The following is a 69,583-nucleotide window of genomic DNA, read 5'->3' on the forward strand; positions in this document are numbered from 1 at the left end:
ACCATGCCTGAGAGTTTCAGGCTGTCAGTGAGGCCAGTTAAAGGGAGCAGGGGGGGAGGCCTACAAGCAGCTATGGCGATCCCCCACTGGTGAGATCCTCCTCGTGAGGAGGGCCTGTTCCTTTAAGAGCTAAGCTTGCTGTCATAGGCAGGTTTGATTTACAGGACTAGAGTGTATTTACAGCATACAGAAATTACCAGTGGTGCTTCATAAATTTCGGACATCATTTTTGTAATAGAAGTAAAGGGAATTTTGAGGAAGAAGGAAGATTTATAAACAGTAACAGCAATTTTCTGAAGAAGGCCCTTAATGCAGACCAACCGTAAAACCTATATAGGTGCAAACACCTTCACTTAGCGGAATTCCCACCTTTCTGTCCTGGCTTTGTCATTTACAGATCCGCAGTGCTGCCCCGTCGCCCGGCCCGCGCCCCTTACCGGCCCGCCGCCCACCGGCGCCTCAGCCCCGAGCCTGGGGCGTTGCTAAGGAAGCCCGAGCGCGTTGCTAAGGGATGTCACGTGACGAGCTCGGCCGCCAATGCGCTGAGAGGGGGTGGGAAGGTTGGCTGCTAATCAGAGCCCGAGAAAATCGTGTCAGCCAATCAGCGCTCCAACCGTGCCTTGCGGGCGGGAGGAGGTGCGTATGATCGACGGTCTGCTTGCCCATTAATATTGCAGAATTTTCCGACCGTTGCCCAATGGAGTGCGCCTCTAACGGTATCTCTCCTGTCCATCAACCGGAGGGCGTGGCAAGGCACGGAACTACTGAGGAGGCGGGCCCGTCGCTTGACAGTGATGGGCACGCTCCTGAACCTATGGCATCACGGAACCTGCGAGCGCAGCCCAATGGGTTGCAAGGAGGCGGGCCACGCCCGGCAAAGCGAGCGACGGTTGGTGCTGGTGGTTGCCAGTCAGGGCGGGGTGGGGGAGGAGGAGGGAGGGCCGCCGGGCCGCTGTTTGTTGTCATCCCAAGATGGAGTTTCTGCTGGGGAACCCGTTCAGCACCCCGGTGGGGCAGAGCCTCGGTAAGGAGCGGCGGGGCTTCGCAAAGCCTTCAGGGCCGGCGAGGCCACCGGAGGGGGCTGGGGGCTTCCGGGGAGCGGGGTCCTTCGGGCTTTGGGGTTGAACTGAAAGGCGCGGAGGGGGCGGCGGCGGCCTGCGGGGGGATCTGGAGGTCGGGAGGGGCGCGGGGTGCGGTCTGTGGAACGGCTGGGGGGTCTCTGTGGTGGCGGTGGATCTCCGGGGGCTGCGGAGGGGATCTGGAAGTGGGGGAGGGCTGATGGGGCTGTGAGGATTTGGAAAGGCTCGGTGTGGGCCGCGGTGTTTCGTGGAGGCTCTGAGGGGCTGTAGGGCTTCGTGGGGGTTTTGGGGATCGTGAAGGGCCGTGGGCCCACAGGGAGTCGTGGGGATTTCTGGTGGGATGTGGGCAAGGAGTGCTTCAGGGTGGGTGATGGCAGAGGGCACGTTCCCTGTGCTGCCCCAGCTGCCTTCATCCCCAGGGGCTGCGGCTCCCGTGTCTGTGCTGGGAGAGCGGTGCTGGTTAGAGGTGCACACACTCACCTTTCAGCCCAGCGCTCGGACTGTGCTTGGGCTCATGCTTTGGTGGTGCTGGGTGGGTTGTTGGGAATGTGCCCCCCCTGCAGAGCCTGTCAAGTGCTTGCTGTGTGTGCCCTTTCTCTCTTACGTGTGTATCTGTGCTCAGCTGTGGCAGGTCTGGTTCTGGTCTGGGATACCGGGGCCACAGGAGAAGGCCTGAGTTCCATTCCTGCAGGGCTGTGTCATTCATCTCTGGCTGTCATGGCTTCCTACTTGCTTCTCACAGACCCTGAAGGAATACAAGCTCCCCCACATTGTGGTGGGAAAGAAGAGCAGACTGGCTTGGATTCCTGCAGCACGGGTACCGTTGCATGTGGACCCAGGAGCCAAGGCAATGCTCAGTTGTATGCATTTGCATTGGAGTCCCTCTCTGGTGAAACCACACTCCCAGTTTCCGTGATTTGTTTTGTAAACAACAGTAATTCTGATGACTTACCTAGTGGTTATACGTAGCATAATATGTATAGGCTGTAGCTATTCAGCATTAACTGATGAAATAACGGGGGATTCGTGTCTTTGGGAATTAAAGTGGAAATATTCTGCTGAGTAGTTGCTCGTGGCCTCAAAACCCAGAAGTTCCTTTTTAGCAGCTCCGCACCCACGCGTGCAGACAGCCCATGGCAGAGCTCAAGGCCCTTAACTGGGTGAGTCTCACACGCTTCAAAGGCGGCTGGACTCTTGCTTTGTCAGACTATATGGACCATATATCTAGCTGTTTTTTTTAGCAGAAAAGTGCTGAGAGTTTGGGGATTAAATTGAGAACAGTGAAAGTTGGCCATGATTTTTAAAGTGAGTTTGCATTGTTGTGCTTGGCCACCTGATAACATCTGCCAAGGCAGCTGGCTGCTTTGCTGCTTGGAGAAGCGTTCTGCATTGAGCATTGTTAACTGAGGGTGATAACTTCTGATCTATTTATTGTCAGATTCTTTTAGCATCAGTACATGGTTTAAAGGGGCTTCCTTAGGACTTAATTACTGTTGAGAGGTTTTAATGGTAGAATATGCTTTTCTAGCCTCTTGCCTTTCTAGCTCTGAAGTGCCGAGGTTTGCACAGCTCTTATGTCCCCTTGCTCTCTTTGAATGAGCAGACATTGCCAACACAAAGGCTTTTGACACAGAGCTCAGAGGGATCCTGCATTGGAGGGTCGGGTTAGGTCTGTGTGAGGGGCTCAGAGCACAGCTTCCATAATTCAGTTACTATTTAATGTTTTTTCATCCCTTGGGGGAAGACAGAGCTGCAAATTTTATTTTGGAAGTTTTTTTTTTCTGTTTTTCATATCACTGCCAGTTTTCTGAGACAACAGCAAGACAAAAGCACGCTTTGTTCTCAGACAGTGCTATTTGCCCAGTGTTGCCACAGCTTTTTTTTTTTCAATGAACTTGTAGGACATAATTCTCACTTACATTTCTTTGTTCTTTAAAAGAAGGTAATTAATTTGGTATTGCCATTTAAACATATTGTGTAAAATACAGTTATGATGTTTTCAAGCAGGACCTAGCACTTATCATAGCATTCACCATAAGGAAGAAGTACAGAGGGTCCTGTGGGTCCATCAGTCACCAGGAAGTAGCAGAGCATCTCGTGAAGATTTCCATAGGGCTGGGCAACATCTCTGCATAAACGCCAGGTCTGGAAGAGCAAGGATGTCAGAGAAGGTTTGGGGAGAGCTGAGAGAGGGAATATATGGGATTTTCTCTTTTCCTCCTTCTCTTTATCTGGATAACGTCTGAAGCCAGGCAGGCTTTTTATGTTAACTCTTTTGCTTAACGTGAGAAAGTAATGCTAGGATGAGCTCAGAGGATTTGTAATGGAGATGGATTGAGTCTCTTGCATCTGAAGTGCCAGTATAGATGGGAGCCAGGTTCCACGTCTCTGAAAGCTACCTGATTTCTGCTGGCTGATAAACATGGTTGGCTGATAAAACTGCCTGTGTGAGACACCAGCGCAGCTACCGAGGACAAACCTCACTTAATTTTTCTCTAATGCTTTCTTTGACCTGTGGAGACTGAGCTGACCCTTTGCCTGTAGCAGGGTCCCTGCCAAGCTGTTTTGGGAGAGCTGTTAGTTGAAGCAGGCACCTGTTGCAGCATTCCTGATCTTAAACACCATTCTGCTCTTGCCGTATTGCTTTCTACCTGTTAGTTGAAGGAAGGGGAGGTAATAGCAATATTCATGCATAAGCTGAAAATCTCATCTGGGGTTACATAGCACCGTCAGCTACTTCTCAAAGGCTTTGTGAGTGGATGAAGCTTTTCCAGGTCCCACCAGATGCAGAATTCTCCAGTGTCACCTCGCAGCATTGCTTTAGCCTGAGGTCAGTGCTTCCTGACGGAGCTCCCTGCGAAGGTCCCTGCCAGTGAGGGGGAAAACGGAGAAAGATGTGTAGTTAAATCGTGAAGACAAAATGCTTGATATCTGGAGAGAGGCTGCCTTGCAGAGAAAGCCACAAATCACAGTAGCAGGAATTTACCTTGAGATACAACGTCCTGCCATAAATTGCATTTTTATCTTCCTTTCTTGAGGCAGCCATCTTTAAAGTGTCACCACTCTATTCAAGGTTGCCAGAGCAAATATCCTTAGTGTAGGTTAGTGCAAACTTCTTCGATGATTTAAACTGAATGAATTACAAGAGTATGCAGTGCTGGTAACTTGGTTTTTTTTTCTCCTGACACTGCTGGTTTGGTACAGGCTGCATGGTTTACGTGTAAGGAAAGAGTAAACCCAGTTACATCAACTGTTTGTTGTTACCCCAGAGACCTTGGGAACACTTCAGGGGAGTGTTTAGGTGCGTGAAGCCAAGCTCACTCCTCGCCTCCCAGCCCATTGTGTGCACGGGGCTGAGCCCAGCAGTGCTGTGTGTGATGTGCTATGGGTGGAGGGACAGGTGCATGGACAGACAGACGTGCTTTGTTTGCTTCATGGCTCCATGTGATGGGCACGTGGGCTGCTGAAGCTGCCTTCCAGTTGGCTCTCAGCCTCCTGAACAGACCTGAATTGCACAGAGACCTGCAAGTTAATCTTTAACAAAGTGATAGAAATGAACGTGGCCTATGGGGTGAGGGTGTTGCTGATCGGGAAATGCTGGCTTGCGCCTTGGTTCCTGTTGGAGAAATGGGGTTTGAATGAGGGCCGTTTGTCCAGGCTCTTGCCTAGGAGCTTGTTTTCAGAGCAAGCAGTGATTTCATGAGGAATATTGCTTCAGCAGCCCACAGGGTTTCAGCAAAGGATGCAGAGGCACTTCACTGACCCGATACTGAGGCAGTTCAATTGATTTTTATCAAAGCATTTGCGCTTTCCATTCAAAGTTGTTGAACCGACAGTAAATACGGTGCTGTGACCAGAGCTGCTGCTTTGTTCCCCCTCCCCCTTCTTTCTTTAATGAGAAAGGTGTGCACTTTTCATTTTCCTTTCTTCCTTAAAAAAAACCCAAAACCTTAAGATCTTTCCTCAGGTTTCGCGTGTCTTAAGATTTGTGTGAATGTTAGAACAGCAAAGTGGTTCCTAACCAAATAACTACACGCAGAGGTAGATTTACTGCAGGGATCAACCCATTGTAATGCTGTAGGAAGAATTACCCCATGCTTTGTGGCTCACATACCCCATTTGCCTTAGTTACTTTCAGAATAAACTTACATTTTGCTGTGCTGGAAGTGAAAGTTATCTTTTAGATGAGTATTTCTATAAGACTGGGGTGCAGCATTCAGAGAGCACACAGTGACCACAGGCTGTGGGACTGCTCACGTTCTGTGTTTGAGGGATGCTGCTGGGCACTGAATCATCTCTCTCCTCGTAGATTGCATTATTGCATCCAGAAGGTGATTGCTGGCTTTGCCCGTGATGATGAGGGCACAGGATGTGCTGTTCTCAGGGTTTTGGTCCATTTGCACCAAGTGCTGTAGCTGGTGGTTGTTAACCATCCAGCCCCTGCTGTTTGGATGGAATTGTGCCTGTCATGCAGAAGAGAGCCTGATAAAATGCTTTTAGTTTTATAAGATTATTTGGATCTGCTTTCACTTCATGATAATGGCTTATGTTGTAAGGAAAATCTCCATGAAATATGAAAATGGGTATCTTTGCTTTTAAAGGAGCAAATAAATACTGAGTCACGAGTCTGGAAACTTGGAGAAACTACATGTGTGTGTGAAGCTGGATAATTAGTATAATACCATTTAATGCTGGGTTCCTAAGACTGGATTTATTTTATAGCCACAAAAGCAGATTGGAGTTCACGAAGGCATTATAGCATGTATTTTTGAGTAATGCAGTTTTATCTCCTCCAGCACAGGACTTAAATGTCTATTCCATATGCTTCTAATAGAAGTCTGTACGTGAGGGTTGCAGCATGAGGACGGCACGTTCCCAGTTTGGTAGCACTCTGTGCATGCACTCAGCAGAGTTTTGAGCCATATATTTGCAATACGTGTAACTAAAGACACGCTGTCAGCAAAGCTCCACGGACCAGATTTCAGCCATTCAGTTTTCACAGAAGCAGCATATTGTATGTTCTCCTCAGCAGAATAAAGCACACCTTTAGATCAGCCCGCCCTTCCTTCGGTTTTATCACCCGCTCTGTTTTGAATTTAGCATCTTCTGAAGGCAGTGAAGGCGTTTGCTTTATCCACAGCGCTCGTGGCCAGCAGAGGAGCAGCAGCACATTTGGCAGAAGTGGCCGCATGGTGACCTTGCAGGGGACAGCCTGGGGGCTGCGGGGCCTGGCTGCCTCTGTCCTCATCTGGTGCTGGGCGTTTGGTTCTGGGTGAAGCACATCACGCTTTGTGTTTTGGTCTCAAAATGTGTGCAGCACATGAGTGATTAAAAAGCACACACGTTTGGTGGGAAGCGTGCTGAGAGCCCCGCTGTGGTACAGAGCGAACCCAGAGGCCCAAGAAATGCACTTTTTCCCCACGTCTGTCGATGGCTCTGCTGGTCAGCCTGCTGCTGTTTGCTCCTTTGCAGCCCCAGCTTTCTGCATGGAACGAACTTGCTGCTGAGGTTAAAAAGCCCATCTTTGAGGCCTTGCCTTCTGTGTTTGCTTAGTCATTCTGCGGGCAGTGCTGCCCAGTTGTTTTGCTCGCTTCTTTCAGTTACAGTCAGTTGGAAAGGGACCTTTTGGAGCTGCTGGTTCCTGAGCATGTGGAACTGGGCTCCAAAGGCTCTGCACCCCCCTGTGCTCTGCTCCATGGAGCAGGAACTTTGCTGGGGGTGAATATGTTTTACAGAACTCAAGGAGCCGGATCTTCTGATTCAGAAGTACGCTTTCCGTTGCTGAAGGAGGGGATGTGCAAAGGAATTCAGCTCCTGTGTTGGAAGCACTGTAGTAACATAGTAACTCATCTCAAAACCAAGGAGGAAACACGGGTACCTGTATGTAACTGTGTGTTTAGCTGCCTCTTGGCACAGCTCTGTGTAGGCTCTGTTTACCATGGGTCTGCATCTACCTGTTCATTGCCTCCCTGCTTGCAGCTTAGTTTCAGGGAGCATCAGTAGGTGACGAGCTGATCCAGGGAGGCCTGCTGGATGGTTTGGTGGTTGTGAGCCTGCGTGCTGCCTGAGAGCCCCCAGCTGCTCCTCGGCAGCCTTCTGGCTTACATTATTTCAGGAAGGAATTCTTTGTTCAAATTCAGGTCAAAGAAGCCATGCACAAGGGAGAGGCACGTATTGGTGTTACAAACGGCGCTGGAACCCTGAGGACTTTGCAGAGCACCAGCTTTTTGGTCTTGAGGCGAGAAAGACTTTGTTGCCTGCCAAGTGCAGTCAGGAATGCTGAGGATTTTTTAACTTGGACACGTTGCATCCTCTGTATTTTCATGGAATACTTCAGTAAGACAAGCTTTGTGTTTGATCCAGATGCCGAGGAATTCACACCTCTTGTGCAGCTGAGTAAATGCAGAAAAAAATCTTTTTAAAAAATCAGGTATTTCCTGGCTTTTTTAGGAACTTTAGGTATGTCTTAGTTGCAGCTTACTGCATTTATTTCCCTCTTGGAAGGAAGAGGACGTCCCTCCTTGCCTATATGCACAAAGAGCTACCTTGAGCAGATTAAATGAACTGCAAGCTTCAGCAGCTTTGCCAGCAAAATTGGAAAGTCTTCATTCTGTAACATGCCTGCAGGCCAGCAGCAGTTACAGCTCCCCACTGCTTTGTCTTTTCAGACTTCCAAATATGTCTGTTTGTTTTAGCAGAGCCCTTCTACTTAAACTGTGATGGCCAAATACTTACCAAGGTACGGAATTTATTTCAGACATCTGTAAGGCTTTAATTAGTAATCCTGCCCCAAATGTCAAGTGCCAATCTCAGGCAATACAGTGTTAAGGAACTTAACCAGTTAATGGGTTCCTAATTGAAGATTAGGAGTGAAAAACAACATGCAGACTTTACTGGAAAATATCCGTTAGAGCAAATCTTGGAATTGGTCTCTGCATTGTGACTAATTACTGCTTGAATGCTGGCTGATGTTTTCCTGATTGCTATAGGCTGCAGGTATGAATGACAATGAGAGGATTGTAGGATAGGAATTGAGCAAGATCCAGCATATATTTGGTTCTGGGGTACCCTTATCTCATCTTTAAGATGCTGTAATAAATAAATGATCTTTGAGCTGCCCTTTCTCTACTGATTTTCTCTTCTAATTAGAAGGATATTTTAGTGAAAGGAGCGATCTCAGACCTTTGTGAAATTCTCCAGTAGTACAAATAATGGGAAATCTGAAATCACTTATTAGACAAGAAGTTGTTATGGCAACTGTAAGATGGTTGGCTAATCAGCGAGTGAGATCAGTTTTTATTTACAAGCATAATGAGCAATTAAGTTTGAGCAGCTGTCAGACTTGGAAAGTGATTAAAGTTCAACAAACAACTCAAATGGGTCAGTGTTGAGTTCTGGTGGTTTTCTGACACTGCAGCTTGATCATGTGTGGGCTTTAGCTACTGTAATTAAAACTGCCTTTACAACCCATCTATGCCAGTAGCCTGGCATAGTCCGTGCGTGTCGCAGAACCCCCCGGCCAGGCAGGTTCTTTAAAGGGTGCCAGTGGTCTTGCTGCAGCTGGAGAGGTATGTCATGCATTGCACCCCCTGAAGCATGGCATGCATGCTGGCATGCAGAGGCATCTCCAGGCCAAGAGGAGCCAGATTGTCACCCTTCTGCAGGGCACTCGTTCGTAAGAGGCATCGTTGTACGGCTGCTGGTCACATGGGAAGCAACCTGCTGTTTGGAGAACCTAAAAGAAGCCGAGGAGGTCTTGCTCAGTGCCAAAGCAGGAGGGAACGGCCAGGAGAAGCCCAGCAGAGAGCAGAGCTGGCAGGGCTCTCACTGTCCACAGTTGCTGGGTCCCACGCTCATCCCAAGCAGGAGCAGCAGCGCTCACGAGGTTCCCTGTAGGTGAGGCATTGCCTTTCCTCCAGCATCGCTGATGAGCGAGCTGTAAGCAGAGCTGAGGCCCTGCAGGTTGCAGGAGCTGGTGATGTTCGCAGTGCTGTGTGACCTTCTGCCTGTAGCCTGCGGTTGTCAGAACACGCTGGGTCAGCCCGTTTCATTTGCTGGGATTTGCTTCCCTGCTGCACACGATAAATAGGCCATGTATACATGCTCAGAATCTGTGTTCTAGCCAGAACTTTAACCATCCAAAGACCAATATGTTTATTTACCAAGGAGTACACTGCGATCCTCTGATACATTTACATTGGTTTCATTTGGCTGTCATTTAGTAGAGACAGTTACAGTGCAGTGCATGTGATCTGACCTTCTAGAATTTACATTTTCTATTTATCAGTCTTTTTCAGGGTTACCTACAGCAGAGACACATGAGAAAACACGGCTGTAAGAATGGACTGAGAAACACACGTTTCTCTGCCCACGCAGGACAGGACTGCTCGCATACATCTTGTTGCCTGCTTTGCTCCCAGACTCACTCAGCGGATCGCTTGGAAGCATTTAGCTCTCAGCTTTTGCAGGAAGAGTGAGCTTGGCTCGTTGGAAGGGGCAGCTGGCACTGGGGCACTTCCAGTGAGAGCGGCCTTGGCAGCAGCTTTCCCTGCTACCTAGCAGAAAGCAGCCAGCTCCCCCTTCTTCCTGCAGCGAACGTTTAGTGGATTCCAGGCACTGAGCTTCAAGCCGCGGAGGTTTGAGAGAATTTCAGGGGGGTAGGAGCTAGCTGCCTCTTGTGCAGCCCTGCTGTCATCTTGTGAGCAGTGTGAAGGAAGGCTGCAGAACTGAAAAGCAAATGGAAGCGTTTCACACGAGGAAACTTGAGCTGTCAGCCCTCGAAAGCTGCGCATGTGGCACTGCTGTAGTGGTGCAGAGGACACAGCTCTCACCTTCGTAGCCAGGGATTCAGAGGGTTGCTGGATATGGGAATGTGTGTGAGAACCATGCTACGTGTGTCTTGTTCTGTTTGTAACACATTTTAATTAGCTCATATGAATGTTTGCTTAAAAGTCTGCCTGTAGCATGCTGCTGGTAAGGGGTAAACTTGTAACTGCTGAAGAATTGAAAGATTTTTTTCCTTTTTTATCCCCCTTGCTAAATGTAATCAGCATTTTCAGTTCGTTGTATGTGAGAATATGAGCAATTGACGTCAGGAGTAACCTGTGGAAAAGAAAAAGAATACTTAGGTAGGAGCCTGGTGGGTTATTTTTGTTGTATAGTTTGGAGCAAACAACGTGTTACACGTGAGTGGGTGGGAGGGAGAGTCTTAAATATATGGGGATGGATTTTTAGAGTTTGCAGCTGCCATGGATTAAAAATTCCTGGAACATTTCATCCATGAAAGGCAATTAGTTTTGTTTTATGAATATGAAAAGCACGTAGCTTGTAAGTACTGGAGTGAAGTCCCAAGTGAGTTATTAGAACTTGCTTTACTCGTGTAGTACAAAATTAGCCATCAAGAGCTGATAGATTTCAAACAGAGCTCACTGACACACTGATCATCCAGAACTTTGCACAGACTTCTTCCAGTCTCACCTGTACCTGCTGGCTGGCAGTGGATGGGGCAGCACGCAGCCCGCTGTGCTGCTGGCATGTGGCAATGTGACGCTGCTCTGCCTGGCTCCTGGGCTCTGCCTGCCCCTCGCCGTGCAGCGTTGTACCTCCCAGAGGCCTTTGTCTGTTTCACATGTGGGATACCATTCTGCTGTGTTTTTTTGGTGGTAACGTTTCCAAAAGCTGTTTGCACGCTTTGTGAGAAGCTGCAACGCTGCTGTTCTGTGTGATTCTTACAAACAGCAAATCCACTGCAACAGAACCTTTGGGCATACTTGCTAACAACGAGACTGGGAAAGACATCACTTCCAGCTGCCCCTTCCCTCAGATTTGCAGGTTAAGGTTAATAAAATGAATGGAGGCTGTGGTTTGTTTTGTTGGCTTTTTTGGTTTGTTTTTTGTCATATATGGGGGTTGTCTGCAGTGAGTTGTCTTTCTTGGTGAGAAAAACTTATCGGCACATAAGGGATATTTGGAAAAAGACAACTTCTTCAGCATCTTTGGGTAACTTCCCACTTTCCTTTTTGCTTTCAGTGGGGGAGAGCCAAAGACTCGGCTATTAATTAGTTTTATACTTTTGGTGCTTGTTCAGGATGGCACTGTTATAATAGCTGAGATTCTCAATGAAAGAACTCTCAGAGTGGCTGCTCTCAATGATCCAAAATCCTTCAGTACATGAAAACAACAGAAAAGTCCTTCATCTAAAATCCAAGTTCTGTCTGAGAAAGTGGCTATGTGCCAGCGTGATTGGGAACACAGCACGGTCTGCCTTTCTGTGGCCAAAGGAGCAGTTTTGGATAGCTGCCCTAGTGCACTGAGTTTAAGCAGCGCCGTGCTGGTAAGTTCTCCTAAATGGAGCCATGTTACAGCAGCCGTGGTCTAGTTTGGAAGGGCAGATCCAAGGGAAAACATTTGAATCACCTGAGAGGCCTTAAATTATGCTTTTGTGCCTCTCATCTAGAGAAGGACAGCGATAACAAGATGCTGGGAAGTGCTGCCTGATGGATCGCAATGGCTCAGAGCAGGCAGCTGTCAGAGCGGTGTCATGGGAGGACATCCATCACGAGGTGCCCAAAAGGAACGTGGATTTGTTGCTCCCCAGCAGTAAATCATCCCATAAACATCTCCATTCAAACCCACTAAAATCCATTAGGACAGAGCATATCCTTTCAGTCCGCCTTGATGCTTCTGATGGAAGGCTTTAGCACGCTGATTGCTGATGTGCGCACGTGCTTATGTGCTGGTTGCGGAACAGCACTGTGCTCCCAGTGCCCTGAGCTTATGGTCACACAGGGATGTCACCATGGTCCCTGCTGGGAGAGGTGAGGAAGCACGTCACTGTAGGCAGAATGTCAGGGAAAAGTGGCCCTGAGCAGTGACATTGGCTCTTGAGCTGGGAGCCGCCAGCTGCCCTGGCTCTGGAGGACAAGCATTTGTGTGCACAGCCAACAGGTTGGCTTTAAGGGCGAGCGTTCATGGGAGGAAGTTCTTGTTGTTTTTCTTAAGCTGAGAACGAGGAAGTTGGGAGGATTTCACTTTGCTTTAAAGAAGCAGTAGTCTGTCAGCCATCTGTTTGGAAAGAGAGCTACTTACACACGCGTCACGCAGCAAAGTGTGCTGTCAGCAGCAACAATTTCTGCTGATGGGGAAACTTCAGAGAAGATTCCTTACAAAAGTCATTATTCCATAGAAACACGCTGTTCTGCTCAGGATGCAGGCTCCAAATGCCTTTAGGGACTGTGACTAAACCCTCGTTTGTGCCTCGGATGAACAACATCTGAGTGCAGGCACTGCCCTGGCTAGGCTGCCCGTCTGTGTCCAATGCAATGGTTGTAGCTCTGTAGGGTCAGCCTGGTTTTATGAGCTACATTTGCATCGAGACCTATGAGATGTGGTAAACTCGGGCTCTCCTGCCTACTGGGGTAATATTACAAGGATTTCTGTTTTGCTTTTCTTCTCAATCAGGTGATGCTGTGATCCAAGTATGAAGGAAAAATCTCCTTTGTTATAAAGCAGCTAATATTTGTTTAATATGCTTAATCCATTCACCTTGCTTTGCTGCTGAAATTGCTGCACAGCTGTGCTCAATTAATCAGCTGTAGAGTCCTGCTCCTAAGAGGCTGAATTTCTGGGGGATGTTGAGCAATGTCTTTTCTGCAGCGCATCTAAATCACAGGGTGTTGGAACATGGCTGTGAATGCCACGTGCTCTTTCAAAAGCCCCAATAATTGCGTGTTACATATTCATCTTTGCAGGTAAGTGTGATCTGGATTGAAGAAGTTTGGCATGCGGGCAGCAGCTTCAAAAAGGAGGAAATCTGGGAGTTAATTGGAGAAGTGGCAGTTCCCAGTCTCCCGTGCTTTCAGACAGCATTTGAGCTCAAAACTCGTTACGGTTGCACATATGCGTGTCCTCAGATTCTCTTGTTATTTTGTTTTAATGTAGACTCTGCAGTCATTACAGGCTATGATTATTCATTTATTCAGCCCCAGAAACTCTGGCAAAGCAGTGAGTGGAGGGTAGATGACTTCATCCCAAAGAGTTTCGATGTAAGCATAGCTAAAATCAATTGAAAAATCACGGCAGTCATAGCGGGTGACCAGTGCTGCAGCAGTACAACCCAAATCACGTTTTCCTGTAATGCTTTGCAGCTCCGATTGAGCCCGTTTGTTCTAGCTGACTGCCTTTTTCTTTGGAAGTGTGAAGCTCAGCATTTTCAGAGCAGTGTGAAATAAGGAATGTAAAAAAAAAAAAGGACTTGGAGCAGTGAGGTGGCTAATTGAAAAACGCTCTTGGAGCTGTGCTTTCTTACAAAGAAACTGGCAGTTCTTAAGGAGCAAAGCACTTAAGAGTTGAGTTTTGATCTATAATCTCCAATGACTCACATTTATTTTTTTAATAGCAGCATTTTGATAAGAAGGGAAAAAAAAACCCACCCTCCTGTTGATCATCATGATGTCCACGTGCCTGTGGCTCGTTTCAAAAGCAAAAGCAGAGAAAGGAAGAACAGACTGTTAGATCCAGGTGTGTTGTTCTGCTGTGTCACTGTCTTTCAAGCAGGATGTCTTGAATGCAGCAGTGGCCACATGGATGCCCAGCAGCTTCCATCTCATCTTCGTGCAGCTCAGACTGCTGATGTGTCCCCATGGTCCCCCCCCCAGGGCTCACTGCTGGTGCCATGCAGGCCGTGGAGGAGCTGGTGAATGCAAGAGTGCCAAGAGCAGTTGCTTGATTCTGTAACGATTCTTTGACGTGAAGCAGTTCTACGAGCTGCAGCTCGGAGTAGAGATGTTCTCATCTCATTCAGTAGCTTATCTTCCCTTGTGAGCTTCCCTTGTGTCACTTGCAAAACTGGATTTTTTGTTTGTTTGTTTGTTTTTTGTCTTAGAGGACCTTTGCCTGTTCTGTGAAAGTGTTTTGCTTTGATCTGAGCTGACCACCCTTGTTTTTTGAGGGCTCTGCTGAGCTGCAATCCAGCAGGATGGCAGTAAGAACCTGCAATACTGTGGCTGCTGCTGTTTGCTGCTGCGCGTTATGCAAAGTGAAATGTGACACATCTGACAGCTTGATTTTCTAATTTCAGCCTTGGAGCACCACTGGTAGGCAGATGGACTATTAAGAGATAAGACAAAGGTTTCAGATCTGCAATCTTCTGAAATTCCGAGACCAAGCAGAAAGGATGTTTCATGGCATTCGAATGCCAAAAGTCAGCTCTTAGCTGAAGGAGGGGAGGAATTTGTAATCAGAACTTCCTTGCTTTTGGATCTGGGTAACAGTGCATTAATGTGCACGTTTCCTGCGTTAACAGGAGGTGCTTTTTTGTGCGTAATTCTTCCCAAATGTTTGAAGCAGGAGTCTCTGAAGTAACATCTGGAAAAGACCCAAGAGAGAAAGCCGTGATTTCTCTGAACACAAAGATCTGTTCATTCAGGAGACTCTGGTATTCAGACAGAAACCACCACAGTTCTCCTGTTTTCATGTAATGTGATTTGCAGCTAGTGCAACACTACAGATTGGCCTTTTTGGTTAGGCAGTGCTGCAATCACTGTTTTTTACAGATACAATTTTTGGAGAGCTTTTCACCCGGTTGTGCCAGTGCTTTAATGTGGGAGATGTGCTGCTGGAACCATGCCCGAGCATGAGCCATTTTCCTCCTCTGATTGAACACTTTTATCCTGGAATTCCTTTGGTCATATCTCGGAGTCCCTTGTGCCACTGATATGCCTTTCAGTGAGGTTGAGCTTGGGGAGCTGGTGATTTTTGAGCATTTTGTGCAGCGTTTGCGTGGCATTCCTTCCCCATTCTGCACCAGTATCCAAAGTGCCATTAATTTTCTCAGTCGTGTCTATTTGCTGATTGAGAAAGAGCTTTGAGGAGACGCACAGCTTCTGAAATATCCAGTAAATACTGCACTGGATATTGAGTATTTATAATTCACTGTATTTTGGATCTGCTGGGGGAGAATCTCTATAGAGGAGTGGAGGCAGAGTAGCACAACGTTTTCTGGGAATTCAGCTTCATGCAAAGCTGCTTGTAGCAGCCACTTTCATTAGGTGCATTTTGTTCTTGCAGTGTACATAAAGCTTTATTGCTGTAGAACGTGGTCTGCCTTCACCTCCATGCAGTCCTTGCTGCTTAGCAAAACATTCTATTTAACATTAAAAACCCTCTAATATTTAAAGAGATTTAAAAGAACAGTCACAGCATCTGCTCTGCTGGAGGTGGTCACCCAGGCTGCGAGGGATTTATGTGCACAGTGATGCAGAATGAGAGGCTATGCCTTAAACAGACCATATTCCTGAATCTGGGCAGTTGATTTGTTTTCTTAATGTAAAAATATATTTAAAAATTTGTGTGTTCTTGACAGCGTCTGACAGCAGGCAGCGGCTCAGCAATATTCATAGTCTATGGTTCTGCTATAATCACGTCTTAAAAATGATTGTGGAAAACGCTGATCCTGCACCAAGCAGTGCTTGCAGCCCATTCATTCATTGGTCCTGTAAAACCCGTTTAGCTGAGGTTTATTCTGACAAAGCGTGTTTGTGGCACTGCTCCCTGCTAGAAATTGCCATGTTGCAGAGACAATAAAGCGAAGTGATGCTGCTGCATCCTGCACACAGGAACATCGGGCTGTGGTCCCCAATAACCTCATTCCCAATTCTCCCCGCAGCCACGGGAGGAAGAGCAAAATCCCTCTTCTCCAGCCATGTTTGGTTACTGCCTTTATGCTTATTTTATTGTTTTGTCTCTGTTCTTTAGTGTAAAATATGGGGGAGCCTGTGTGGGTTTAAGACATACGCTTGTCTTGTGGAAATGAGCTCCTTTCCCCTTGGTGATGTTTAATTCGAACAGGAGTCGGGAGCTAATTTTAGTCTCTTCAGCACTTGCTGCTGTTGTCGTTCATTCTTTGTAGCGTGCCTGACCCAGATTTGCTGCTTGCAGCCCCACAGCAGAGCTGCCTGGCTGCAGGGAAGCCACATAGGTTAGCATGCCAGTTCTTTGAGCACTGTTACGTAGTGATGGAGAGCCCCTGCAGAACCAAAACACAGCAGGCTGAGGGCTGAATGCTCTCCTTTTCCATCATGTCATGGAATCACAAAACAGTTTGAGTTGGAAAGGACCTCTAAAGGCCGTCTGGTCCCTCTCCCTGCACTGAGCAGGGACACCCACAGCTCCATCAGTGCTCAGAGCCCCGTCCAGCCTGACCGTGGGTGTGTGCAGGGATGGGCACCGCCAGATCTGGGCACCCTGTGCTGGTGCTTCACCACCCTTAGCATAAAGAACATCTTCCTTATATCCAGCCTACCCCAAGTCGTTTTTTGGCAGGGCCGTGCACCATCCTTTCCAGCTTGTAGTGATAGCAGGGGTTGCCATGATGCAGGTGCAGAGCTTACTGAACCTCTTGAGGTTCTCCTGGGCCTATTGCTCAGCCTGTCTGGTTGGCATCCCTTCCCTTGAGTGTGTTCATTGCACCACACAGCTCTGTGCCATCTGCAAACTTGTTGAGAGTGCAGTCAACCCCGCTGTCGATGTCTCTGATGTCGGTGTCTTCTCCATTCTGAAGGTAGATGGCTTCTCACTCTCCGTGTGGATTTTGCACACTGTTTGATCTCAGCCCTCTGTAATTGCCTTCATGGTGCAGCTGCTTTAGCCACTGTGCTGGTGTTGACAAGTCTCTGGAACCTGAATTATCCAGACACATTGTCTTTTTCCAGATAATGTCCCGTAATTACGGCCTGCAGGCATCTCTGTGCGCAGTCACAGTGATAAAAATGTTAATGGAAAAACACTGTTGGTAAACAGAAAAGGAGAAGTGTGAAGTCCTTGGAGCCCGGCGTTCTAAAACAAAATCTGCCTTGTTCTGGGGGACAGATTGGGATGTGATGTAAAGACAGAAGGATAGCTGGAGAAGATGGTACCTGTGGTTTTGTTTCTGAATTAAGATATTTAGAAGATTTTTTTTTTCCTTGTTGATTTTATATTAGGGAAAATAAAAGCTTTTCTTTGCTTTATTTGGATACCAGGCATCCATAGAAAAACCTAGACTAATTTGGAAGAAAAGATCCTGTTTGCCATGAAGGTCTGCTTTTTGGGTCTCTTTGGCCACGGGCTTCACCTTGAACTTTGCAGCCTTTCTGCATGTGGATAGAGCAACACAGACAGGGTTTGAATGCTGCAAGTGAAAAGTGTGAAAATGTAATGGGGTGTTCTAGGCACCGCTAGGCAGAACTGTGTTGATTTAAAAGGAAATCCCAAAGAGGAAATAGTTCTTGTCAACTGATTATCTGAAGTTGTGGTTATGCTACTCTTGCAGTCATCCACGAGTGACTTCCAGCAGCTGTGCCATAGGTTGTTCTTCCTGTAGAACTTCCAGGAAGGTGGTCTTGTTAGCCTGGGGGAGGTTTTCCTACCTCGTACGGTGTGGTATCTGAGGGGTTTAAGTTGGAATTAGCTGACATTTTCCTGGCAAGTCAGGAGTCTTTGTGGAACTGCCCATCTGTGTGGGCTGAAGGTGGTGAGTTTGTGGGATAACTGATTCTGCCTGGAAGCCTCCGTGCTCACCCTTAAACCAGGAGGGAAGGTAGGACTTTGCTTAGAGTCAATGGGGGAAGATGGAACTTGTTGATTTCTATTTTTCTTTTACTGGACAGTTTCAGCTGAGTCACTGAAGACAGATTGAAGTACCTAATCAGAAAGATGTGGGAAGAAAAATATATAAATGTTTTATTTTCTTTTCAGAAAAGGCCACAGATGGTTCTCTACAGAGCGAAGACTGGACGCTTAACATGGAGATCTGTGACATTATCAATGAGACAGAAGAAGGGTATGCACTATTTCAGCAAACTTCGAAAGGCTCGTGGGCAAAGTCACCTCCAGTGGCATTCAGCATGTGAGGAGGTGCAGTGAGTGTGGGGGCAGGTGCTTGTAGCTCAAATGCAGTTTACATGCAAACTGTTTGGTTTTCCTCCTCCTTACATCTTTCAGAGAAGCCCTGTAAAGTCCAGCATATTCTATGCTACGTGTCTGCCTGGGAAGGCTGGCATAAAAAATGTCTGCTTGGAGAGAGTAACAAGTTTGTGCTTCGGGGGTTCTTGGTTTTGGTAGATGCATCTCAGTGCTTCAATGTTATCAATTTCAGCCGTTTGAATAGAGAAGCTTCTTTGATGCATTTCCTTCAGCATCTGACAAGCTGTGCTTCTTGCAGCTTGCAGGAGAGCTGGTGTTTAAACTCTGGGCCTCCTTCTGAGAGTTTGTCAGTCTTTTTTGTTTGATCAACGTCTTGCTATTTTGGTGGCCTCAGGCATTGCTCTGCCCTTAGTATCTGTAATACTTTGTCTTTTCACATAATTCTACATGACCCTAGTTTAGTTGTAGTGAAGTTATCTAAAGATAATACAGATGCTTATGTCCATCTAGGAATGATAAAGGCTTCTTGTCCCTCAGTATGGCATGTGAAAAGTATGTGAGCTGTCTGTTTACGATGGTGTGTTTCTGCTTCAGTCCAAAGGATGCCATTCGAGCGCTGAAGAAGAGACTGAATGGAAACAAAAATTACAGAGAGGTCATGCTGGCTCTAACGGTGAGTGGAGGCAGGCTGGAATGCCTCAAAAGGGCAGATCCCTTTTCTTTTGTCATTTTGTTTTTCCTGGCATTCTTTTGAATATACACATTCTTCTCCTGTGAGTGGTCACTACTCTGCCCTTTTCTCTTCAGTTGCCTCCACGCTTTCTTGAGGAGAGGTACTGGAAGCTTTGCTTCAAGTGACCCAAGTGATTTCTGCTTTTGTCTGTGCGCTTCTCCAGCCTAAGTACTGACAGAGGAAAGTTGTAGCTCAAGTGTCCCTACCCTTTGGGACTTTACTACCCTCATCCTGCTATGTCAGGCTGTTTCTCCACTCCCAACTGTGGGCATATTTGCAAGTGGGAAATATGGCACTTGCCATATTTTCAACTTCCTAAGTAGCTGGTATACAGTTTCCCTTGTGAATGGATCTCCGTAGGAGGCTCATATTAATTTATGTTGATCTAATTTTGCTCAATAAAGTGTAAATGATATTCTGTGCATCTGCTAAGGTGTGAGATAATTTGCCAGTGACCTTTCCTACTGGGGAGAGCTGGGTTTCCTGGATAATGCAGCACTCCAAAGGCGTGATGCTGGGCAGGCTGTGCGCCACAGCGGTCTGAGGAATGAGCAGCAATAACGAGATCGAGTTATGCTGCTGTGGGTGGGTGATCTGTACGATTCTTTCACAGAGCTCTTGTTGCATCTCCCTGATGAAGCGTGACTGTACTTTCTGTCTTCATGCCATTTCCTGTGCGGGATTGTCATTTTGACAGATTACCAAGGACCAAACCATGAGATTATCCATTGCGCAGGAGAGAGCAAAATTCATCAGGAGTGAGTCCGTGTCATCAGAGCTGATGAAAGTGGCTGGAGTAGGAGAGTAATTATAGACTCCTCAGATAGAGAGTTGCAGCAGTTATTAGGCATAGCTGTAAGGAGAAGTGACGCGTTGGATTTATCTCCATGCTAATCATGTTCTTCAGAGAAAAATCAACAGCTGTTCTTCCATGGCAGTTGAATGGCAAGTGGAAGGTGCCTCTAGCTAGGTTGCAGGGGGAAAATGTGTCAAAGTATAACCTGCCAGAGCATTCACAGGGGAGTGTTTTGAATGAGTGAAGATCATTCACCTGAATTCCCAACCCAAAAACATGACTTGTAGCTCAGAGCAACCGGGTCCAGCTGTGTCCCAGCTACATAGAAAATGCTGGAGTGCCACAGCGTGATAATATCTCACAGTGACAGGATGTCCTCTGCCTTACCTGCTCTGGATGTGATGCTCTGTATTTAGCTGCTCAGCTGTGCAAGTTGGAAAGTGCTTTAGAGAGAAAGAAACCTTATATTCCTTTACCTTGAAAACAGGCAAAAGTAAATTGCAGAATTGTCCAACATGTTGATGATAGGCAAGGTACTTCAGAATGTGTGTGTAGGAAGGAAGCTTTTTGACAATATTGGAGAAAAAAAAATGAAGAACTGAGAATATAAGAATATAAAATCTTATAATCTTTTCTTCTGTCTCTCTCTCTTCCATTTTATTAATAAATAAATAAACCAGAAACCAACCACACTGCTGCTGTGTGCGTGGTCGAGCTTTGCTCCAACAACGAACGCTTTTTGTTTGTGTGTAGGTGTTGGAGACCTGTGTGAAGAACTGTGGCCATCGCTTTCACGTCTTAGTGGCAAACCGTGACTTCATAGATGGTGTTCTGGTGAAAATCATCTCGCCCAAGAATAATCCCCCCACCATTGTGCAGGATAAAGTGCTCGCACTGATTCAGGTACACAGCTCGTCTGTGCTTCCGTATGTTGCTGCCTGAAGTAAGGACTGTCTGCTGCAGTGCTCCGCGTCGCTGAACATGCTGTCATCATTAAAAAATGTGGCAAGATTTTTATATGTAAAAACAAACAATGTATCCAGATTGGTAGCGAAGAGCAGACGTGTGCATGCAGAGGAATTGTATCCAGGGAGAAATGTCTGGATTCTTGTTGGAAAGATAACTCTCTGCTCTGAAACAAGAGGGCTTAAAGATAAGCGGGTTGCTTTGCAGTTTAACAGTCAAATTTAGAAGCTGCAGACCTGCTTCTGTGATGGGTTTGTCATTAGAGGCCAGGAAATTTTAGAGCTTTTATTGCCATTTGAAGAGAACACTTAACCTTCCTATGTCTGTTTCCCTGAATGGAGTCATTTCCCTCCTTTACAAAGTATTCTGAATTCCTTTTAAAGGTGGCTACGGAAAAGTTAAGGATGATACAGGAGATAAATGGCTTTGGTGTCCCTGCTCTGGTTGTTCTGCAGTGCAAGTGCACTGTCAGTTCAGATATTGGCCTGTCTGCCACTTTTCCTTCTGTGCAGCTTAACAATAAACAGCCATGTTAATTCCAGCAACCGTTAGCAACACGAGGAAACACTGGTGCCTGCCTGGAGGAGATTTCACAATTATAGGCAACTTTATCACTAAGCTCTTACCGGCTGCTGCAGATACCAGAGACTAAGAGATACCATGTATTCCAAATGATATAAACCTGCTGCAATGTTTCTTGTGGGATGGCATTTACAAACACATGGCATAATTTTCCAAATATACTTCTGATTTCTGTGGCTAAACATGCAGTTGAATTCCTACTGGTGTATTTGTTATTTTGGATACGCAGGCAGGGCATTGTTAGAGCATGACAATGTAAATAAGTGATTTCCAAAAAGGAAATAGGCTGGGTGGGGAGACAAGGTGGGCATTCACTGGGGCACATCGAGTTCCTCTATTTCTGGTCTCTGATCTGAGCCCTGGGTGTCTGCTTGGGGGGGAGAGCTGGTACGTGTGGTGGTGGGGCAGTGATGTTAAATACTGCCCCATAAGGAGAAATTGTGCGTGTGTTTCCCTGCTGGTTCCTTTTCTACAGTGTCTTAGGGGATATTGGTTACTCTGAGTCCTGGGCTTATGTGGCTTTTGATATAGAAAGCCTGGGAATTACAGATGTTGCCTGTCAGGGGGTTCTGTTAGTGTCACTGTGGCTGGGGCTGGTAGGGTATTCTGTGTTCCAGATTGCCTGATGAATTCAGGGAAGTGCCTGCTCTCCTCTCATCTGCCCTATGGACGTTGCACCCAGAGCATCCTGTGTGTCATGATCACTTTGCTCTGCTCAGACTTTGCTCTTTTGAGCTCCCTGCAGAGCCAGGGGTGCTGATCTCAGCTCTGCTCTGCTAACATTACATTATCCCTTTCTGTAGGCTTTTTACTGTTCGTATCAGGGAATTAATAAGAACAGAAATGTGAGGATTAATAGCAGACTTGGAAGCATGAAAATAAAGCTGTACAAACAGCATATGTCTTCAGCCATATAGCTCTTGTACTCCTGGACCTTCCCAGAGCACCAGCAGAGAAAGCTGCCGTGCAGTTCCTTATGTAGAGACTAGACTGCTCTGAGACATTGGGCATCTTGTGTCTCAGTTTCTCAACCTATTTCTCACTGTACATGAATTAGCATATATTACCAACTGCTTATCCTTCCTTATTCTGATAGAAGGCTCTGGAACTATTCTTCCCACTTGGCACCAAAGGTGAAGCTTAGGGAGGCCTTTAGAGGTATGGCATATTCTTTTGAAGGAACATGCATTAATAAATGTCATACTGGAAAAATTGCTTTGTGATGGTCACTGATTTGGGGCCAGTTTTTCAATAGCATTTTATTCACCTGTTTGAGCACGGTGAGGTGCCAAGTGGGACTTGCACAGCAGCATCCTGAAATATCTCCCTTGATTGTGTGGCCCAAAGTCTTTGCAGATCTGAATTCAATCTCACCCCTGTCATACGCTTCCTTGGACAATGGACAAGTCTCCTGAGCTCTCTGTGCAGCTCCTTATCTGCAACACAGAGCTAATGTTCCTTCTGCCTAGCTGAATGGTAAGCTGACTAGGGCAGGGATTGTCTAACAACATGTGCAGACAGTGCTTAGGACAACAGTGCCCAGTCCTTCGTGTGACCTCTACGAGACGTGCTGCTGCAGATAACGGTCCCAGTGCGGGCAGCTGAAGAGTACAAATGAAAGTGTCTCGTTTCTCCAGGGAAGAGTTACAGAAGAGACAGTGCATAAGAAAAGCAGAGTGCAGATAAGTGAGTTCGCTGTCGTTATTGCTTTCCAGAAGATCCATAAGAAGCCAGTGGAATAGGGATGCATTGGTCCATGCTCCTGGGCAAACAAGTGCCAAGAAATGCTGGGGACTTTTGCTTCTAAGTTTCTTCTGAGTGATTGTTTAATAGAGCATCCCAAGCTGAACATTTTCCACTCCCACTTGCACATAGAGTGGAAATGGGAAACACCATTATGTAGAAACATCATTCAGATGACTTGTTATGTAAATTGAAAATGTAAAGGCAGTGCAAGGGTAGAGTTACTTGTGCAGTAAATGTCTTTGTGATAATCAGGAATGGTTTCGAAGGTCACTTCCAAGGAAGCAGAATGGCTTGTTGCAATTGGAGCTGGTTTCTATGGCTCAGACAGGACTGCTTGGACTTGCACTGCATCAGAGCAGTAGATGAGTTAATTTGCTAACCAGGAAGCAAACATAGAATTGCCAGCTTGTGAATGATAGTGGATTGTCTCCTGAGTACATATCATAGAGATGCTTTCTTAGAATTGAACAGAGTAAGAATGCAAGTTAAATATTAATATTATTTTTTAGCTTGTTTTTCTACCTTTGATTTCTTTCCTCTCCAATACAAAAAGTAGCTAAAAACAGGTTTTAAAATAAAAATAAGTGAGGAACTAGTGTAAAAGTGATGACTAAATGAATTAAGGCCGGAACCCACGCACGTCTCACAGCAGTTGTGGAGCCGGCATGCTGCACTCCATATCACATATATGGGGGCTCAGCTGAATGCTTTATTTTTAAATGAGTCATGATATTGCAATTTTTCCCTCCCTTACATTGTTAATATGTGGCAAATTTCCAGCAAAAGTCAGGAAAAGCAGGGAAAAGTCGTTCAAGGTACTGCGCTCCTAAAGCTTCGTGAGGGCAGGAGGCTGCCTGGAGAGGAGAAACACTGCGTACCTCCATGAAGGAAAAGCTCACGTGTGAATTGAAGCCTTTTTAAACAGAGGAGAATTCAAGAGGGAAAGATATTTTGAGTGGGAAGTTCTCCCTTTAGCTCGTTCTCTGTGATACACTGGGCTGTCTCCGTGTTGGATATGCTCTGTAAGGGTGCAGGCTTCGTTAGCTCTGCTGCTCGTGGGACTGCATGTTTCACGATACATGAACCTCAGAAACAGCCCTTGTTATTTAAGTTTGGTCTTAAAAAAGAATGCTGAAGAAAGCTTGACAGCTGATTTTTCTTCTGCCATAAATGAGGAGGTTTCACAATGTTAATAACCTAAGATTATTATGTGGCTTCACGAATTCTGCTTGGACTGATTTAATCTTTTGTATGTTTTTAATTTTCTGGTGGGTGGTTGGCTGCAAAACATGAAGAAGAGATCAGCCTGCAGACAGTGCTAAGGAGAGGAGATGGGAAGGAGCTTTCATTTGCATTTACAGACTGATGATGGCAGGGGCTATACGAAACTACTGTGCACTGGGTTGCTATGCTGTACTCATACAGAATGTGGATATGACTGTCTTAATAACATTTGCAGGATCTTTTAGACCAGGTCTAATGACTGCAGCTTCCCTTTGGGGCTGAAACGTACAAAGGCTTTTGTGGTTAGTATCTGAGGTCATGATGGAGAAGGAACTTTGTTGGGATGTCCATGGATAATCCCTCCTGTTTTCCAGGCCTGGGCTGATGCCTTTCGAAGTAGCCCTGATTTAACTGGAGTAGTGCACATTTATGAAGAACTTAAGAGGAAAGGCATAGAGTTTCCCATGGCTGATCTTGATGCTTTATCTCCAATACACACACCACAGAGGGTAAGCTGCAATGTTGCAATGCTGGGGGTGTTTTCCACAGCTGGGTAACTACTCTTCTTTCTCCTCCTGTTTCTTTATACTTGGCTTATTTTCTCACTCCTGGAAGGCATTTAGAGAAGGGGCAGAAGCATAATGCAGCTGCATTGTGACAGGCTGGTAAGTTAGTGGGATCTCCTCCCTTGAGTCAAACATCAATCTGAAAGGAGTTCGGAGGTTTGTACGCTTGTCTTGTACCACAAAACCACCACATAAATGCTGCTAATTCTCAGAGAGAGACCATAAGTATACGAGATTGCTTCATTTTCTCAACATTATACTTGTTTCTCTTGGTAATAAACCTGAACCAAAGCCTGCCCGTATTTTAAAGGTATGCAGATGCTGAATCTCCCTCTGATCCCATGCTAACATGAGGTCTTTATACCTTTGAAAACTTATGTGTGTGAACTTGACAGAAACTACTGCTAGGAAGGAACTTAATGATCACAGGTGTTCTGATTATTCACTGTGAAAAGTTAATGAGTCTTTGAAGTGGTAAATGCAAATGATCAGAACTGAAGGATTACAATCCTTGTGTCAAGATCAATTAAATCCAGTACCTATTTATCACGTCATCTCTTGTAAGCCTACAGTGTAGTTCCTAGTTTGAAATTATTTATAATTATTTATCTTTGGCTCTTATTTTTATGTTGCTTTTTACTTCTCATAACAAATTGACTTATGTGCATGTGGCCTGGGTCAAAAAACACGGGTGTGTGTTTTGGTTGCAGCTGTCTGTTTATGGGCTGGCCTGCCAGTCTGTTCTCGTAACTGCACTGACCTTTTCCACAAGGTACAATTATATTCTATATTTGAGCCTATCTGGCTTGAGGTTGCTGACAAAGCAAGTGCTGTCACCATTCAGTTTTTGAACTACTGTCTTTCTGATGTGGCAGAGTGTTCCTGAAGTTGATCCTGCAGCAAATATGCACAATTCACAGTCTCAGCAAAGGATGAGCACCAGTTCTTATTCTTCACCTTCTCCAACGGCGTATTCTGCTCCTCAGGCTCCAGCTCTGAATGTGACTGGCCCCATCACTGCCAATTCTGAACAGGTATTGGGATGATTATTCTTTTGAGTGAAACTCAGCAGATCAAATTAGAAACCGATTTGCAGAGGAACTTTCATTTTCACTCTTCTGACATTGATTGCCTCCTAGGGCTGGTTCTACTTAGTAATCTTTCCTCCTATTGTACTGCAAAATCTAGGGTTTAGCTTTGTATGTGTGGCCTCCTAATGACAGCAGTTATGAAATCTCACAGTGTGATGCGCCAGTCCACTCAGCAGTGGTGCTCTAGGTAAGCAGTTTTTCCACTAGCCATACTCCTTTAGAGGCACAAAACGCCTTGCAGATGCAGTAAGTCTTTCTAACAGGGACTTAAGCTTGCATCCCTCAGGATACCTAATATAATGTCATCCTTTCTCTGTGCTAAAAAAAAAAAACACCAAAAGTTAGCAGCCAGAGATCCTGCTTGAAAAGTGTGTATCCTTCCTCACATTTGAGCAAGACACACAAGATGGCAACCAAGATCTGGTTTTAGCCACTGTTTGCAATTGCTTCTCTTCTGTACAAGCGTAGCACATCTGTCTGTGTTGTGGTAGTGACTGATATTACACAGTCTGTTTCTTTTTCTGTTGCTTTCTCTAAAATTTTCTCCTGGCTGAAACTTTACCTTTCTCCCCCACTAGAATATGCTGAGCCTCAGATATCAAGTCAGAGAGAACCAGAGGTTCCACTGAGTCAGTTAAAGCCACAAGGTTATGCAGTACTTTGCTGTCTTTTTCCCCTAACATAGATTGCCCGGCTGCGCAGTGAACTGGATATTGTTCGTGGGAATACCAAAGTGATGTCTGAAATGCTGACAGAAATGGTTCCTGGACAAGAGGATTCTTCAGACCTTGAGTTACTCCAGGTAACACTTTTCTAGCAAATACGATTCTGGTCTTGTCCGTGCTTGAGGTTGGTTGTGGGTTTTGTTGTTTTTTTTGGAGGTGGAATGTTTTTTGTTGTTCCCCTCAGTGCTGTGACTTGCTGGGTTTATGTAATGGACGTGGGCTGCACTTGATCCCAGCTAATCTCATCTCTCAGTGCTTTTCATTTGATAAAGCTTCTCATGATGAGGATTTCTCAACTTCTTTTGATACCCATTTCACCACTTTCCTGTGCGTGTTGCTAGTTGGTTTTTTTCGTAATGTTGAATAGTCTTCCTTACCACAGCACAGCCTGCAGCTGCCATAGGCTCATCAAGTAGTGAGCATTTCTCCTTTCAAGTCCTCTACAATCAAGTGTGCAGTAGTAAAACATTCCTGGCATTACAGGAAAAAAAACCATTACTTGGTTCCAGATGGACTAAGAATTGCCAAGGGTCTGTGGGTTCTCTGCCACTTGATATAAATGAACTTCTTTCCAGCAGATGTGCTGTAGGTTGTCCTGAAGGCAGTGGCTTAAGGCAGGAGCTGAGGTGAAGTTTCATGCTGTCAGCATGGCCTGACTGTTTTATTTCCTGGGTAATCTCAATCCAGTGCTGTGCTTGTTACTTTGAAAGAAAAAGAAACCTGTATGTTGAGCTCACAGGGTCAAGCTTCATAGCTACTTCTCCAGACCTGGTAGCGAGGTCCCCTGGGCTGAGGAAGTTAATATGAACGAGCTGCAGCACAGATGAGGAGTACTGTGAGCCAGTTTCCAGCCACTGCCCTTACCGTGCTATTTGCTTTTTCATAGCTTCAGAAATAGGCTGCTGTTCTGATCCTCCAGCAGGGAGGATGGGCTCCCACAATAGCACATTTGGAGGAAGGCAGGGAATTGCTCTCTGCAATACATCAGAGCTTGAAATCAATCCAAGAATTGGTCTCTCCCATGCAGCTGTGCTGTGTGTTTGTCTCGGAGCCATCATGGCAGCTGATGAGAGGCTCTGTGATAAAGAGCCTTTCATTTACTGCCCATTTGGTTGGACAGCTCAAAGCAAAAGAAGCTTCCAGGAACCCATGACAGACCAAAACGGCATAGAATGGTTTGCTTACATTCAGAAACAGCTACCAACATCTTGACAGCGTAACCTTACAGCATAGCTTTAAGGTTAAAGATCTTGATCATAAAATGGAACGACAGCAGCGATTCTTTATTCCAACTGGTTTCCTTCAAGTGCTGCATCCTGAATCTGAATCACAGAGCTGGTGAGAACCCGCTTTTGATGACAAAGGATGGATGGTCTTTTGAAAGCTGTGAGCTGGGTGCTGTGTGCAAGAACTCCTTGCTTTGAGGTTTATATAGCCATCCTCCTTAAATAATTCCTGACATTTTCTCCAACAATCAAATGTAAACAGCTTGCTAGAGAGCCAGCTCTGAGCAGAATAGATAGGTACTGTCAGCCCTCTCAGAAAGGCAGCAAACAAACCTCTGAAATGTCACAATCTGCTTCTAAAGTGATGGGATCAAAACTGACATTGGAGAACACATTCCTCAAGCTGTTAAGGCAGCTGGATTGCACTAGGTGAAATTTATCCAGAGCTTAGGATGTCAGACCATGCAAGGAAAACAAACACATTTTTGCTTTCATCCCAAAGGTTGTGTACTAACAAGTCATCCTTGTTTAGTGCTGAATTTTTGCTCTGAAATGGAGCTGGGGGGTGGAAGATGATGGAAGGACGTGCTTTAGTTGAAATGTCAGTGCCCATTGAAGTAAAACTGTGGATCTAATGAGTGGTGCCATGCCATATGTCGTGTTTCTTCCTGTAGTTCCTCCTCAGCATACCAGCTTTGACCTTTGGTCCTGAGACCTTTCAGACCAACGGAGGTGAAAAAATATATATAAATAATTTTTTTTTTTTCATTTACTTGGTAATTGATGATCAAAGAATTGTCCTGGAAATGTGAGAATTCCTTTAGGCAAACTCGAGCCTCCCTGCTCTAGAATTTTTTGCTTTTGTTGTTTCAAACTGTCCACTGCCTTTTTGCAGTCTCATCTCTGGACTCACCTGAAGGGAATGTTTCTGTGTATAGTTCAGTACTGATGGGTGGTGGGGGGGAGAATGCTCATCTTTTCGTGCTCCTGCTTCTTGCTGTATGTTCACCCTCGTTCACTCCGTGCACGGCAAGCTCTGTGTCCCCTGCCCTTGTCTTCCTGCTGCATAGCCCTGATGAACTTTCCCTGCTTGTTCCACCACGTGCCTTCTAGTTGTTGCAAATGGTTTTGTCAAGAGGAGCAGACACAGAGTTTTCAGTGACAACTCTTCTGGAAAGCTCTTGTATTAGCATATTTTGTTCTTAAGGAAGATGACTAAAATACAGATATTTATTTTCTGAAGTGCTCAGAGTTAAAGAAGAATCAGGATGTTGAATTCTAAATAGGCTCTCAAAGTTCTGTGCCATCGTCTCTTGAAGGGCATGTTTGATTAGATGTGCTTTTGGGTGACATTTAATCATGCAAAGATAGACTTGTCTTAGTGTTTCTCAGCTGCAGGATATGTTTGGCTGTGAAAGAACTCAACAAAACCTATTTATTGCTGGCTGCTTATCAAAATGTGCGTGCACAATGCATTCCTCATAGGAGTTGAACCGAACCTGTAGAGCCATGCAGCAGAGAATCGTGGAGCTTATCTCACGGGTGTCCAATGAAGAAGTCACAGAGGAACTGCTGCATGTGAATGATGATTTAAATAACGTCTTCCTCAGATATGAAAGGTGAGACACCTTTTCCATCTACTGTTTACATTCATTCTGAGTTTTCACTTGCAGGGCAGTTGATGAAGTTGGCTATGTGGACCCGTGGGCCAGCGTAACAGAATGTAAAAAACCAAAGCACAGGAAGCACTTACAAAGTCTTTCTGTTGTCTTTCATGATAATATTCCTGTTTCAGTTGTTTCTTTTAATATTATGTTGTTGTTTGTTTGTTTTTTTTCCTCGCAGTTGAATTTTTGTAGAGAATATCTGTAAAATGCAGGACAGTATGGTGCAACACTCTTTGAACTGGCAGGCACTTGAGTCTGTAAGTTCCTACCGTGTGTTGCTGTGTGAATGTAGGAACCAGGGAATGAGAGCAGCACAGCCCCAGCTGCCAGTTCCACTTCCTAACATAGGAAGCAGCACAGGCATTTCTGCAGAGCCTGGCTTGGGGAGGCTCCTGGCAGCTATCTGCCTTCTGATCTCTGAGCTCCCAGCTTCCAGTTCTGGTGCGAGGGGAGCTGCCTGATGTGCACGAAGCCTTCATGCATGGAAGGGTTTTGTTTTTAAATAATGCTTAACATCTTGAAAAGGCCTGGCTTGCACAGAACGGAGGTTTTGAAGAGTCGACGTGCAGGCATCATCCCCAGGGGCGGGACGTGGGTCACAGGACTTGCAGCATGTCAGACAAAGGCGCTGTCAGCCACATCTGCTGCAGGAGTGACACGTGATACGACAGTCTTGGGAAAGTTTAATCTTCCCCTTAATGACAGGCCTGGGGAGCGAGGCACTAAAGAGCACCCTTTGTTCCTTGTTCCTAGCATAGGGCTTTGTTTCTCAAGCCTTTAAAAATAAATTAGACTCTAGATCTGTGAATCTGTGCTGTCACAGCAGAGGCTGGAAAGAAGACTCAGTGGCCTCAATTTTGTCTTTGATTTAGCCGTTCAGAGGAGATTGGGGCAAACTTTGAAACAAATGCTGACTTTTTGTGTGAAATGGTACGTGTTTCATGCATGAGCACCATCCTACATGGGGCACGGAGTAACGATCACTAAGGCTCAGTTTGGTCACCCTGAATGTTTTTTTTCTGTGTTATTCCATCTGCAGCTTTGCTGATTGTAGCTGACGTATTTGTAACCATTATACGCTGCAAGGTGAGCTGAGCAGGCCTGGCGAGCTATTTATGGTCAAATAGCTGCAGTGGTCTGAGTGCTTCAATAAATTCCAATTCTCTGTTGTTCCAAAAGCTCCACATTCGTCACGTTGATTTCTCTTATGGGTCCAAAGCTCTTTCAGTGATTTGAGCAGGAGCTCTGGCCATCGCCGTGGAGCTTTGGATGTAAAAGAATATGTGTGGTACATCAGCCTGCTGGTGAGAAAGAGGAGGTGGGAGGTGTCTTAGGTTTCCAGCTTAAGGAACTAGATTTCCACTAATGCCAGACACCCACAGTTTCCTAAAATTGAAATTTGGGCCTGAATTTGTTTTCTTGCCTTTTAGGTCCAAGTTTTCCTCTGTTACTTTATGAAAACACTTTAGTTTGCTTGCAGTTCTCCCCTGTGTTTTGTTCAGCTGAGAGAAAACCCATAGTATTTTTATTTTTTACTGAATAGAGAGGTCACGTGTTACTACTTCTGAATGAGGAGAAACTCTTAACTTCAGAAAAGCAATAAGGAAGGCTGCAAGAGGAGGTAGTTCCCTCTGCTTTTTGAGTTCATGCATGCTGAGTTTGCATTTGGGGTCCTATGCGTCCATATGGGTGGGGAAGGAGTAGAGAAGAAACCAGGTCTTGGCTGGCTGGACTTCCTCCCCTAAGAAATGTGAGGGTTTTTATGTAACCTCATTATTGATCGTTCTCAGAGAGCAGCGACTTTGAGCGCAGATCCTGATGATCTCTGAGTATTGTTAGGGAATGGTTTTGTTAAGCATTGTTTCTTTTGGTGCGTTCTGCTTGGGGTAGAGCTGTGCTAGCATGTATATTGCTTCTAATTTACATGTAGTGCAGCAAGAGGGAGCTGTTAAGTGGGAGTAAGAGTCACTGCGGTGCTCAGCTGATTTAGCTGGGAGCATCAATCTTACTGCAGTTGCTTCTGTCCCTTGGCTAACAGAGCAGTCTATCAAGAAGCACTTAATGAAAAAAAAAAAAAAAGAAAGACAAAATCCTATAGTGTTTTTCAGGCCTGTGTGTGCTGCAAGATCAGATTAGGCAACTTAATATCCACATTGCCAACAATGCAACTTCTGTAACTATCCTCCCTTTGTCCTTGCTTGGAGTTAGATCTGCTAAGGATCTCTCTTGAACCAATGAAAGCTACATTCACTATCCAGCATGCCCTGACTTCGTTATAAACTTGCGTTTTTCACTGTTCATTGGTGGCTTTAATAGTCCCTTTTGATTTATTATTGGTTTTTTTAAACAGGTTTGAACGATACCGATCCGGACGTTCCACACAAAATGCCAGCAACGGAGTAAGTGCCGAACTGCGTGTGTCACATTAGGAGCTACACCACGCCAGTCCTGCTGGGTCAGACAAAAAGTCACACCAGCCGTGTGTCCTGTCTGTGGTGGTTAATAGTGGGTCCAGGGAAAGGAGTATAAGAGCATGTCAGACTTGTAGCTCAGGAAGTCAGTGCTCCAAAACATCTTTGTGTTTACAGTTCTTGATGGATTTTCTTTCATCTATTGACTTTTTTGTGATTGCTTTTGAGTCTGTGCAGGCTTCTGACGCTCACAGTGGTCTGGTGCAAAAAGATGAAGACACAGACAGATGAGATAAATCTGAAGAGATGTAGATGACCTCCAGGACAGTTCCCTGTTGCCCTTAGCAGTCAGACTGATTTTTTTTATTTATTTATTTTTAAGTGGCTGACTCTTCTTTTTCCTACATTAATCTCTTTAGTATCCAAGGGAGTAGTCCATTTGGCAGTATGGAAGAAAAGTCTTTATAGGAAGCAGGCATTGTTTTTTGGTGTTTAATGTTGTACTGTAGGAAAGAAAAAAAATCTCTGGCACTCCTAACTTGTGTTGTTTTTATGTCCCAACAGGTCCTGAATGAGGTGACAGAAGATAACTTAATAGATTTGGGTCCTGGCTCTCCAGCTGTAGTGAGCCCTATGGTTGCAAACTCAGCACCACCATCATCACTTTCTTCACAGCTTGCAGGGCTTGGTGAGTACCTGGTTTAATAGTGCTGAAGAACATGAGGCTGTAATGCGTGGACTTGTTCAATCCTGACCAATCTTGTGGGTATTGGAGAGCACGCAGGAACAACTAGGCAGATCTTGAGTGTAGGAGCAGGTCTGAGCTATTGCTGAGGTCCTTGACTGACCTGAACATCTCATGCAAGCTCTTCCTGCAGCTGTTGGGCTGTTGCAATTTACAACACTCTGCACCCTTTGACTCACCTCTACTTTTGCTGTATAACCATAGCAAGTTTTGGTTATGTGGCTTTGACATTTAGGAAGGCTTTCCCATTCATCTGCACTATAGAGATCTGTAATTGGGAATCAGCCTGGCACAAAAGGGAGGGATTTATTAACCAAAGGGGAGCATGAAGGAAAAAAGACAGATGCAGGTTTTCAGTCCTGGTAAAACTTGTACTCTTATTCTTGCTAAGGTTTAGCACTCTATGGGGTGAATACAGTGAATATTCTGGACCGTTCTCCTGCAAATAATACTTGAATTCTTTGAATGAAAGGTCCTGTGAAACTGATGGATAGTTTACATTAAACCAAACCAAAAATTGCTTGAGGTGATCACTTGATTTGACTGGAGGTTCTCTGCTACAGCTGTTAAGTAGATGATGTTTATAGCTGTGTTGTTAATAACTTCCTCTATAGCCTCCCCAGTCGTGGCACTGCTTGCACGTGAATACTGTTTCACTGGTCCTCTTCTTTTCAGACTTGGGTACAAACAGTGTCAGTGGCACACTCAGCTCCCTACAGCACTGTAACCCTCGCGATGATTTCGACATGTTTGCACAGACAAGAGGCAGTTCCTTGGCTGAGCAACGAAAGAAGTATGTCGGAGTTTATCTTTAGTGTTGTTTGATTCATGGCCTTACTATTTTCTAAGGGCATGGGTCTGAAACTTCTTTGTTTCATTCCAGATGGAAAAAAATAGTTTTGATGGATGTTTTTGTGCTGCTTTTAATCCGGGCCTTATCTTCCTGGTCTTTATTAGTATTAGCAAATGGGGAAATTCTTGCTGCTGGCCAGAGCAGACTGGCTGGGTAATGTTACTTGACTGTCTTAGTTAATGAGTTCACTGGAAACTTGGAAATAAACTTGCATTTACTTTTGCTTTCAAAAAGGCTTGTCTCCCCATCCACCTGGCCAGTGCTTAAGGTAGAGGAGCATAAACATCTTTCATATGAAGGTCATGGATATACCTTGGTGGCTGAATTGCTGTGGTCGAGGGCTTGAAAACAGAGTTAACATCAGTTAAACTCTCCCCTTGGCCCAGCGATGAGACTCTCTCAGGATGTCAAGGCAGTGTGGCTTGACTGGCTGTCATGCTGTCTCTGATTTGTTTATGTTTGTAGGGCTTGCATCTCTAGGGCTGCAAGTCTGGCAATTTCGTGGGTATTTAACAGGCCCAATTATTTTAATGTAAAATAAATCTGTGCACTTATTAAGAAATCCTTTGATCCCTGTCAAGTGAGATTCATTAAAAGCCACTCAGGTAATTTACTTTCATATATTGTTTCTTGCTGCCTCCTGGTTTCAAATTCAAGAGGGTGTAATGGCTAGCAGCAGTCAGAGCAACACTTTCTCAACTGTCTCAAACCAAGAAATGTTGTTAAATAGGTTAGCTGAGACTTCAGCAGATATTCCAGAGCTGATATGTTTTCGATAATTTCAGCTGGCAGGCTTATTAGGATCTTTCATTTGCAGCCATTAGTACAGCTGTTTGTACTGCTTCAGCTGTAGTGTCAGTGCTGAGATGTGCTCTGCTGTAGAGGCACACGTTACCACTAGATATTTCAGGCTGAGAGCCCTAATGTGCAGTCAGAAAGGAGATGCATTGCAGAGAGATCTAATGGAGTTCCCTCTGTCTCTTGTGCTAAATGAAGCGCGAAACTAGCTTCCCACACTGCACCTCTGTCTCCTTCTGCGAGCTAATAGAACAAGGAGTGCACATCAGTCCGTGATTTCGCAGGGAAGGATTGCTGTGTCTTCCTTGTGGAAGTGGAGCAGCAGTGAGGCAGTGAAGATGTGAGTGTGACGGGCCACCATGCCTAAGTGAGAGCCTCTGCATGCCCAGGAAAAGCCAGCTCTCCTGCACAGCCATGGCTCCTCCCAGGGGCTGGTGCTGTGCTCAGACAAGTGATGCAGTTGCCTCTGTCACCTGACTAGTACATGTCCTTTTTACACAGCATTGTAAGGAGCTTTTTAAAAATCCAGCCTCTGCAAACAGATGATGATGAGCCAAGTCAGTGCACTTTTCATGCGCTTTGCTTTAGTTCTTAGGAGTGTTTCACCTGCCTCCAAATCTCTGTCTGCCAGTTTCCCTCCATGCATCAAGGTTTCCGAACATCAAGTTTGGTAAATCATAGTCCTGTAATCAGGCCTTTTTTCACAGTCCCCTGCTACCTCTTGGATGTGCCTCATAACTTATTTGTCTCCATCTCATAATGTCAGTCTTCCCCTTTTTTTATTTCAACAAGCTGTCTGAGAAACTGCTAGCTAGTTTTATACAGAGCACACCCCTCTTTTTAGAATACGTGTGGTGCACTTAAGTCCTTCTAAGAAAAAGAATGTACTTTTTGATTTCAAGAGAAGTTAATCAAAATAGCATGTGCATTCTCCATGGATGACTGTTGGGCTTCCTTCTAGCTCTGTGGTTTGTTCCTTTGTTGCAGTGTGACATATGAGGACCCACAGGCTGTCAAAGGACTGGCATCCGCCCTGGATGTTCGGAAACAGAACACAGGAGGGGTAGGTCATTGCTCTGCCTTTGGTTATCTGAAGCTGTGTGTGGAATCCAAGCTGCAGACAGCTCCTTCCACTGAGTCTTCTCATTCTGTATTCTAGTGACATGCTAGTACTGGCTATTTTGAAATTGGTATCTAGGAGCAATACTTACTCAGTAATGATTGCTAAAGAGCTGCAACTTAGCACACCAACCTAAAAGCCTTCCAAATGAGAGTGGGTAAATTGTCCTGTGTGCTTGCAGCTTGCCTGAGGGGTCTGGTTCTTTGACTGGAGTTGCTGGTGAAAAGAATAAATAGGGAACATCCTGTTAATGCTGATGTGCCTCTGTTTGCTTTGACTTTGCTTATGAAAGTTGGTGCAGCCTTAATCTGCTAGACTTTGCTCAAAGTGCATGGGCAGGAGCAAGCGACAGGAAGAGAAATTATTCAGACTTTTAATGCTTTGCATGCCTTGCCACAGCTGCCTTTGCATGCAATCTGTTCTGCCCCTGGGCAGGAGGGACCCATGTGCTGCCACCTCTCACACCACCTGGTCCTTACAACTTGTTTTGGAGGATGAGCTTGGCCAACTGTGTGTGTATGCCTCTGTGAAGACAGAAGTGGAAGGAGCTCTCAGGTCATCCCTCAGCCCTTTCTACCACCCTACTTCTTAAAATTGTCCTGTTTACAGCAGTAAGTTTTCAGATGGCAAAGAAAGCACAGTCTTTCCCTATGCAATTTCAGTCTGTGCTGACCACTAGGGAGAGCCAGTGTAGCACGGGGGAGAGGCAGGGCAGCCTGGACATGTCTCCCTCCATGCAGAACTGCCTCCCCGTGCCTTGGCTGATCCCGCCCTGCTTCTCTCTTCAGTCGAAATGGGAGTGCTCTGGGCAGCCAGCATGCCTGGCGACTTCTGCTCTGAGCCAGAGAGAATTTGTGTTCTGAGCCAGCTGGGGTCGGATCACAGCTGCCCACATTGGCCATAGTGCAGCGGTTGCAGGGCTTCAGCATCAGTTGCCTGAGGAGCACCCCCACCCCACAGATCTGTCTGCCGGTTGCCATCCCTGTCCTCCTGCCAAATGGGCAGTGTGTAACCCGTCCCACAAAAATCCGTGCCAGCACAGTTGAGGGAAGGGGTGGTAGCATAGGGAGGCAGGGGCAGAAGTATACCAGGGAGAGAGAGAAGAATTCCTGACATCAGTGCTACCGTCAGAGCCCCTGCGTCACTGTGCTCTGTTACTGGAGGACCTGGGAAGCACTCTGAGATTCTGTTCTTTGTTCCTGGCTAACCAAAAGCAAGGGGCTTGAATTAGCTGCTGGCCAAGGGGGCCGTCCGTGTTTATTAATGCTTCTGTTCTCAGGCAGTTGTGCTTGAGGCACCAGTGTGATGTGTCATTCACAGCAGTGTAGCTGCTGCTCTGCCTGAAGTCTTATCAGTTCAGATGGCTGTATCTAAGCTAATCTGATGGGTCAAAGTTTTTTGAGGAGGTTTTTATGGGTTGTGGAACTTTGGGCTCTGAGATGGTGTAGAGACTTTCAGCTGCTTTTCAAAGGTCCTGGTGACTGTATCACGTAATACAAATAGCTCCTTCTCCAATGCACTCTTTCTTTAATTAGTAAACACTACTTTTTGTCAAGTGTTGTGAGGCTTATGGGTGTCTCTTCTTAAAGGAAATAAAAATTAAACTCTCCTGAAGTTACCAGCCGCAGCACACGTAGGGAAAAACTGGCAGTGAGCAGCAAATGAAAGCTGTGCGTTCATGTGGGTAGGGAGCTAATTTAAGACGAGCTCTAGGGTGGAACCAGAGCTTTGCAACACGTTCTGCACACGTTGTCTTCCAGCACAGTTGGGCAGGGGGAAATTTCAGCACATCCAACATTTCTAATGTAGTCATTCTCAGAAAGATCTGTAGAGAGACGGCTGGTCACGTGGCATTAGTTGTCTTTGAATATGATGTAACAGCTGGAAACTGGACAAGCTAAAAATACTCTGAATTCTTAATATTGGCTTTCCACATTGGGAATTGCTTTTGTTGCCACAGAGTTGTTGCGTGATCACAGCTGGGAGGAGAGGTGGCCAAGAAACGATTCTCACTGTTATGCAGACAGCAGATAAAGTTGGAGTGGTTTTTTGTTTGTTCTTTTTTCCCCTCTGTTCTTTTTCTTCCTCTCAGCACAAATACTGACGTAAGAGACATAAGAGATTGCAGCTGATTCTCCACTATCTGGTGTAATGGGGGCAGGTGAGGTATCCCACATAGGATGAGTATCACACAACTCAGAGCAGCTCTGCTCTGCAGGGCCAGAGGGAGCCAGAGCCACTGGAGGTCCTTTAACCTCAGAGGTGGGCAGTGGGAAAGGCTGCTGCAGCGCTCCTGCAGGCTGCCATCACTTACCTCCTGCATAACGCCTGCACTAGAGCTGTTGTGCTGGTAGAGTTTGAGGCAGAGTCTGTTGAGATCAAGAGGATAAGTAAGATTTGCTCTGACTTACAGCATTATAAACGAGGGGAATTTCTCAGCGTGTTTCCAGCAAAGTCTGATTGATTTTGGTAGGTGGTATAGCCTACACTCTCTCTTCTTCTAAGAAGATGACAAACATCAGCCTCACTTCTAGTCAGGGTTTTGTTTTGTTTTGTTTTAATAACAGTGTGGAGGAAGTGCTAAAATTCAGTGAACTGTAGGAAGCACAGAGCTCTGCCCCTCCATGGACGCAGCTGCCAGGCAGCAGAGGGGGATGCGTGTGTGCATGTCTGTGTATGTGAAGCTTTCAACTTGCTGTTTATGTTACTTTATCAAGAGTGTTGCTGTGGTTTCTCTCTTTATGGACTTTTCTGTTCTCAACACAGAGGAGAGGTAAAGGTGGGAACTCAGACATGGAGCCCATAGACAAGTGGCTAATTACACAAGGAATGGTGAGGACTTCACCAGTGGAACGACTCCTACTGCCCACCCCAACCCCTTCACCTACAATAACCATCCTCCATTCACCTCTCACCCTGCCCTACTGAACCACTTGAAATCAGACAGTACAAGGAGTTTGTTTCCCACCTATGTCGTTACCTGGGGCAAAGGGAAAAATTTACACTGGTTTCTGGTTCGTGCAGGACAAAGGCCTGTAACCAGCTGAATCATTTGTAGAATCCCACAGCACCTTCAGAGGGGCCTGGGGGTCAGATTGGTTCCTTATACTGTCTCGATTTAATTATGCAGTATCCACTTTTCAAGGGATAAACACAAGTCTCATGCATCTTGTTTGCAAAGAGAACACTTTCTAGGTGCCTTTAAAGCAGACTCTTCTGGTAGTGCCTAACTTCTTTCAGGCAGTGCTTAACAGTCTGGAATAAACCTATGTAATTTTAGGTCATATTTAATTGAACTTAGTAATGCAGGGGTACTTAAATATGGGAAGAAGAAATTGGGAGAGCTGCTACCCAGTGTGACATCTTCCACCTCAGTCAGGGAATTACACAGGCATCAGGATTCAGGCTTCAAAAGGTACAGTGGTGTTCCTGGATTTAAGGGTTTAGATCCTGTGTCTAGTGATGACAGTGTTCTGATAACATCAGGCTTCTGGAAATCTCAGGATATGTGCACATTCTGTGTCCTTCCTCAACATGCTTGCAGCAAGAAGTCTGAAAGTGTGCTTTAAGTGCAGGAGACAGAGGTAGGTTAAAAAAAAATAATAATAAAAAGCCTCTGCTGTGCCTGAAAGCCGAGTTCTAAGGGTAGTTTTATGTTTTTGGACTACATCATTCATCATTTGAAGTGTTTGAGAATAGTAGCAGTAATGTGACCTACTGTAGAAAGTCCTGACAGTCCTATGGAGGCAGTGCTGGCTGCAGTGGGGTTCGGAAACACGCAGTGCAGAACTGTCTGGGGTTGGTACACACCAATCAGTATGAGGCTGAGTGCAGGATGCCTGTGGAGCACGAGAGCCTGCTGCAGGGAGGGCCTCCAATGGCCCAGACTGAGTCACCAGTGCTCAGAAAGAGAAACATCCCAGAAAACTCGAGGCTAAGAACAGTCAGAGCATGCAATATCAGAGTGCACCAACTCGGTGCAGGTGCACTGTGCCACTGCTGGGTGTCCATCCATCGTGAATCATCCCGTGGTGGAGATAGGTCCTCTTCTTTGCCATTCCACTGTTTACAAGAGCAGCCCAGTTGCTCACACCCCCCACACCACTGTTTTATTGGAAAAACAAACAGTATTTGTTATTGGCTTGTGGTTATTCAGTCTGGAAAAAGGATACTGCACTCTTCATGGAGGCATACGGAGCTGGGGAGGGGGAGGGGCTGGCTGTGCAGCTGGTCGCTGCTCTGACAAGCCTGTCACCTTGTTTGTGTGCTAAATGTGAGAGAGAAATACCTAAAATAAACCTACACTAATCATTAACTCTGTTTCTCTCTTGCCTGGCTGTAGTTCTTAACTGTGTGTATTAATATAACTTCGTAGCAATTGCAAAACGGGTGCAATAGCTGGCATCCCCAGTACGAACCTGGTGTGCAGATTCTGTGGTAACTTTCTGTGTTTTAGAGACGAGGGAGAAAAGAAGGGTGAGCTGATGCTGCTATTCACTGTGCCTATACAACACTGAGACCACAAAAAGGACATTGTCCCCCGCTCTCCTTGGAGCATCCTGCCCAAGTGGTCGTCACATCCTTTTGTTGTGATCTCCTGTTCTTCTTCCCACACTAGGATACATTTTAAGCTTAGTGTTGAGCTCTTCCCACTCCATCTCTGTGTGTCCCAGCACAGCTGTGCAGAGGGAGGCTCGGTCAGAGCTCTGTGTGCACCTCCTGGGGAACTGGGAAGAACTGTTTCTGTTTCAGCTTAATCTGTAGCTCAGTTCTGGCAAGGTGTTGGCAGGTCCATGGAGATGCACCATGCTTATCCCCTCCAGGTCTGCCTGCAAAGCTAACTTAGTTCTGTGCTCAGAAAATGTTCAAACATGCCCTCGGGATGTCGCTAAGCTGTCCAGTAAGGGATCTGCTTGCAGAGTGAGGTCCGGGTTCTGCAGGTTGGGCCATTTTTGCGGGGGTCTGCAGCAGCAGCTCTTAGCCACAGCCTTTAGCATAAGGCCACTCCACGTTAGTGCAAGTAATTCCAGTTCCCTTTTTCGTGAGTTCAGCTGCTATTGAGATTTGCATGAATGCATTTGGTTGTTAGAATAATCTGCCTGCCTGCTCCCATGCCAAGTGGGTATTTGTTGCAAAAGCACGGAGCGAGTGTTGCTTAAACCACGGCGTCAGGACAGACGTTGAGGCAGAGATGAAGGGGGAACGAAACTGACCCAGAGCTCACAGCCCTCAGCCTCACAGCCTGACCGCCAGCAGCCTGCCTGGCCAGAGAGGAGCTGTAAAGATATGTGAGTAAACACTGAACAGAATCTTCGCTGAGATGTTAATTAGAAGTGTAGTGGGATGCTGCTCTGTCTACTTTCAGTGGAGAGATAGGATCTAAGATGTAGAAATGAGTTGGGTAACATGAGATTACTGATGCAAGTCATCATCTTGGAGACCGGATTGCATGAAGATCTCATTCCTTTTGCGTGGTTGGAGCCCTCTCCTTTCTGAAGGCACGTTCCCTTGTCTTGAAGAGGATGTGGGCTCCTACACCTGCCAAGTTGTTATATTTCATGGCCGAGGCTGATGCCCAGTGAAGGAAGGCTCATGCTGCCTGGATGTGCCTATCAGACCCTGCCTGGCAGGTTGTTGTACAGGTGCAGCAGGCCGTGCTGGGGACATACTGCACCTGAGCTCTTGCCTTCCCCATCTTTGCAGTGTGTAAACATAGTTACAAGTAATCAAGTAGCTAATTAAATCCTTACATGTAAAGTCAAGCGTGTTCTAATATGGAGGCCAGGCAGCTATTTCAAGATCACAGCAGCTTGAAATAGATCACAGGGCTGTCGGGGTGAGCTGGAGCAGACTGCTAACGCCTGTCCTAGTGCTGCAGCTGTAGGAATAACAGAACTGTTTCTGCTGCTAACCAAGGGGATGCGTAGCAGCCAACCAGGTGTTGGTGTCAGCTTTGTTCAACATCTGGAAAGAAGTGGAATTAACAAAGCTGCTACAAGACAGTCGTCTAGCAACAATTAGCATGAATCTTGTTAAACGCCTTAAGGACATTAATGAGCTCACCTAGAGACCTGAATTGTCATTTCATCCCGGCTTCTTTTCCAGTGGGATCATTTTTTAATAGAAATAAAATGTGATAATAATAACCTCAAACCGTCTTTTTAAGGGTAGAATATTGGATTTTATGACTTCTGAGGGAACATATTGGCAATACTTCGGCTTTGGCTAATAGAGAGAACACCAACACAATCTAACTTCAGTAAGGAAGGATTTGCATTCCAAATTCTTGTGGATTCGGAGGGATTGATGCGTCCCATTTGTTGTCCTGGCCCTCCTTCCCCAGTTCCCTGTCACATCTGTGGAGATGATCCCGTTTGTAGGATTTTTCCAAAGACTAAATAATAAAAAAGAAGAGACATTTGAACCATGAGCCCATCTTTTATTTACAGCTAGTGACTTAAAGCACCCGAAAATACGTTGTGACTTAATTTCCTTTTACAGCAAGCATAGACTTTTCAAAAAGAAGTCAGGGTATCATTATAAAAACAGCTCTTGCAGCCAACGCTGACAATCTGGGGGAGCTGTCTGGCCAAAGCTGAGAGCTCCACCAGACCATGTATGTTTGTGTAATCCATGCATGAACAAGACTGTCCCGTTCTGGAGCCATTTCTATGCAGTCTGTGGCTGCTGCTGCTGTTTGTTCTTTTTAAACGTGTGTACTGGTTCATTTGTTTTCATGTTGCTTCTGTTGTGTTTTGAGGATTAGCTTTAACAGAAGCCCACCCCATGTTTGTCACTTTAAAACTTTGGGAAGGGGGAGATGTGGCAAATACACAGCTGGCAGAAAGCCACATTCTGCATAGGCAGTCTCAGATGGAACTTGAGCAGTACGTGTTACAATTCAAACATCTGAAAACTTTCCTTTACTCTTGAAAGTTCCCCCCTTTGCTTTATTTTTGAACAGATTGAACCTGATACATTTGACTCATGTTTTTTGGGGAGAACGGGGCTCAATCTCAGGAGAGTCGATTGGAGGTTTGAGCATGGCAGGAGCAGGAGGTGGAACTCCTGGGCTTTTCTCTGTGCATGCTGAAAGCTCTGGAAGATGGGGGAAGCTTTATAAAGGGTCAGAGCTGAACAGCAAACATCTGACATGCTCAAATGCTTATCTTACAGCTCTCTGCACTTCTTGTGTGTGAGCTGTGGAAAGTGCTTCTGCTCTTCTGAGGTTCTTATCTGTTCTATAAAAAACAGGGCTGCCTGGAAGTAGATTTCCTATCCCAACCTTTTCTCCCCCCCCCCCCAATCTTACAAAACACAGCAGCACGACTCCTAAGCTCCTAAACTGAGCTGTTTCTGGAGGACTCCTGCAGTCCTGGGACTGCTGCCACCCTTGGGAGTGCATCGTTTGTTTGATCACCTCTTGTGTTTTCAGCACAGCCACTATTTGAATTCCTGTTCCTCGCACAGACCCCAGGACCACCCTTTAAGAGAAACGCCCTTATTTTATTCATGGAAAAACAGATAAAACCTGTTCATTGCCTCCTCACCTTCCTGCACACTTTGTAATATCGTCCTTAAAGAAACTTGGGCACCTTTCAGAGCTGCCAGCAGCTCCCACAGCTGCACCTTCTGCAGCATTGCTTGCTGTGTGCTCTGTTAGGTAATGAGAGGGGGAAATGGCAGTGAAACTTCCACAGTAGTTCTAGGTTGCTGTAGGCTGAATAGATTCCTCACTTTGTGTCTCTGAAGCCAGGATTTTCCAAAGCTGTTAAATTAACGAGTCAGCTCAACAAGATGGAGCTTGTCCCCGAAAGGCACATGGTGGAGGATGTCTGGAGGGCTCTGCTCTCCTTCATGGCCCTCGCGCTGTGCCAGTGTTGGCTGTGCTTGATTCAGCTCCGCTGTAAATTAAAAGGGGGCTGTTACCCTAATTCCACCCCTTCCCCAACCGAATCACAGAATCATTGAGGTTGGAAAAGACCCCTAAGATCACCACGTCCAACCTGTCCCCACGGTGCCCTCTGACTGTGCCCACAAGTGCCACATCTCCATGGTTCTGGAGCACCTCCAGACCCCACCAGCTCCCCAGGCAGCAGTGCCAGTGCCTTACTGCGCTTTCCAAGAAGAAATATTTCTTTATATCCAACCTTAGAAGGCAAAATCGTTGCAGAGCACTGTTAAATAGTGGCAAGGAAGCTGCATCTCCCGGTGACCTCACCTGCAAAGCCTCTGCAGGCTCTCCTCCCAGCAGAGGTTCCAGGCAGAGCTCCAACGGCCCCACAGAGCTCCAAGGAAGCTCACAGCCCTGCCAGCCCCATGCCCTGCCACCTGCATGCCTGACATGCTTTCCAAGCGCTTTGAAGCTTGTCCTTATTAGCTCTATTGTGGTGCTTTCCTGTTTACCTCTTGCACAGCCCGATGTTGTGTTTAAGCAGCTCAGTTGGTCAGGAAATGGTTTTCCTAACGCACAGTGATTTCCCCTCGCTGGGCCGGTCGCTGCCCGCTGGCTCTGGGCAGCAGCCACACTGCAGCACCCAGCCCTGTGGCTGCTCTCCTGTCACAGCAGCACATGGTGGCCGTTTTGTTGAGCTGCCCGTGCAGTTCTCCAAGGAGCAGTGAGGCAGGGGCTGAGAGGAGCTGTGCTGCTGCCCAGCTGCTGCCTCTTCCTCCTCCTCCTCCTCGACTGCATTTTGGGGACACCGTGCTTTACGTAAGCTGGGTCCTTCTGCCTCTGTTCCAAGAGGGCTGCCTTTGACAGAGGAACCATGCCAGGTTTGCTTGAATTTGAGCCCTAGGTGCGGTGGGAGGAGGACCAGGAGTGGAACATCATGTTTGTCTCAGGCTGCCTCCACCTTCCGAGAAAATTAAATGGTTTTCAGCCGAGCTTTGCCAGAAGGCTTTGGGCCCTCTTTTTGCTAACCCTTCATCGTGGCTAATACCCATTAAAAAAAAATATATATATATAAATTTAATACTTCAAAACCTAACCGATATCCAATATTCTACCTTGAAAAGCTTTTCATGATCAAGATTAGAATCATCAGCCCATCCTGATGGTTTTAATGTGTGGTCAGGACGTTGACCCATCACACGCTGACATCCAGTCATGTCATTCCCCATAATCTTTCTCCTGTTTTTTTTTAAAGCCTTGTTGTTTGTAATTTCCTTTCCCACTGTTTCTTTATTTGAAATGCCATTTATATTTTGTCACTTTTTTTTTTTTTTTTTTCCAGCCCATCTTACATCTTTGTTTTTTGTTTTGTTTTTAATCTTATTTCTGGCGTTTTCCATCGCTCTGTGGCCGTGGTTGTGGATGTGGTTGGGTTTGCCTGCCTTGCTGTTCTCTCGCTGCACTCCCTAGATCCCTGTTGCACAGTCCTCTGTCATGGATGACATTGAGGAGTGGCTCAGTACCGACGTGGTGAGACTCTTTATATTTTCATTTTTCACATGGGCAATAGCACTCGTACGGATAATTCTGGATGTGTTGCTGAGTTATTGGCATTTCTCATTATGAGAAGACAGTAAAACTTCTAAATCATATCGCTTCTTTCCTTTTGAGGGGAATGCATAAGCAGATGGAGATAAGATAGCACTGTGCTCAGCAATTCAAAGCGTTTTTCCAAGTCGCTGTGCTTTCCCCTGCCCATGCTAACATCACACAGCGGCACGATCCCAGAGTCATGTCTGGAGGAAAGCACGTAGGCACAGAGTCATAGAGTGGTTGGGTTGGAAGGGGCCTCATCCAGTTCTAAACCCCCAGAGACGTGCTGAGATTTACCTGTGCTCTCCACCACCCCTGAAGCACACGGTTAAAGCTGTGCTGGCTTTGGCAGGATCCAGGCATGTGTTTACTTCCAGGCATGCTCCTAAGAGCTGCTATGTCGAGGCCCACATTCCTTCCAAATCAGTGTGTCTTTGTTCAAATCTGCGAGCAGGAAGTCTTGATATGATTCATAACAACAATAAAAACAAAAATGTATAACAGCATCTCTTCAACGTTAATAACTTTCAGTTCTCTAGAGAGATTATTATCTGGTGATTATTAAACAAATGAAAGACAGAGCTAAAAGTAGCTCTTCTCTTGGCCTGGAGTTTTGCTGCACCAGTCCCCATTTGGGTACTCAGGTTTCTTTTTTGACGTCGGCACCCGACTCTGATTATCAAGGAGCATTTTGGGGATGGGGGTGAGCTGCAGTTCAGACTGTTCTTTTAAACGTGCTGTGAGCAAACCAAACTGTTTCTTTGTGCTCACCATATGCACCAGGATCGGCTCCTTCCCTGCTCCTTCAAATACAGACTATTCCCTGGCAGCTCCCAGCTCCTGCAGCCCTTGGTTTGTTTGCTCAGGGCAAAGAAATGGGGAAAACTTAAACTGTCCGCTCTGCTTGAAGTCTTTCCCAGTCACATCAATTTGTCAGGAGGGGGAATCTTATGGAGAGACACTGAGGGAGCTCTGGGCATCGGCTGCACCCTGGTAGCTCGATGGATAACCTGACCCTAGATGGATTCCCCTCCTCTTTGTTGTTGAAGATTCATCTCAGTTCTCTGCTTCCCAGCTGAGGAAGCTGCAGATTAGATTAGCTAATGTTTATTTATTTCCTTATCCCTTTTTGGATGCATTGGAACAAACAGTACATTGCATGTGAAGCAGGGGCTGCTGTATGTCCCTTTGGAAACCTCTGTACTGTAGAAACATAGCAGGTGCTGAGGGACATTTCGTTGTCAGGCACTGGACAGGTCTGTGAGGTTGCTCAGTCTGCTCCCCTCCTCCTGATGGAAAAGCCCCATACACAAACAGACACTTCTCTGTCTCAAAGCAGGTGCAGCTTGAGGCATCTGAGTACCAGTTTAGTCCATTTTTTGATGTCCTAACAGATTGACAAGGATGTCACCTTCTTGGACTTGATTCCTTGTGAAAGGACTGTTGGAAATTCACAGCTGGTAGAAATGTGCTGACCCCATGGCATCCCAGCCTTTGTGTGCCATGGGCAGAGGCAAACTGCCCAGCAGCATCCTTCCTCCAGCCCGCCCTGACCAGGTCTGTGCACAGCACGGGCACCAGGAAACCTGCTGCACTTTCACATGAGATCTGCAATGAACACCCCAGGAAGAACACCGGTCCCAAACTACTTGGTCAGCTGAAAGTGTGTGTTATTTGAAGGCACCGTGCAAAGTGCAGTCCTTTCACAGGACTGCATGACAGTGTTGGTTTGACTCAGTATTGCTGGCTGAAGTGGAAACAGCACGGGTCAGCCGTTGGTGTCCAGTGGGCAAAATTTGGCTATCGGATGCCACCAGCAATCTTCTGAAGCATCTCCACTGCTTCCTCCTGCCCTGCAGCACATCAGTCAGCACCAGCCTGATGTGGGAGCTGTGCAGTTCCCCCAGGTCACCCTGCTCAGATAGTTAAGAGTGTGGGAATGAGTGATGTCCAGCTGCATTACATGTGTGTGGGGGGGGAAGAGTGGTGAAGTGCTGTCCCTGTGTTCACACTCCTTTTTGTTCCAATTGCAGAAAGGAGATGAACTGGAAGAAGGAGTGACCAGCGAAGGTAAGAGAAGATGACTGTGGCTGTGAGCTGCTCCCTGGTTAGCATTCAGCCTGAATACTCTGCTTTGGTCCCTACTTCTGCACTCAGTATGACAGGAGGAGGGTGTATCAGAGCAGAAAGTTGGTGCTTATGGCATGAGGAACCCTCCCAGCTGTAAGTGCTTCCCTGCCGTCTTGTGCCAGGAGGAGCGAGTACCCGAGCTGCTCAGCCCTTTGGAATGAGGTTCCCCTGCTCCCATTGCCGGTGTGTGTTTCAGTTCCCCCTGCTGCCAGGGCTGGGATGTCCCAAATGGTGTCCGTACCCATTCCTGCGAACACAGGCCCTGGAACTTCAGACCCTGCCCACCTCTGTCCCTCAGGCTAGAAGTACAGCCCTCATTCTTCTCTTTCCTTTTTGCGTTGCAGAATTCGACAAGTTTTTAGAAGAGCGAGCCAAAGCAGCAGAGATGGTCCCCAACCTGCCGTCCCCTCCCCTGGAAGCCCCCACCCCTCCAACAAACCCTTCCAGCAGGAAAAAGCAGGAGCGCTCGGAGGATGCCCTCTTTGCACTGTGAAGCTCGCAGTCCCACCCCGTGCTCTGCAGGAGAGCGTTGCTGTATGGCCACCTCGTCCTCCCACAGCACTTGGCTAACAACAACCCTTTCCTCCCCACAGTTTCATAGGTTGCTTCTCCTTCTTCCCTTTCTCTCGCTCTCCAACAATCCATCCCCACAAGCCGGCTCTTTCTGTTTAAGTCCAACACTCTTCCTGCCAGACCGCGATTTTCCAGCGCTCGCTTAATCCCCTCCTTCCTATCCCAGCTGCACAAAACCAGCTCTTGATGCTGAAAACCCCTTTCGAATGCATGACTGCATCACACTGTGTTGAAACAAAAGCCCAGAGGGGAGAGAGCAGCCTTGCCCTTCAGTTGGCATAGGGATCATCCTCTTCTGTAGGCAGGTCCTGCCAAGTCGACTGCTCTGTCGATCAGCGTGTAATTGACTGAGCTGGAATGTGCAGGGGGAGCGTGTCTTTATTTTTAGATAAAATGTTAATGTATTGGCTTTCGTGTCGGATCCGACAGCAAGGAACAACTGTTCCCCTTTCAACATGTGCTTCACAAGTTAAAATCCTTTACTCTCCCACTCACACATCTCCCTGTACCATATGGCGGTCGCTTTTCCCCACTTTGTGCAGCGCTTCATATTCTTAATCTCACAGGGTATTTTTTTCCTTGTGTTTTATCTGGGCTTGCTCTAATTTGAAAGCAGTCTGTTGGCCGTGTCCAGTAGCTCTGGCAGTTGTCAGGAATGCAAAACGCTGAGCTGAATGGATGCTGCAATGTGAGCGAATGAAGCATTTTGCTCTTTGGGAGAGCATTCTCACAGGAGGGTTTTCTCTAGCGTGTTTGCCTTTTAAAATAGCGAGGTTATTTTTTCCTTCCCTGAGATTCCTTCTTCAGTGACTGTAGAGCTCTGCGTTTGTCTCAGCTGTTGTAAATAGCATCCTTGCAGATGGATGGGACTTGATGATGGACCGGGTGCAAACCGAGGTTCCTGGATTCCCTGACGTAGCTGTTAGGGCTCTCGGTGCTAGTTGTGATGGGAAGGGCAGCAAAGCTGCCAGAGGTGTCTGTGAGAATGCCCAGAGTTATTGTGGAGGGACTGGCTATGCCTGTGCTGGAGGCGAAACCCCTCATTTTCTTCTAGGCCTGAGAATGTTGGGTGATTTGACCGTGCTGGTCATAATCCCAAGCGTTTCTGGAGCGTCCTTCAAGACCTCTGCCCTTTTGTCTGTCCCAGCCCTTGAGGGCTGCATTCCCCCCAGTCTGCATGCCCAGCATGTTCCCTGGGAGCAACCCGGAGGCACAGGGTGGTGGGATCACAGTGAGAGAGGAACGTGGCAGAGAGAAGCTCCTGGCCTGGCAGGGAAGCATCTTACAGATGGACACCCCTCGCCTGGGCCTTGCCTTGCCCAGCCTGCTCCTTCTGGCCTGATATATGTCAGGCTGGTGTGGGTGGAGCTCCGTCAGGCACTGTTCTAGACTGAGAGGACATGCTATAAACAGCTGAAAGGAAAGTGACAGCTTTTATCTGGGCATGGTAATTTCAGCTCCTCAGATGCTCTCCAAGGCACACCACGCTTTGGCAGCCTGTGATGCACACTGTCTTTTCCCAAATGGCTGAATCACAGCACTGGTGCTTTTTGGGAGCTGTCACATTTCATCTGCAGAGGGAAACTCTGTTTGGTGCAGGATTTCCAGGCCACCCCAGGCCAGCTCTCTCTGTTTTGTCTTCTCTGTAGCTGTAACACAGTGCCAGGATGGAGCAGCATGCACTGCTGCTCTGACACGGGGTGAGCGCAGTGCTCAGGTGCTGCTTGCCAGGCACATGGCTGCCAGTTCCTGCAGCACGTCAGCTGCAGCCACGGCTCCCAGAAACCCGAGGATCCTTCTGTCGTGACGCTGCTTTGATTTCGGGAGCGTCTGCTGATCGCCTGAGCGCTCTCGCCTGCACAGAATGAATTGTTGGTATTCCTGTCAATGCAAAAAGCTCCGTGGGTGTTTGAAGCGTGGATTTTCTCTTCTAAATCCTTGAAACGCATTGACCCTGTAAATGGCCACATCAGGTGATTCTAAGCACGTTAATCCAGCTTCCCTGCCAAGCCCCAGGAGATAATCGCATTGCTCCAGCATGGGGACGTGGTCGTGTGATGCTGAGTGGCAATGACGGCACCGGCGCTGTTAGCACAGCCCTGCAGTGTCCCAGCTTCACCCCCAGCACCTGAGCACGGCGGGGAGCTGCTCACCCTGCTGCTCCTGCTGAGCCTATCCTGGGCCTTCCCGTTTTAGGGAGAATCTGGAAGAGCTTGCAGAGCTGTCAGTGATGAATAGAGCAAAGTAGAGAAGCGAGAAGGTTGAGGCTGAGGGAGCGTGCGCTGGCACAACTCGCAGCATTCTGTGCCCATAGCGCCGTAAGGCGTGCTTTGGTCCCACGAGTTCTTTGCTGGGCAGTTGGGGCCCTACTCACGGGGTGCCACCAGAAGGGAGCAGGGCAGCCCCAGGGCAGTGCCTTCCTTGGGAGGGCTGAGCTGGGGCAGTGGTGGAGAGGCTTTTGGGGGAGGGACCCCAGAGCGAGCTGTGCTGGAGCAAGGCGGGCAGGAAGCGTGCAGGGTGCAGCCCCGGCCTGCCTGCACAGATGGGACAGATTCCTGTATCAGGATCTCTCATCTTCTCCCTCCTCTTGCGGTCTGCTGAAAACCTGAGCAGTGGAAACCGATCGGGAAAGGGGGAGGGGTTTTCGCATTGGAGAGCGACCTCGGGATTTCTTCCTTCGCTTTCCCTCCTCGAACAGGGATGGAGCTGCAGGCAGAGCCACTTCAGTGGGAAACCCCGGGCAGGCAGAGCTGCAGTGTGATGCTGTGACACTAAATTATTGCCGGGTCCTTCCTGAGTTCTAATCAAACCCTGTTTAGGTTAAGGTATTTATTTGGTCAGTGTTTTGGGTTGTTTTTTTTTTCTTCTTTCCAGTGTGTTTTAACCTCTTCTTTTAACCCCTCGTGTGCTGAGATGTAAGAAATGAATGGTTTCTATTTAAATACATCCTTTTGGGTTTTTTTAACTGTTACGTGTAGACTGCAGCTGCACCTTTGGCAGGTGTGATAGGTAGCAATGTGCTGTACAGACGTTTAGGGTGTTTAGGTGAGGCTCAGAGGAGAACTGCTCGTAAAAACAACACGGTGTCTTGTAAAGGGAACAGCCAGTGTGCACAGGGCCCTCCCCGTTAGCCCAGCCACAGGCTGTGGGACGCACAGTGCAGATGGGCAGGCCAGTTTGGGGCCGGTTGTGCAACCCTGAGCTGAAGCAGGGCCTCAGTGGGGTGTTCTGTCTGTGTGGCTGCGTTCAGCTTGCTTTCTGGGATCCGGATTCCTCCTTCCGATGGAGGAGCACAGCTGGCTGCAGACAGATGTTTCCCTCCAGTGGTGAAGAACGGATCTGGGCGGTGGGTCCAGACCTGGACTGGGGGCTGTGGGTCCCATCCCCGAGCAGAACCCAGAGCTGCGCTCCTCCAGCATCCCAGCAGCACCGCCTGCTCCTCTCCTCTGCTCGGTGCTCTGCTTGTAGCCATGGATGCGGGACGTGCAGAGCAAACACAGCTGCAGCAGCCCTGTCTGTCTCATGGCCTCCCGTTGTCTTGTTGAGGCTGCTGGGACATCTCAGGGATGCTCCCTCCATCCCCATCCCTGTCCTTGTTTGCCTCCTCCGTGCTGACCGCAGGGCGTGCTGAGCCTTCCCTGGAAAAAAAAACAGCTCAGGACAGATAGTGGGATGGAAATGGTGAAGCAGTGAGTGGGTTTGCGTGCCGAGCTTCCCACCTGCTCTGTGTTTTTATGAGTACGGGCTCCTCGTTCTGTACATGTTCCTATGAGCTATCGTTAACCCTACAAATGTAACCTGTGTAATAGCTTCTCTGTATATTACAGCCGTAGGCTTTCCAGATAAAAGTGGATAATATTTATTTACTGAAGATACTGGATATTTTTTTTGTTTGGGAATGGGGTAGGGAAAGAAGGGGGACATAACTGTAAAGGGATCGACGATGTAAAGAGAAACAAACCATAAAGCAAAAGAAACCCAACACTAAAACGTTGCTGTATTCACGTAGGGAAGGTACAACTGTATTAATCTGCCATCGTTTAACCTGTTCCAGAAATCATCTCTACTTTGGTTCCTGCATGTGAGATACTCCAATAAATGCACTACTGGTGTGGACCGGAGGCGCGCGCTGTGTCGCGGTGTTGTGTCGCGCCGCGTCCTTCCATCGCGAGCTGCAGGGAGGAGCCCTCCGCGCCTCCGTACGGCCCTACTGACGGGCAGAAGAGGCTCCGGGTGACGGAGGGGCCGCACGGCAGGACGGAGGGCTTCGGGGCCGCCCCGCCCGCAGCCCGGCGCGTCCCGATCCCGATCGCCCCGACGCTCGCCGCCCGCCCGCCCGCTCGGTTATCCCGCCCGTCTCTTCCCGGCGGCGGTTCCCTCCCAGCGGCCGCACGCCGAGCACCACGTGGATCCTCGCAGGACCGCCGTGATGTCACGCAGCCCCGCGCCGTGATGCGCGATCACCCCACTCCGCCCGCCGCGCTCATTGGCCGCGCCGCGCTGGTTCTACGGGCGGGGTTTTCCCTCCGGCCGTCATTCCGGGGAGTCCCGCCCCGCGCGGCCCCGAGCGCACCGCCCCGCGGGGGCTGCGGTTTCTTCGGAGGGAGCGCGGCGTGGGGCGCAGCCCTTCTGTTTTCAGGGGAGGCGCGGAACGGGAAAACGGCGTCGCGTCGGTGCCGTTTCTTCCCCCTCCCGCGTGGCGCGGTGTGGGTCGTCGCCCCGGCCCCGCTCAGCGATGCCCAAACCCCTCTGGGGTTCCGTGCCCCCGCTCGCACCTGGGGTCCCGCTGCCCTCCGCTGCCCTGCGGTCCCCAGCGGTCTTATATTCGAGGGCAACGCGCAGCCCCCCGAGCTGCCCCGTGGCACGTCGTGGGCTCCCGGGGGTTGGGTTACGGGGCGTCTTCCAGCTGCGGGTGGGGATGTGGGAGCGGCGCTGCCCCGTGCCTCAGTGCTGCTCCGTGGGTCCCTACGACGCACAGTGGGGCGCAGTGGGGGAGCGGTGCGGGGCTCCTCCAGCTCCATCTGACCCACGGGCAGCCTCGGTGAGGTGGGCCAAATTTCAGGGCTTTGTTTCCCGGGCTGAAACAAAAAGGTGGAAGAGGATGAACCCAGAAGGAGCCCTAAAACGTCATCACCCTAAAACCGCGGCTCCCTAAAACCGCAGCACCCTCAAACCTCATTACTCCCAACCTGCAGTTCCCTAACACAGCTCCGCACCGCGGGGCCGGCACACGCCGCAGGCACCCCGCACCCACCCCGCAGCGCTGCCTTTCCCCGCTCCCGCCAGTGCGCGCTCCCGCAGCGGGTCCCGGTGTTACCGGGGGGGGGCGGGGACCCCGAGGGGGGGCGGGACGAGGGGCGGCCGCTCTCAGGGCCCCCCCCCGCCCGGCAGCAGGTTGGGGCACGGTGCGGCCGCGCGTCCCCGTCCCTCCGCCGGATCATGCGGCGACCGGCCCAGCTCAGGCGGCCCCCCCGGTCCTAAAGGTTCCGCTGCCCGTGAGAGCCGCCGCGATGAGCGCTCTCAGCTTCGACGATGCCACCCTGGAGGGGCTGGCCCTGGAGCTCCGCGCGGCGAGCGACATCGACACGGCGCTGCTCAGCGACATCGACGGTGCGGACCGAACCGGGACCGGGACGGGGCGGGGAGGGGGAGCGGGACCGGAGCGGCGGGGTCGGTGCTGCTCAGAGAAATCGTGCGTGCTCGCGGGGGTGTCGGCTCGGCGTGATACTGGCGGTCGGTGCGGCGCAGCGGGACCGGGTGCAGTTACCGAACCGCCCGTGCGCGGTCGGTGGGACGGAGCGCAGCCGGTGCAGAACCGGGCCGGGGGGGGGCCCGCGCTCTCGGTGCACGCTCGGCAAAACCGTGGCTCGGTCGGGGGAGCTCAGTGCTCGGCATGGTGCCGGGGGGGTGATGGGCTTTTGGGGTGCCGTATGCACGGCTGGGGGTCGCACGCCGGGTGCCGTCGGGTTCGGTCCCGGGACGGCTCCCCTCCCCCAGCGCTCAGCCTTGTGTCGCCGCCAGCCCCGCCCCTCCGTGACGTCACCGCCGGGGTTACTCTCGGTCGTTCCTCCTGGCTTCCCCCGCGCCGTCGGGCGGTGGGTGGGGGTGGGGCGGCTCGGGGCGCGGTGCTCCGCGGGGCGTCCCCGGCTCTGGAGCCCACGGCACCCACCTGCACCGCAGCTCCCGGTCACCGTGGGGCTCTCGGAGCCGCTCGGTGCCGTGGCTGCTTCCTGGGGGGCTCTGCGGGATGGGGACGGCGCCCATTGGACACAAGCGTGCCACCAATAGGAACCCGCTCCCCGATGTCAGTGGGACCCCATCGTGCCACCAAAAGGGGACTCTTTCCGAAACCAGTGGGATCCAAGGTAGACCCGATCCCCAGTGCCAACAGGACCCAGTCATGCCACCAATGGGGACCCGATTCCCAGTGCCAGTGGGACCCAATCGTAGCACCGAGGGTGACCCGCTCCCTGGTACCAATGAGACGCTTTTTCTGGTGCCGGTAGGACCCAGTCACGCCACCAACGGGACCCTCTCCGCAGCTCCCAGCCCATCCCGGCATCGGGCACGCAGCCAGCCTGCACCAGGCAGCACGTGGTGCCGTTCCGCCCGGGCTCGGTGCGCTTCGGGGCCCTGAGGCGTCCCGGCACAGACCGGCAGAGCCGGTGGAACACGCAGCGGGGCGGGGACGGGGCTGGCAGAGCCCCCGAGCATCCCGCAGGGCTCACGGGCGCTTTGTGGGGTCGGTGCTGGGAGCCCCTTCTCCTCCGGCAGCCGAAGCTGGAGCTGAACCCAACCGAGCCACGGGGTGAACTTTAACTCGTTGGCACGCTGGAGGGGAAGCAGCGCATCCTGCTGCACCTGTGCACGGGAGGACTTTGCCTGCGAAGTGTTGCGTCCCAGAGCCGCGCTGGCGTCCCCTCTGCCCTCCTTGGACACGAACCAGGGCTGAGACCGTGCCCCGGATCACGGTGGCCCCTGCTCTTTGACCATAAGCTGTAGGGAGCAGAGGGATGGGCAGGTGGGATCAGGGTGTCCCTCTGGGAGCGTTTCCCTGGCCCCGTGATCTCCAAATGGAGAGGGGCTGGGTGTGCTGCTGCTATTTACAGGGAGGGCTTTTGCTGACGGGCACTTGTATAAACGCTTCCACTCTGAGCACGATCCCAGGGTCTGTACGTGTCCCCATCCCCATGTGTTTATGGCCCACGTGTGGGGTGGAAGGAGCTCGAGGAGCCCTGTGGGGCCATGCGTGGGGCGAGGGAGGAGGGAAACCAACAGGGATTTGTACCATGACCATAAGTGCCCTACAGCGCCCTCACCTACTGTGGGTTTGCCACTGTCCCTGGGTGCCCCTCATCCCCGTGCCCTCACTGGTGACACGGTTGGGTCCCGCTGACACCGCAGAGAAGGTCCCCATTAAAGTATGTGCTCTGCCCTGTGGGGTCCCCCAGAGCAATGCGGTGGGGGCAGCGTCCCAGGGCCGGGGGTGTTCCGTGGGATACAAACGCCCAGTGAGGCTGGGGCTGTCCCGAGCTGGGCCCCCCTTCATGCACGGGGGGGTGCCGGCATCTCTGTGGGGCGTCGGGACACGCAGTGAAGGAGTTAACGCTGCCTGACCTGGAGTAACCCTCGGCTGGGTGCCCGCGAGTGACCCGCTGTGCTCACCTTGGGGCTGCCTGGGGGCGGCCGGCGGGCGCGCAGGCAGCGATTGGCGGAGTCGCATCACCCCATGGCCGGCTCTGCTCCAGGCCTGGCGCGGGCGGCAGCGGGGAGGAGGCGAGAAAAATGGTTTGAAAATAGCCTGCCGCCTTCGGCACACGGCTGAGCCGCCGCCATGGGGGATCTCATGGGCTGCGTGCTGCAAGATAGCCCCGCTCCTCCTCCTGCTCTGCCCGGTGCGTGGGGCGCCCCTGGGTCACTTTGGGGTGCGCATCTGGGGGGTTGGGGGCACTCGTGGGTCACTTTGGTGGCGGCATCTCTGGGTACCGCGGTGCGTTCAGGTGGGGGTGCTCCCAAATGGGGGTCACTCTATGGGGGCTCCTCAGAACACTTTGATGTGTTGGGGTGTGTTTGTGGGATGTCCCCAGGGCTCCGGTGCGCAGGGCAGACCTCCAGGCTCGGTGCTGGTTAACCCTTTGTTTTGCCCACCTGGGGGTGAGTGGGGCAGCACGTGGCACTGGGGTTGGGGGGGTTTGATGCAATCTGGATGTGCCACCTCCCTATCCCAGCCCCAGCTCCTCAGCCCTTGATACAGGGGCTTTTTTAGGGTTGTCAAGGTTTTGGTGTCTAGTTTCTAATGAATGAGCTGGCACAACGTGATATCTCCCCATTTTGCTTCCCTGGAGCAGGCTGAGATCAGCCCCACTGCCTCTGGGGTTGGCATGGTGCTTCTCTGGGTTCCCACATCTCTGGGCAGGGGCGAGCAGTGTGGGGCTGGAGACCCCCATGGCTTTGAGGCCCCCCTTGATGTTTAGGGCTGCTACTGACCAGTTCTGGGGGGGGCTGTTTTTTTTCAGACATGCTGCAGCTGATCAACACACCAGACAATGACTTTTCGGGGCTGTTCGATGTGCCGTTTTCTGCCCCTGACAGCACAGTGTCCCCGGGGCTCCCCCCAGCCCCCACCAGTTACCTGGGGCCCAGCAAGCCATCACCCACCGGCAATGTGTTCCCAGCCCCCCCCGTGCTGTCAACGTTCACCCCACAGTCACCCGCCCCACTCCTACCAGCCCCCGGACCCCCAGCAGCACCGGGGGTGAAGGAAGAACCTGTGGCCGTGCCCAGCAGCCAGCCCCAGCCCAGTGTAATGCTGGCCTCCAGCTTCGTTCCCGCATCCCCTGGGCAGTTCAGCTCCCAACCCATGGTGGGCTTCCAGAGCCAGCACAGCTTCCCTGGTGAGGATTTGGGGTGAATTGGGAGTGTGTAAATTGTGGGTTGGGGGGGTCGGTTTGGGGGTCCTGTAATGCTGCCTTCTGCTCCATGTTCAGCTGTGCAGCCTGGGGGGGCTGCGCAGAGCCCCCTGCCCACCCCACAGCCAGCCCAGCCCGTGGCACTGCCTGGCCCCGTACAGAGCGTGGCACCGCAGCAGCTCCTGGCACCCGGCCCCGCTGCCACCACCCAGCCTGTGTCACCCCAGATCCAGCCGGTGCCGGTAAGCCCAGGGCAGGGGGGCAGTTATAAGGGACATTTGGTTGTATCGCAGCCCCACGAACCCCTCCTTGGCCCTCCAGGTGCTGCTGCAGCCCCACTTCATCAAGGCAGATTCCCTGCTGCTGACGGCTGTCAAGACAGATGCTGGCAGTGCCAAGACTTCCTCCATCACCTCTTTGGCCACCAGCAGCACCGCGGCTCCACTGCAGGTGCCGGTAGGTGACCGAGCCACACTCAGCCTGGTGGCTCACATACAAATGGGCTTTATGCCACGACCCTGGGTTGGGGTGGGGGTGCTTGGTGACCCCTTCCATGCCACCTCCATCCCGTAGGCTCTGGTGAGTGGGGGCACCATCCTGGCCACGGTGCCGCTGGTGGTGGATGCTGAGAAGCTGCCCATCAACCGGCTGGCGCCCAGCGGGAAGGCAGCGCTGCTGCAGAGCAAAGGGGAGAAGCGGACGGCGCACAACGCCATCGAGAAGCGCTACCGCTCCTCCATCAACGACAAGATCGTGGAGCTGAAGGACCTGGTGGTGGGCACCGAGGCCAAGGTGGGGGCTGTGCTGGGGATGGGGAGGGCGGAGGGCAGGGGAGGCGCCGCGCGTGGGGCTGAGCTGTCCTTTGCCCCTCACAGCTCAACAAGTCAGCGATCCTGAGGAAGGCCATCGAGTACATCCGCTTCCTGCAGCAGAGCAACCAGAAGCTGAAGCAGGAGAACCTCAGCCTGAAGATGGCCATGCAGAAAAGCAGTGAGTGCCATGCTGGAACGGTGAGGGCGGGTTTTGGGGTGATCACCCTCTCTCTAAACCCTGTCCCGCTCCCCACAGAGTCCCTCAAGGACCTGGTGGCCTCCTGCGGTGCCGGCCCCAAGGCGGAGGCACCCATGGAGGTGGCGAAGGCGGAGGTGATGGAGATGCTGACCCCACCGCCCTCGGATGTGGGCTCCCCATCCCGCGGCAGCCCGCTCTCGCTCAGCGGGGGCAGCAGCAACAGCAGCAGTGACTCGGAGCCTGACAGCCCTCTCTGCAACCACAGCAAGGTGTGGGGGTGTGCTGGGGGGGGCAATAGCCGAGTGTGGGAGAAGGAGATCACTTAGGTTGCTCCTCATTCAATTCAGGACTGAATTGAATGGGGAGGGGAGGATGTGGGGAGCATCAGTGATGCAATGTCCTTGTTACCTACCCCACGCACATGCCCTGTACCCCACGGCCTGCACCCCGTGCCTGTGCCACATCATCATATCCCATGCTCATATCCTGTTCATACTTGTAACCCAGTACCAATATCCATCCCCGTGCCCTGTCCATGAGCGTGTCATACGTTGTCCTGTACCCCATGCCCTGTATGCTCTGTGTCCTGTCTGTGCTCTGTTCCATACCCATGCCCTCAGTCCCATACTCACGTCCATACTTGCACTGCCACTCACTCCCATGTCCATGTTAATACCCACGCCCATATCCATGACCTGAATACTGTGCATTGTCCATGCTCTCTGCCCTATATCCATGCCTTATACCCCACGTTCTGTCTGTGTCCTGGAACGCATACCCATACTCTGTATTCCATGCCCTGTATTGCGTGCTTCTATCACCATGCTTCGTGTCCATGTGTTCATATCCAGGACATGTCTGTGCCCATGGCTCATGGCAGCTTTCCCCCACAGGTGAAGCAGGAGCACCCACCACCCTCACCTGGCAGTCAGGGCATGCTGGACCGCTCCCGAATGGCCCTCTGTGCCTTCGTCTTCCTCTGCCTCTCCTTCAACCCCTTGGCCTCTCTGCTCCGCGGCTCCAGTGCTCCGGCACCATCTGGGAACCTGGGTACTGCTGGTCCTGGAAGAAGCATCATGGCTGAGTCTGGCACTGCAGGTAAGCGCAGGCATGGGGTGGAGGCCTTTGGGTTGGAGACCTTTTGGGCTGGAACAGGTTGCAGGACATTGCAGTGGAGGTCGTTGGGGTAGATGTGGAGAAGTAAAAGCCATTGGGTTGGAGGCTTTGAAGATAGATGTAGGATGGAGGCTGTCGGGGAAGGCATGGCATAAAGAGTATTTGTATGGCCGCCATTGGGTTGAGCATGGGCTGGAGGTTGTTGGAATGAAGACCGTGGTGGGGGCACGATGTTGGGGTGTGTGTGTGGTACAGGCTGTGTGGGATGAGGCAGCTGGGGTGGAGCCCATCAAGGTGGGGTTGTTGAGGTGGGATGGGGTGGAGGCCATTGGGGTGGAGAACGTTGGGGCGGTGCTGATCCTCCGTCCCTGCACACAGAGGAGCCGTGGGGATGGTCACAGTGGCTGTGGCCCACGCTGGTGTTCTGGGGGCTGAACGTGGCTCTGGTGCTGGGGGCAGTGGTGCGGCTCTTCGTCTATGGGGAGCCGGTCACCCCTCCACACTCCGAATCCTCTGTCCTCTTCTGGCGGCACCGCCGGCAGGCGGACCTGGACCTGGACCGGGTGAGCACCGCCTGCTGCTCTATGATCAGCACGCTCCGAGCCCCCAGCCTCTTCCCAGACCCCCACCCTTCCACATAGGCTAGCTTCGCCCCCCGGCCTGAGCCTGCCCCATCTCCGGTTAACCCAGCCGGCTCTGACCCACGGCACTTGTAGCCCCGCCCACAGGCCACGCCCCTCCTCCCTGCCCCCATTCACTTTCCCCAACGCCCCGCTCTCCCATTGACCACGCCCCCTCGCATCGCACCGCCCCCTCATTGGCCGCCCGTATCCTGGCCACGCCCACAGGCCGCGCGCATGCAAATAGCCCTCCGCCTCCCATTGGCCGCACCCGCGCTTGACCGCGCCCCCAGCGCCACCCCTTCCCCCCTGGCTCCTCCCACTGACGGCTCTCTCTTGGCCCAGGGGGATTTCGCGCAGGGCGCCCAGCACCTCCGCACGGCGCTGGGGGCCCTGGGCCGCCCGCTGCCCGCCTCCCACGGGGACCTGGCCTGCAGCCTGCTGTGGAGCCTGCTCCGCCACCTGCTCCAGCGCCTCTGGGTGGGCCGCTGGCTGGCTGCCCGCGCTGGGGGGCTGCGCCCAGATCCCCCGCCCCGCGCCCACGTCCGACAGAGCGCCCGCAACGCAGCCATGGCCTACCACCGCCTGCACCAGCTGCACCTGGCCGGTAGGTCCCGTGCCCCACAGCACCCGTGGGGAGGAGCGGGGGACTCTGCTGACTCCCGCGCTGCCCCGTGTCCCCGCAGGGAAGCAGGCCGGGGGGCACCTGCTGGCCATCAACCTGGCGCTCAGTGCCGTCAACTTGGCCGAGTGCGCCGGCGACGCCGTCTCGGTGGCTGCGCTGGCTGAGATCTACGTGGCGGCCGCGCTGCGCATCAAGGCCAGCCTGCATCGCTGCTTCCATTTCCTGGCTGTGAGTCTGTCACCGCCTTCGTGTCCCCTCTGTCCCCTTCCTGGTGTCCTCTTTGCAGGACCCGGTGCCGCATCCTCCATACCCACCTTAGGAGGTAACCCACAGTAGGGCCCAATATTGTGGCCTCTTACCCCTGCCTTTCCACCCCCCAGCAGCCCAACTTCCTGCCCCCCTCAGCCTCCATGGGATCAATGTCCCTGGCCCCATCCCTGTAGCCCAATGCTGCATGTCCCCCTGCCCTCCCGGGCCCCGCTGACCCCTGCTCTCCCTGCAGCGCCCCTTCCTCTGCAGTGCCCGCCGTGTGGCTCTGTCCCATGGTGGGGCTGTGCCCCCCGCCATGCAGTGGCTCTGCCACCCGTTGGGTCACCGCTTCTTCGTGGACGGGGACTGGGCCGTCAAGGGCGTCCCGAGAGAGACCATCTACAGCTCTGCTGGTGACCCAGGTACCCCCCAGAGCCCCAGAGCCCCATTTTGTGGCTGATGGTGGGATGGGGGCTGATGGCCGCTCTGTGCCGCAGTGGACCCGTTGGCGCAGGTGACCCAGCTCTTCCGTGAGCACCTCCTGGAGAAGGCGCTGTACTGCGTGGCCGTGCCCGAACCTGGCCGTCCTGCTGCCCAGGGAGAGGGGTGAGTGTGGGATGGATACCATGGGGTGTCCCTTCCCTCTGCTTGCAGTGGGGCCAACCCCACTCATGTCCCTTCTGCCAGAAGGCGCTTTTCGGATGCGCTGGAGTACCTTCAGCTGCTCAATGGCTGCTCCCATGCCAGCAGCATGCCCGGCCCCACGCCCTCCATCAGCTCTGGCCTGGCAGCAGTGACAGGTGAGGCCAACATCCCACACCTCAGCGGCTTCCCCCTCAGAACCGGCTCCATCCCGTTGGGTTGGATGGTCTTCAGAAGTCCCTTCCAACAAACCCCTAAGGTTCTGTGCTTCCGTCCCTCCCATCCCACAGGCACCGATCCTGTGTCCAAATGGTGGGCGTCTCTCATCAGCACGGTCATTCACTGGCTGAAGGGTGATGAGGAGGGGGCTGAGCGGCTCTACCCGCTGGTGGAAGCCATGCCCCGGGCACTGCAGAGCTCTGAGTGAGTGCTGGGGGCAGTGGGGACGGGTGGGCAACAACTCCTCATATATGTTCCTTTTTGGGGTGATTTGGTGCAACACATGTTGATGGGCACCCGCTGTCCCCGTGCAGGAAGCCCCTTCCCCGTGCTGCACTGCACTCCTTCAAGGCGGTCCGGGCCATGCTGAACAAACAGGACGGCAGCCAGGCCAGCCTGAACCACTGTGAGAAGGCCAGCAGCTGCCTGCGGGAGAGCCTGGAGCTCTGCAGCCCCCCCAAGTGCACCATCGACAAGGTGAGGTCAGGGAGGGGACAAGAAACAGCCCAGCCCTGGGGGAGTGCCCGGCCCTCGCAGGAGGCGTCCCCGGCCCTCGTGGGGGTGCATTGTAGTTGCATTGCATGTGTCAGACTGGGAGTGCAATGCCCCTGCCATGCAGCCCGGCGGGGGTCCCGCACAGCGCCCGCCTGCCCGCGAGGGCCTTGGCTGTGTGCCCCATCCTTCCACCCACCCTCTGCTCACCCACTCCTCCCTATCTTTCTCCCCCTCCCACAGGCGGTGCAGCTCCTACTGTGCGACCTGCTCCTGGTCACCCGCACCAACCTGTGGCAGCAGCAGATGAGTGCCAGCCAGCAGCTGCGTGGCACCTACCAGGCATCTGCTCTGGAGCTCCGTGGCTTCCAGCAGGACCTCAGCAGCCTGCGGCGCCTGGCACAGACCCTGCGGCCTGCCATGCGAAGGGTGAGCCTCCCTCCAACCTCCTGGCTCCCTCCTGTGCACAGTGCACCCCTACCAACCTTCCCCATCCCATCCCATCCCATCCCATCCCATCCCATCCCATCCCATCCCATCCCATCCCATCCCATCCCATCCCATCTTTCCCTTTCCAGGTGTTCCTGCATGAAGCCACCGCCAGGCTGATGGCCCGTGCCAGTCCCACTCGTACCCACCAGCTGCTGGACCGCAGCCTGCGGAGGAGAGGGGTGCAGGGCAGCAAGGCAGGTGGGTGAGGGGGGCGGGGGCACCCTGGCAGTTGCACCCCCATAGGGCTGGGGGGTGGGGATAGTTTTGGCAAGGGATCCATTCTGGGGTGGGAAAATAGACTCACAGGATCACTTAGGTTGAGAAAGACCTATGATCATCAAATCCAACTGCCAACCCATCTCCACCGTGCCCACTGACCCGTGTCCCCAAGTGCCACATCTAGCACAGCACACAGGGAATGCTCAGTGCCCGTCCCTTCTCTCTGTCCCCGCAGCCGGCGAGCCGGAGAGCCACCCCACGCCGCGGGAGCACGCCGAAGCACTGCTGCTGGCCTGCTGCTACCTGCCCCCCAGCTTCCTCTCGGCCCCTGGGCAGCGCGTGGGGATGTTGGCTGAGGCCACCCGTACGCTGGAGAAGCTGGGGGACAGGCGGACACTGCACGACTGCCAGCAGATGATCATCAAGCTGGGCAGCGGCACCACCGTCACCTCGGGTTAGAGGGGGGATGTGGGCACGTGCCACCTGCCCCCCCCCTCGTGCCATACGCGTGGTGGGGACGTGCGTGTCTCGGTGTCCCCCTCTCTGTGAGATGGTGTCAGGGTGCAGTTCTTAAGGTGACGGATGGGAGCGGCGGGGTGACGTCCCGTGTCGCCATCCGCTGTGGGTGCTGGGGGCACATCCCAGCGTGGGCACCCTGCTGGCTGTCCCGGTGGTCGGCGCAGTTGGGTGACGGGACGTGGGGACCTCTAGTGACATTGTCACAGTATTGCACGGCACTGGGGTTCCTCCTCCCAGTGCCCGCCACCCCCCTACAAAACCCCAGCGCAAGGCTGGGGCCTTCCTCACCCCGGTCTGCTGCGTGTCCCTGCTCCTCCCCGTGGGTCCCACAGCACGGGGCTGGGGGGGAGGACGCACCTCAGCACTGTCCCCACTAGGGGAGAGCGGGACGGTTTGCCCCGCGGTGGCAGCTAAGATGGCACCATAAGGTGCCCGTGGTAGGAAAGAGGGGCCCCCCCCTGCCCTCCCCCAGCACTGCCCGTTCCCCCCATTAGGAGCTGTGCCCCCCCCTGCAGCCCCAACCCCACGCGCTTTGGGAGAAGGGGTGGCTCTGGGTTGGGATGTGGAGGACTGGTGGGTGCCCCCATCCCCTTGCTGTGCCCCTACTTTGTATATAGCTCCCTGCTGTGCCCCACTTCACCCTTATCCCCTCCCACTTCCCCCCTTGCCTTTTTAAACGGTATTTTCATAGTTGCAGAGTTTTGTACAGTGAATTAAAGCCAATTATTTATACTGTCGTGTGCTGGACTGGGGGCGCAGGGTCTGACACATGGAGGGGGGCACAGAGCATAACCTACGGGTCCTGCCTTCTCAGCGTGAGGCTACACAGGATGGGGGGGGTCAAGGGTGGCAGGGATGGGGACACTGGCTGCCAGAGGGACCCCAAATGCACCCTCCATTCACAAGACCTCCCCATGTACCTCAACCCCATGTTTGTGTCCCCAAGCTCACAATGAGACCTTTGGTCCTGGGGACAAAGGGACGCTTGGCCATCCGCCCGCAGGAGGAACACAGGCCACGAGCAGGGCGCAGAGTACTTCCAAAACAATCGTTGTATCTTTATTGACGCTCTGAATGCAATGACCTGTTTTTTACTCTTAAGGAAAATAAACATCTTTTAGAAACAGCTTGTTACACACAATCTTCAGTGTGAAGCAATATACTAATAAGAACACTAGTCTTAACATTTACAGTCTTCATATATATTATATATATGTATATGTATACATATATATACACTATATAATGAGGCAATATATAATACACACGGTTTACCATTTTACAGTCATATGTACAAGATGTCACTAAAAATAGCCAGATTTCAGGCAGCGCTGCCAGGGACACTGGGATTATTATTTTTTTTATTAATTCCTTTTATTCTCTTTTTCCTTTCGTCCTCTTTCGTGTGACTTTTCTCTCCCGTGTCCGAGGCGAGCTGCTGAAACAACAGACATTTCTTGGCCAGCAAACCTGGAGGGTGTGATGGTGGGGCACAGGGCGGGGAACATAGGGCTTGCAGGATGCTTTGCCTCCATTTGTAGGGGGGGCTGGGGTTAATGCGCCCTTGGCAGCCCCCGGCCCCACTGAAGCAGCTGGGAAGAGAGGCAAAGCTGAAGCCAAGCGAGCCTGGCCATGCAAGAGAGAAGCAACTCCTGCATTCCTCTGTCCTGTGTCTGTCCCTGTGGGGCTGAACTGCTGCTCTCCCTGGCAGACACCAATGCTGCCCATCAGGAGCTGCTTCTGGGTTGCTCGCAGCTGCCTGCACCAGGCCAAGACTCTGGATTTGCGCCCAGAGCCACGGGGTTTGCACCCAGTGCCGAAGGGTTTAAAGCACAAGCATGGGGAGCAAAGCCCGTCCCCAGCAAGCAGAAGAGCTGAGGAGGTGCTGGCAGGGCAGAGCAGAAGAGGGGGGGCTTCTGGGGACTGTGCATCCCCTGCCCAGCACCACCCCACGGAGCACAGGGAGGTGGGTGCCATGGGACAAGGCTGGAGGGAGGAATCAGGGCTGGGGGAGCCCACTGAGTGCCCACCAGCCCCACTGGGGTCACGGCCACTGGCACAGCAGTGGCACAGTGCTGTCTCCATTGCAGAGACGCTGTGCATGGCAAGGATGGAAGAATGAAACGGAAAAAGCAAAGTGGTTCAAACAGCAGGCCGTTGGGGGTTGGGTTTTTTTCTTTTTTCTTTTTTTTCTTTTTTCTTTTTTTCTAGTGTTTTTTTTTGTTGTTTTTTTTTTTTTTCCTTTTTCTTTTCTCCATCGCGCACGTATATACAGACAGACACCATGAGGTTTGCTGAAGGCAACATCTCAGATCAGATCAGTGTGAGATATGGAGACCCGGAACCCACGTGGGTGTCCGGCGGCCCCAGAGTAAGACAACATCGCAGGGACCCCCTCGTACACGGCCCCCCCCCTCCCCCCCAGCTCCCTCCCCACGCCCCCCAACCCCCACCCTATCCCACCCCTGTGCAGCTCACATAGTCCTGGAGCAGAGTCTCTGCGTTCGCCGTGCCGGGTGTCAGCACTGCTGGTGACCCCGTCACGCCGCACTGGGGGGCTCCGTGCCCCCGGCCCCGTTCTGACACCCCAGGGGCTCTGCCCACTCAGAGGGGCTCTGGGGAGAGAGGCAGGGGGGCGGCCGGCAGCGCTGTGCCCACCCCAGGGGCCACACTCCTCCGGTGACCCCCGATGGCTCCGAGATGGGGATGGTGGCACTGCCACCCCCCTGCGGGTCCCTCGCTGGTGGCGGGGGCCATGCACCTCCCGTGCTGCTACACCGGCTGTCTCTGTGGGGACAAGGATGGAGTGTTAGCAGGAGGCAAGACACAAGGCACGTGGGGGGGTAGGGGGGATGCCCCTCTGTCCCCAGCTGATGGGGATGTGCCTATTAGGACTGAGGGTGTGGTTGTAGCACAGGTTAAATCAACACTCTCCCTGCTCCATCTTAAGGGGACACAACCCCACAGTCTGTCAAGAGGAGGTAGGAGTGCAGCCCCCACTTGTCACAGCTTCAAGGGTCACATGGATGCCTGGTGTCCCCCAGGAAGTAACGACTCTATGATGACCACGGAGGCTGAAACTGGGAGTAGCTGTGCTGGGGAGTGGGATGTCCTGGTGGACATGGTGACATGGTCTGAAAGCAGATCTACCTCCCTCAGGGGCTGGAGACATTTGGGACACGAGGGCTCTGGGCTTACCTTATGTTTGGGACATCTCAGAGAGAAGCTCTCTTCAGTTAATAAGCAACCTGTAGGGAAAAGAGAGGGCATGTGAGGGCAGCCCCTACCACCAGCTGTCTTTGGGCAGCAAGGACACAGCATCCTCCCTGCCACATCCAGAGGAGCCACACCGCTTGCAGGAAGGGTTTAGCTGAAATTGGCCAAATTTGGGACACAGACTACAGAGATCATCACCATTCGTGCAGAGCCCCCAGACCACCCAGCTCTGCCATCAGCAGGGTCAGAGGAAGCAGGGGGGTCCCCGCATCCCAATCCCAGTGCCTGGGCTCACCTGTGTCGACGGCACACGCGTAGTGGTAGGTGTGGGAGCACCCCTTCTGGCAGCAGCCCACGGTGGCTCCTGCTTGCTGGCAGCTTGAGCACTTCTTTCACCGCAGCCAGGAATCCAGAGCAGGGTGGGAGAGAGGCAGAGATAGAAAGATCCCATCAGAGCCTGGCACAAAGGCAAGAAGCCCCTATGGCAACATGGGAGGCATGGAGATGAAGTGACATGGTGGGGGCCATAGCAGGGAGGGCTGCAGCCTCCGGCCGGCACTGCATTTCTACCTGGTGGTCATGGAATGGATGCAGCCAGCCCCAAACCTGGTCAGGAAGGGCTTGCTGCAGGCCCCGCCTCTGCTGGCATGGCCGTGGCACAAAACCCCATGTCTCCATGGCAGTCTCCCTCCTCCCCATTTTGCTCTCCTGACATTCTCATGCTCCTCTCCCTCTGCACCAGGAGCAGGGCAGGGCTGTACCTTCCCCAGTCTCCAGCTGCCCATCATCTCGGCATCAGGCCGCCCGTTCCCACCTCCCACCCTGCATCTGTCCCTCTGCGAGCTGCTGCATGATTGAACAGCATACAGACGCTCCTAAGGCTGAAGGAGATCTCAGGAGCTCTCAGGGAGGCAGCAGCCCATGGGAAGCCAGCTGGGTTTGCACATCTGAACGCCAGCCCCAGCCTCCCACGGTGACTCCTAATGCCCGGATGTTGCAGACCAACCCTATTCGTTTTAACCCCTTATCACCCAGCCACGTCAGCTGCGCAGCAACACGCCATTAGCCTTCAGTTGCTATGGGGCTGTAGCGCCAGAGGGGTCTGGGCTGGAAACGGGGAGCAGCCACAGAAATGGCTTCAGCTAAATGAGGATGGCGAACGCCACGGGAGAGGCTGCTCCCAGCTTTGCTGCTGCTTCTGCTATTATTCAGGGCCCACCCCGTGCGGGGCAGACGGCCGAGCTCTTACCAGGTCGGCAGCCGCCTTGACGGCCTCCTGCAGCCCGTAGAGCTTCCCCGCCACCAGGAACACCCCAGCGGTCCATACGGCACAGGCCTCGTGCAGCCAGTGCTCCTGCGTGTCGCCCGCCGGCTCGGGCTGCGGGGGGGACTCGGCCTTGGTACATTCGTGCCGCCGGGGCTTTTCGGCCGCCTCCTCGCCCTCTGTCCTCTCGTCACAGCAGTAGCAGCTCTGCAGCCTTCGGAACACACCCCGGGGGCTGGAGCGCAGCACGCTCGGCTTGCCCGGCTCCGCGGCACCCTCCTGCCTGCCCGCCCTGCCGCCGGCTGCCCAGCTGCTCTCCGCCACCCCGCGGGGCCTCTCCGCTGTGCCGCCCTCCTCACCCTCCGCCCGCGCTTTCTCCTTCAGCCGCGACTTCTTTTTGGGCAGACAGTCCTCGGGGTAGTAGGGCCCGCAAAGGTCGCCCAGGTCCTTGTAGTTGGCGGGGCTGCGGCACAGGCAGCACACCAAGCAGGCAGCGCTCAGCGCCTTGGACACCACCGGCCCCAGATGCATGGCGGAGGAGGCCGGCAGGGCCGCCCGCGGTCTGGGCACGGTGCCGGAGGGCCCCCGCTGCAGCCGGGCCTCGTCGCCGGGCGAGTTGATGACGGTGCAGGCGGTGGTGAAGTCGCCGCGCCGCTCTACGTGGACGTAGGGAGCAAAGGGGGGGGCCCGGCTGTCGGCCCGCAGCCTCTTGCAGGAGATGTATTTGAGGCGGATCTCGGGCTCGGCGGGGTCCGGCAGTGGGGCTTGCTGGGCCGGCCGCCGCCGCTTGCCCCGGCTCTTGCAGCGCACCGGCACCGCTTTGGCTTTGCCATGACCCAAACGCTTGCGCTGCCGCTTGGAGTAGCCGTTGTAGTTGGCGTGGTTGGCCCGTGGCTTTGCCCCCCGCGCCGTCCCACCCGCCATTGGCCCGTCGCCGCCCGCCGCCTCCTTCTCCTCGCTCTTTGGTTTCTTGCCCTCGTCCCCACCGCCCGGCCCGGCTGCACGCTCACAGGGTGACAGCGGCAGCGCGGGGCCGAGGGGTGCCTTGGCCATGCCCAGCGCCGCCGCTTTGCCCTTACGGTTCCTCTTCTTGGGCAGCAGCGCCATGTTCTTGGCCGCCATGGCCGAGCCAGGCTGTGCCCCAGCAGCCTGCACGCAGCCCTCGCTCTGCGAGCCGTCGGCAGAGAGCTTCTTCCCGCTGCCCGGTTTCCCCTTCAGCGCTCTGCCGTGAGGGTTCCGGCACAACTGCTCAGCCGGCGGCACGGCGGGTGCCTTCTGTGCCGCCGCCAGTTTGGGCAGCCGCGCATCACCCACCACCGGGGCCACAGCGCCGTGCTTCACCGCCCGCTCGCGCTCCGTCCCCGCCACGCTCAGCGAGGTGCCGTAGGTGGCCGCCACCGTGGCCGCCGCCGCTGCCGTTTTGCAGGTGAACTTCTTCAGGTTGGGCGAGGTGATCTTCTGCACGATGGCCTCCAGCTTGAGGCCGCGGCCCTTGCGGGGAGGCAGCACTTTGGTCTTGGTGGCCTCCTGGAAGGCTGCCCGCGAGGTGATTTTGATACAGACGTCGGGGGCCTCCTTCACCGGCGGGGGTTTGGGGACGGCTTCGCCGGGGCTCTTGGGGGGCAGCTTTGCTTTCACCTTCTTGGCCACAGGCATCTTCTTGAAGAGGCTGTGGGGACCCTCTGGCTTCTCCTCCTTCACGCCGCCGCTGTTGCTGCGCAGGACGAGGTTCCTCTTCTTGGCAGGGATGGGGGAGATGAAGGTGGACTTCCTCTTCAGCGAGTGCAGGGGCCGCTCTGACATCTTGCCGCCCACCCCTGGCCCCGCCTTGGGCAGCTTCATCCTCGTGCCCACCTTTCCCTCCTTGTGGGGGCTGCCCGGGGGGGTCAACTTGAAGGCGGGTGGGAGGTGGTTGTTGGAGATGAGCTTTTTGGGTGCTTTGCAGTTCTTCAGTCGAACATCAGCCGCCCGCTTGCCCCGCCGCCTCTTTGTGTAGAAAACCTCCTGTGTCTTCGTCCGGGAGCGCAGGATCATCGAGCGCTGGTCCCTCTCCCCACCATCTGCCACATCCCCATCCGTCGGCCCCGGCCCCACCACCTCTTCAGCTGGCACCAAGCTGGACACCGTGATGGTGGCATCACCACCGGCGCTCTGGATGACCTTAGGGGCTGGCCGGCCGCTGCGCTTCCTAGCTTTGAAAGCCACCCGCTGCTTCACACCACATGCTGGCTTCTTGCCCATCTTCTCCTGGTGCATCGGTGCCTTCAGCCCCTCCAGCGGGGCCGGGGCACGGGGCTCAGCGAGGGCGGTGAAGGAGCGGGTGCACATGCGTGCCGGCAAGCCCTCTGCTGCAAACCTGGGCGTCTGGCTGTGCACATTCTTGCTCAGCATCTCCCCTTGTCCGTCCGGCCCCACGCACAGTGCTGGCAGCTCACTGAAGGGGCTCGGCACTGCATTGCCAGCACTGTCCTCCTCCGGCAGCCGGCAGTGGATCCTTTTGTTGCGGAGGTTCTTGCCCCGTGAGACAGGCTCTGTTTTCACCAATGCATTTTCAGGTGCCGGTTGCTTCT

General features: G+C 51.3%; 3 protein-coding genes across 11 annotated transcripts in view; 2 read left to right on the forward strand and 1 right to left on the reverse strand.

Moving 5' to 3' along the window:
- Positions 1-972: 972 nt before the first annotated feature.
- On the forward strand, positions 973-47,340 carry TOM1L2 (target of myb1 like 2 membrane trafficking protein; the record flags this gene model as incomplete). Of its 9 annotated transcripts, XM_079543036.1 has the most annotated exons (16): positions 973-1,024; positions 17,814-17,898; positions 18,576-18,654; positions 20,264-20,413; positions 24,403-24,537; positions 25,470-25,628; positions 26,371-26,487; positions 29,122-29,255; positions 31,654-31,702; positions 32,279-32,402; positions 33,135-33,252; positions 35,098-35,173; positions 37,976-38,062; positions 44,595-44,654; positions 46,751-46,787; positions 47,192-47,340. In XM_079543036.1, 16 exons carry the CDS (start codon positions 973-975, stop codon positions 47,338-47,340), a joined length of 1,611 nt encoding a protein of 536 aa, XP_079399162.1. The 9 variants fall into 9 exon arrangements, with proteins under 9 accessions (XP_079399162.1, XP_079399163.1, XP_079399165.1 ...); XM_079543037.1 differs by lacking the exon at positions 37,976-38,062; XM_079543039.1 differs by lacking the exon at positions 25,470-25,628.
- Positions 47,341-52,930: 5,590 nt separating this feature from the next.
- Positions 52,931-62,473, forward strand: SREBF1 (sterol regulatory element binding transcription factor 1; the record flags this gene model as incomplete). The annotated part of the gene is made up of 19 exons (XM_079543026.1): positions 52,931-53,030; positions 55,937-56,314; positions 56,408-56,571; positions 56,651-56,785; positions 56,903-57,121; positions 57,205-57,319; positions 57,398-57,609; positions 58,234-58,438; positions 58,835-59,019; positions 59,422-59,683; positions 59,763-59,929; positions 60,204-60,372; positions 60,448-60,556; positions 60,641-60,750; positions 60,883-61,015; positions 61,126-61,288; positions 61,547-61,732; positions 61,882-61,993; positions 62,250-62,473. 19 exons carry the CDS (start codon positions 52,931-52,933, stop codon positions 62,471-62,473), a joined length of 3,348 nt encoding a protein of 1,115 aa, XP_079399152.1.
- Positions 62,474-65,305: 2,832 nt separating this feature from the next.
- Positions 65,306-69,583, reverse strand: part of RAI1 (retinoic acid induced 1) — a gene marked incomplete at both ends in the record, with an annotated part of 7,219 nt that continues 2,941 nt past the window's right edge. The window contains 4 exons of the mRNA XM_079543112.1: positions 65,306-65,320; positions 65,732-65,781; positions 66,045-66,138; positions 66,999-69,583. The exon at positions 66,999-69,583 is cut by the window's right edge and continues 2,941 nt beyond it. Coding sequence (XP_079399238.1) covers positions 65,306-65,320; positions 65,732-65,781; positions 66,045-66,138; positions 66,999-69,583 — 2,744 coding nt within the window. The remainder of the gene's footprint in view (positions 65,321-65,731; positions 65,782-66,044; positions 66,139-66,998) is intronic.

This window comes from Tetrao urogallus, assembly GCF_951394365.1.
Source record: "Tetrao urogallus genome assembly, chromosome: 15".
NCBI lineage: Eukaryota > Metazoa > Chordata > Aves > Galliformes > Phasianidae > Tetrao > Tetrao urogallus.